Raw genomic sequence first — 72089 nt, 5'->3', positions numbered from 1 at the left:
ACCCACACACTCAGGAAGCTGCGTGTCTTTTGTACGAAAGCCTCAGAGCATTTAGAGAAGCACGACAGATACACCAGAGATGAGGACAGATCAGTTCCATGGGCGCATGTCAGCTGTTATCAAGGTTTTCCTGATCACTGGTGAGTTCAATGAATGCCTCGTATTCTTCTAGCAAATTAAACACACCGTTACTCACAGCTGGATATTTTTTTTTAAATAAAAAAAGAAACAAAACCACTCAATTATATTGGTGAGTATGGGTAACAACAGCACGCGAGGCGTAACAAATAACATTTATAAAGTGACTTGGAGAGGTACATTTTAAACCCTTGTGTTTAAAATATTTCAAAACTGAAAGGGAAACATACAGTATGTTTTTTGTGGGTTTTTTTCAATTATGTAACGTAACTAAATTATCTGTAGTTAGGGTGGGTACCTTTACATATTATTCTTTTTCTTTTTTACGCAATTTCTTGCATTTTGCTTTCATGTTGTTTTGCATGGTGGTGTCATTCTGTATGCTGCTATTCAAATCACTTAAATTATCTTGGAACCTTAAAAAAACAGCAGCTAAATTATACATTAAAATCCTTAGAATTGAAAAGGGGGAACTCTTGTTGCACAATGATGGCAAACTTTATTATTACTCTTCCTAACAGTACAGACCTTAAGCTATAAGGTCTGTACTCTACAGACCTTATGGCTTAAGTAAAATTACATGTAAGCCATAAACTATTGATACAGATCTATATTTAAAATTACTCTCATTCGACCATGAAGTTTGTTTATCATAGTAAGTGAGATGGGCCTCTCCCAAAAAGACAACGATTTTAAAATTACGTTTTTAATTTTTTCATCCATACCCTTCTCAATCCTCCCTGAAATCATTTTTATTGGTATTACAACTTTCAGATACTTTCGAAAACTCTAAAGACTTATCCTTTCCCATTGCACCATCTTGTTTAAATGACACATGGAAGTCTAAAATTCAACTTAGACATCTACTAAATGTTATTAACAAAGTTTGGTTTCAGCCTAAGCTTCTATAAACCAAAACCAACTTGTGGGATCAGCTTCAGACGTGTGATTCAGCAAAATAGAAAGATAATTTCACTAGTAATGAGGAAGTAAATACATAAAAGCAAGTCAAATAATACAGTTTCAATAGAAAAATTAAAAATATAGAACAATGTATTGACTGTTGGGAAAGGAACGTTGCATTATGTAAGTTCGCCGTCTACCATGGTTCGGGACCATGTTTGTGTGTTTTTATTTTATTTTCTAACATCACAAAGATTGGAACATCAGACAAACATAACCTGGGTAAATACAAAATGTAGTTTTCAAATGATCATTTCCTCTATTAAGATAAAATGCTATCCAAAGCAATATTTTAAAGAATGTAATACAAGATGATTAAAACTAAATAATCACACAGCAATAAACGGGGAAGAGCTTTCCAGAACAACACACAATAACGTATTTTTGAATTGATCTGAATATCTATTAGAACAATGCATTGTACTTCCATTGGCAATATGTACTGGTTACTTGACTTATGAATGATACAACCAGTGCAGCAGATAGAAAAAAGTCACTGAGGCTTTGTCCACATGTTTCCCTGATATTGTTTTTAAAAACAATATTGCACACGTTTTCAGAGAGATTTTTGGCCAAGCTAACCAAATTTACCACTGAGCTTTGTTTTAAACATACCAAACACCTAGGTGGCAGTGTATGAACCAACATAAATATCAGGACATCTCTGGTAGCATTCATGGCCATGTCTATAACAATGGTCGCACACGTGACATCAGCGCCACATTATCTGTCGCAGACTATGATGCCTGGGACCTTAAAACTCTGTTCTCTCAAATCTCCACTTTGGTTGGAGTTTTCAGAAGTAATTATTTATAGTGAAGTAATTCTGAGTTTTTGTATGGATGAAAGGTCTAAACGCATCAAAATGTGTTTGTTTACCCAGATGTCCAGATGTGGGCAAAGCCTGGGTAAAAGTAACTTGTTATTACTAACCTCTGTAGCCTACTTCGTGTTGTCATGTGGGCTCTGTTGAGTAGGGTTCCTGTTTTACAGGTCAGAAATCCGGACATGGTGTGGTTTGTAACACTGAACTCAGTTTTCATTTAAATGTGGTCATTCACAGTTAACTGAGGATTTTGTAAGTGAGGTCATTACTTTTTCACAAAGGGCCAGGCTGATTTGGACAGCTTTATTGTATTAATAATTAATAGCAGAATTTGAAAAATTTGTGTTGTTTTTTTTACTATCATTTAAAACATTTAAATAACATAAAAACAAAAATTTTGTAATAATATAACGTGAACAAACCGACTTAAATATCAACAAACTTTCAGCTTAACTTTGTGTTATGTGTTATAACAAAAACACACATTTTATTTAAAAGTCTACATAAATATAGTTTACAGCGAAAAGTTTATTTTTTCTATTTCCAAAAAGATAAAAATACATATATTTTTTTGGAAATAAAAATAAATTTCCCAAAAAAGTTTTTATTCCAACAATTATGAATATTATGATTATGAACGTTTTATTCCAACGATTATGAACAGGCATCAAAAGCATGAAGAGCTCCTGCGAGGTCTTACTTCCGAAAATGGTTTGACTCTCCTTGCTTTCCCTGTTAGACATGACCCATTATATAAGAGGTCACACCTTGGCCACTAGAAACTTTATCTGACACTCACTGAAGGCACTCAACGGGTTGAACCGATGTGACGGACGGCATAATTACAGTGAATTTTGTAAACAGAAACACTGCTCTTATCAATCAGCAAAACAAAACTGTTTTTCTCGCTCACCTTCTTATAGATTAGATTTTATTTATCATCTTGCATACAATAACGACTAATACAGGAGTTGGAGCTGCTGCCGAAGCGCGGTGAGGCTCAAGCTGTGAAATATCCCCTTACTGAGCTTAGATGCACTGTTTTAGCAGCACAGTTCCCACAGCACCACTCCACCTATTTTTGCTCCTGAGCCAACAGCTGGGGGGACTGAATGCTTGGCTGATGGGTGTCATAAATTGTTTGGTTTTCCTCCAGTGCCCTTGGTGTCCTCAGTTCGACTAAGTAACTTGAACAGCTGACCAGAACTAGTTTATTATTGTGAGATTTCTAAAGGGAAACCCAGCTAAGAAGCAAATCTTAACAGAGGATAACTTTATTCGCTATTTGGCAGCACGTATTTTTCTGTTATTATTTGGCTCACTGAATTTTGAATAATAATTATTATTTGAATAATAATTACTTGCAGTTTTGTACCTTTTCGAAATCTTTCTAAATTCCTGAGTTATATCTGCATGCAAAATACAGTGCCTTGCAAAAGTATTCATACCCCTGAGAGTTTTCACATTTTGTCATGTTGCAACCACACACTTCAATGTGTTTTACTGGGATATCAAGTGTTAGACCATGGGTCTGCAGCCTGCAGCTCCAGGGGTGCATGTGGTTTTCCATTGTGGCTCTGAATAACTTTGGCCAGCAGGGACATAGAATAGGGGGAAAAGGCTAGGTTTAGCAAATGCTGCTTTTTATGCATGTTATTATATTTCATGTTTTCTTTTATCATTCAGCCGCAAACCAGATTCTTGTTCAAAAATCATGTTTGTAATAAATATTCTTCCATTTTAGAAAATTGTTTCTCTTTTTTGTAAAAAAAAAATATATATATATCATAGAAATTAATTATTTTATTTATTTTATTATTTTAATTTATTATATTAAATCTGAAAAGCAAATGTTATAAAATTGGCAATTATAAAAGTCAATAAGCTATTTATGATTCAAGGATCTAGACCCATGTACCTGACCCACATAAAGTATGTACTTATAAAGTTATAAACTTGGAAGAGCTGCATGAGCCACCAGCCCAGGTAGGGTAATTTATTCACAGGACAGCTAGTCATGCACTCCACAAATCTGTCCTATGTGGAAGACTAGAAAGAAGGAAGCCATTGCTGAAAAAGGCTATAATTCCTGTTTTAAATTTGCCTCAAACCATGTGGAGGACCATGCAAATAGGAAGGTACTCTGGTCACCAACATTTGCCTAAAAGCAAAACCAACACCACAAATGACCCTGAACACAGCTTTATTTAAGAAGTATGATTTGTATTTGTATTCAGTATCCATATATAATACTCGACTGATCCATAAGTCACAGTGTCAAGTCTTTTGTGGGTATATGTCTACCATCATTACACATGTAGAAAGTACACTTTCCCCAATTTTAAAAATGGTTCAAGTTCAGAAAGATTACATGGAATGTCCACAGACATGTTATCTAACTCTTGCAACAGATTCCCAATTGGGTTTAGGACCAGGCTTTGACTAGGCTAATCTAACACATGATAATGCTTTAAATTTAAACCACTCCATTTGTAGATCTGGTTGTATTGTTAAGTGATGTCCTGATGGAAGAATATGGGGAGAATTTTGTTCCATTATTGTTGCAAGGAAAGAATGCCTTTTTTGTAAATGGAAATAAAAAAAATAAAAAATGCAATCCAGAAATGAAACTTTAAGAAAACTTCTCAAATGTTTTCAGAGTAATTTTGCTGTTTTCGCAGATTTTGGTTGTTCGGCTCTGACCAGCTTCCCACAGCATGAAACTGACACCCCCAACAGTTGGTGCCACATAATGAATTTGCGTTCAGGCCAAAAAGTAACGTTTTGGTCCTATCTGTCCAGTGCATTGAAATCAATATCAAACATATTTGGTTAATTTGGAAAGTGTTGAAGCAGAGAAGAACTTTCTTTTGTCTGAAAATGTAAAAAAAATAATCAAAAATCGAAAAGAATAATTTGAAAGTCTAGTTATGCAGTTTTTTAAAAATAATTTTAAAAGTACTAAATTTAAAATTCATAGTTTTCACAGCTATGTGGGAACCCTGTTTAAGATTAGATTTTCAAAAATCTAAAGTGTCCCAAAAGTCTGACACTAAATGACTAAATTAGAACCTTTGACATATCAAATCTGTATAAAGAAGCAAAAAAATAACCCGTAAGGAATACATTTACCACAAGATGAACAGAAATATGAACAAATAGAACTCCAAAGAGGATAAAAACCTTTAATTGATTTGAGTAAATGGGAAATGCTGCTACACAAAAACTGATGTTTGATTAATTTGTCATGCAGACAGGATGTCTGATCTGCTCAAAGGTTTGCCTTAAAATTCAGGGCTGTATAAGGAAACTTTTGCCTCAGCCATGGTGAGAAAGACAATAAGGACTTTTAATTGCACAACCGCTGACTCCTGATCGCAGTGACATTACTTTCATAGGCTGGGTTGTTGCGCTGTCTTGGCAGAGTGTTCATTGTGTTAAATCCTGCTGCAGCTGGCAGCAGTCTGTTGCAGGCAGTCTGCAGTGGTGGGCAGCTGCTCTGTGCCTTCGCCCTCCTCCCGCACACGATCAGAGGTCATGAACAAATCTCTGAACGAAGCTTTGTTTCTTTTGTTTCCTTCAGTCATGGTTTGTGGTTTTTAAATATCAAAATTATATTTCGGTTTGGCCCACTCGATTCATGGTGGTCCTTAATATTAATCTTGTCTCTCTTCAGTTTAACTTTTCCATGCACTTTCTCAGAGGAAACCTTCTTGTTTCTCCTCATCCCTCGACCAATCAGTGACCAGCAGTCTGCTCATGTCACGTTTCACCCCTACTCAGCCCCGGCCATGCTACCTCCTGAGGAGGGATGAAAAAACCTAGCCTGGTAGGAAAAAACTTAACTGTAACGCTCGCAAAACGGGCAGAACCAAGTAGAGCCAGCCGACATGGAGCCCGTGGAAAAGGGGCAAGAGATTTTAATAAATATGTCTTTATACAAACATGAATTTAAGAGTGTGTGTTATTTCAAATTTGCAACACCTGCAAAGCAAAGAAAAATATTTAATCTGGTCTACAATAAGCCCGCAACTTATATATTTTGATTAACCACGTCTGAGTTGGTGAATACGCTTCCAATTTTAACTTTAGATTTAATCTACACGCACGACTGTAGGTATTGTATCTGAGGTAGGAGCCAGAGGGCAGAAGTTTACTTCTCTAACCACAGGGTTTATTGCAAGATGACAACACAGGTGCAGTGCAATAGTTCCGCTCAGCAAATCAGTAAATCTGTGTAAACCAGAGCAGAAAAAAGTCAACTCAACACAGAAAATAGAAGGTGGGATTGGTAAAAAAAAATCAGTATATAGCAAAGTAAGAACATCTAAATGGTGTTCAGAAGAGGGAGATAGAAAATGCTGTAATTTCATGAAGTAGTAGTTGTTGACATATACATTGGTTGAAAACTTTAGGTACAACAGTGAGTGAGCTAAGCAATGGTGCATGTGATTAATTTAATTGTAAGTAATTTCCCTGGGATTATTAAAGTATGTCTGGTTCTGATTCTGAATGAAATTACAGCTTCTTTAGACAAAGGTCAGATCCCTCTTTTTCACAAACTGGGGACTCACAGTCTCACCCTGGCCTAAAGGACTCATGTTGAGTTAAAAGTTCTAGAAGAGGCATGTTTTACATAACCGTGGCTGACACCTGAATAAATCTGAGAATCTATGGCAGCAAATATTTGTCCCACAATTATGATTTTCAAAGTGCTGCATTTGCAGTAACCGCTGAGTTCAATCGGTTGTGTAAAAGAAATGTCACGACAGAGTCTGGTCTTATCTGATCAAAGCAACAGGAACAAGTGTGGGTTTACAGTCTTCCTGTTTATACAGTGCGTTCTCTGACCTGAAAATAATGAAGTAAAAACTCTGTTTTTCAGACTGTCTGCTGGTGTGTGTAAGGGGAGATGGAGAAGATTCTGAAGACACACCAGGTGGGTCAACAAAGAATGAGCTTGTGACTATAGCTGTGAATTTTCCTCAGACAGCTGCGAGTATTAGCCTTTCAAGTCAGTCTTGTGTTTTTTCTGACACGCATATGCTAAGCTAAGTAGCATACGTGCCCCTAGAAACTTGTGCATAATGTAGAGTTGAACGAAAAAGATGCACGATTTTCAAAGTTTTCTACTGATAAAGATCTGCAAAGCATGGCACGCAGTTGCATTCACCCCCCAGAGTTAACCTTTTTAGATCTGGCTGTATGATTAGTGACATTGTTCTACTGGAAGGTGAACCTCCACTCCCCTCGTAAGCCTTTTTTGGACCATAAGTGGTTTTCTTTTAAATTCCCCAAACTATCCTTGTGGGGTTCCTTGTTCTTCATAATGGTGTTTGTTTGTGCACTTATATTCGCCAACAAACCTCTGAGGCCTTCACAGGACAGCTAGATTTCTAATCAGGTTCAAAGTCCACACAGGTAGACTATGAAGAATTACTTCCTAAAGTAAATGGTCACACTGAATTTTAGGCCTAGTCGACACGTAGCAGGATATCTGGGAAAACAGGATATTTTTTCTGCAGTTATGCCTTTCAGCCACACATAAATGGTGTTATACATCCCTTAAAATAAATTATCCTAAGAACTCCGCCCAAAGTGGAGGTATATATAAACCCTCCAGTTTTGAGCCAGCGTGTGTACATGAAAGGGCAGATATTAATGTCTGCGACGAATATTGCTGCGCTGCGTCACACATGTGCGCCCGTTGTTTATACACTTAGCCATAAGGTGAAGTTAAAAACGATTCCCAATCAACATCATCTTGAGTTTTATTAACTTTATATTCTAATATGGTGTTTAAAAGAAGCTCAACTTCTTTATCTGCCCACTAGATCGAACCTCCCGGTGCCATCATTCATTCCTAACAGGAAGTCATGGTGGAATCAAGGATTGTGATTGGCTGACATAAGTTTCAGTTTTGCTGTACACTACCCCATATGCGTCTGGCGTATTTAAAAAAAAAACGCTCAGTGGCATATTCTCCTGAGCCCCTGGGGGGAAACAAGTTTTGTAATTTTGATTTTAAATATATAATAATTGTTGAGATGTTAAAGAACACATTGCAAATATATAGATATTTTTAAACTTAATTTTAATAACATTTTATGACATTTGGGGTAAAACAGGACTTTATTGATGTGGAGCATGACACATTAACCAAGTAAAGCCATCTATGGAAAACTCCAGTGAAATCTGAAAAATGTGTTAACAAAAACAGTATCTAAGTCTCCAACAGCTTTATTCAACGCTCCAAAATGATGAAGGTGTACTCAACTTTCCTCACTGATGGTATTTGATAAAACACTGTGATTTCTCCGTGACACATAGAAACATTTGGCTCTTCACGTATCTGGCATATGTTTTACTGTTGCACCCAGGCATTCTGCATCTGGATGAACTTGGAGTTGTTCACCATTTCAGGCAGATGAATTGCACAGAATTTCCTTTTGCTCTCATCTCGCTGGGGCTTCGTTTTCTTGATTTTCAGATGCAATTTTTCATCACTTGCGTCAGAAATAAGTTTTTAAATTTAGAGAAGACACCACCATTGATTTTAAACAAACAGTTAAGCAACATCAGAAATACACAAAAATATTAAATATTTTCTTTTGTACTTAGCAATGGAGAACAAAGAGCAATTCACTGTCTGTGTCCCAAAATTTCTCATTTTCTTCCTTCATTAAGAACTGAAGCCTAAAAGTATTGAGAATTTATTTTTTTTTTAACTTGAAGTGAGGTTTTCTGAGGCTGGCAACCTCAGGTTTCTCCTTTCTGGGGAAGTCCAGATTAGATCAGATTTGATCACATCATTTAATGATAGGATCAGGATTTGAAACTTGAAACCAAATAGAGAGTTTCCGTTATTTTCACTGTAACTGAACACACTCAAAAATGGATCCTGACCGAGAGGTCAGAAGGTCGTCTGTTGAAAGTTTGCAGAATTCCATTCAATGAGCACATGCAAAGATGTTCAACTGGACAAGCTTGAGTGTTTGTAGATCAATGCAGAAAGAAAAGGAAATGTGTTTTGTGTGAGGAGACTATTTTCACATGACTGATTCACAACAAATGTCAACTCAAAGCACTTTACCAAAGAGATCCAGGTTATTCTGAAATATTTAGTCACTTCAATTCAGTCATACAGTCAGATTCAATCCCAGTTATAAGTTGGTAAATCGTTTTGTATCAAAGGAACATCAGCTTATTGTTGTCTTTGCAGCAATCTCTCCTCCTGATCAACAGTGATTATATCAAGTCATCAACTTTGCAGCAATCCATTATAATAAACATGCATGTGGTGTCATAAGAGGAAAGAAATACCCTTTTAACAGCAAACCCAAGCTGTGGTTTCCCGGGGTAAACCAAAGTCTGGGGCTTTTAGGTTTTTGTGTTTCCATTAGTTAGGGGCCATTTATGTTAAACAGTCCAATGATGAATGGTAGGTTGTGAGGAAAAATTGCAGGACCACTACGTTCAGCGCCTATGGTGGACAGTTTTTCTTGCTGCACGCAACCCCACCTCCTCAACAAGCCCCTAGAAAGCAAAGCAAATTACTGGGTCGCTTGAGGAACCAAAGCCCCAGGAAAGTGAAATTAGCCTAGTAAATTTTCATGGAAACGCTACCCAGGATTTTAAAAGCCCCAGGCTTTCGAGTAGCAATGAAAAACGGGCTAATAAATGATGTGGTAGGTAGGTTTGTGCTGTATTTTTGAGGGGCAGGGATGTGAGTCTCAGTGAGTTCATAAAATGAGGACTCGCTGGAGTAAAATGTTTTGGCCTTGGACATTCATTTGTTATGAAATATTAATTGTTTTCTGGTGCCATTTTTCCAACCCGGAAGAAAGGCTCTTGCCTTAACTGCAACTCCATGTGGGGTCACCTTAGAGCAGTTGCAGCATGGTATCAAAAACGAGCAATTGCTGTCACTGTGCAGATTAGGTGGTAAAAGAGCCACTTCGTCTCAACTCTGAGCAGAAAATGTTGCACTCTGCCTCACATCCCCGCTTGTTGGGCATATTGTTTATTGGGCAGGGGCGGAGCAAGGAGATCAAGGTAGGTCCTTCATGGAGGGGTTGGGTAAGGACCATTCTACATAGATCAGTCATTGTCACTCATTTTCCAGGACAGGGAGGGGCAGTTGCTTAGAGAGCAGAATTCACAAGGATTACTTGGACATGTAGCATTAATCAAGCAAAATACCAAGAAATTGATTCTGCATGATAAAGACAAAAAAGGAGTTAAAAGAGTTAGTTGCAGCAATAACTCCTTCAGTCTTTGTCTAGGAGAGAGACAGAGTCAAATGTCTCAGATATAGAAAAACAAACACGGAGCTATAGGCAGCAGTAGTCTAGTTGGTGGGCTACAACAGAATTGTGAGAAAGCTAAACAGAATGCCAGGCTAGACATAACTTGGGGAGAGAGAAAAAAAGTGAGAGCATAAGCTTGGTGGCAGCAATAGTTATTGTGTGTAAATAAGTATTACACATCAGAGTAGAAGGAAAATTAGCTCAGTGAGGAAAAATGGTCAGTATGTTCTCCAGCAGCCCAAGCCTGTAGCAGCATAACTACAGCAATAGCTCAGCATAACCAAAGACAGTCTAACAAGAAGTTTTATCAAACAGGACAGCTTTAAGACTTGTCATAAAAGTAGACAGGGTGTCTGTCTAGTGTTGAGAAAAGTGACCATAATAAAAAAAAGCAAATAAATGAATAAATCAGAGCTGCAAATATTTTCTTTCAATTCAATGAAATTCAATTTTATTCATAAAATTAAACATATCATCTCAAGGCACTTTCCAAAGTCAAATGCAATCAGATTATACAGATTAGGTCAGATTATACAAACTGGGTCAGATTATACAGATTGGTCAAAGAAAAATTTCCTAAGGAAACCCAGTTGATTGCTTTAAAGTCTTGACAAGCAGCATTCACTCCTGGAGAAGCGTAGAGCCACAGGAAGAGTCATCTGCATTGTCCATGGCTTTGCAGCAATCCCTCATACTGAGCAAGCATGAAGCGACAGTGGGAAGAAAAACTCCCCTTTAACAGGAATGAAAAACCTCCAGCAGAACCAGAATCAGCCTCAGTATGAACGGTCATCTGCCTCGACCGACTGGGGGTTACAGAAGACAGAGCAGAGACACAACAAGAGAGACAAAAAGGAACAGAAGCAGACATTGATCCAGGAATCCTTTCTTTGTTATATGGTAATAACAGGTGATCTGTCTTCTCTGGATGATGTCACAGCTAACAGAACGCCAGACCAGGTGTGCCTACTATGAAGAAAAAAATGACAGAGAACAAAAACTTATAAGCTGAAATGACGACAAGCAATGCAAAATTGGAGAACAGTATGATAATTTAGCAGAGTGAGAGAAACAGAAACAGAAACCTCCAGCAGCCTAGGCCTATAGCAGCATAACTATAGATTTAGCTCAGTCCCTGTCCTCTGGACAAACTCACGTTTTAAACATTTTTATTATTTAAGTCAAACAAATGTAGAAACATTTATCAGCATCACTGATTAAAATGTGTTAAAAGCCCTGAAAGTTTTCAATCTTTTTGTACAAGAATTATTTCACAAACACATTTTTAGAAAAAGCCAACCTTTGAGCTAGGTACATTTATTTTGTGGTGGAATAATTCCAAAAATATAGTTGCATGTATCAAGCTCACCATTTGCATAATCTGAATTTCTAAGAAATTTTAATTATTTATCCACAGCTTCCTGCTACCCTCCTAGTTTATATTTCAATCCATAGAGCGTAGTGTGTAGAAATACTGTATATACACACTAGGCTGGCAAGCCACCATGCACAGTGAGCAAGGTGGTTAGAGAGATAAATAAATGCATAAATACTCCAAAGCTCTCTGTTAGAGAACTACTGTAGAGCAAAGAGGGAATCTTGAGATCACTAAGTTTCAACAACAACCATTAGACATTACATCTACATGTCAAGCTGTCAAGCTTTGAACACTTTTTATCATGAAGAAGGACTTGTGATGCCGTGGGCCTGTTTCACTACCAAAGCTTGTGAACCTTGCAAGACTGCATGGCATCATGAGCTCCTTAAAAATAAGACAAGACTTTATTTACACAAATATCTGGTGGACTGCTGTGGTCATCTGTTGGAGAAGAAACACAGAAATGGTTCACCAGACGGAAAATCAGCCATCTCAGGTCCCCCGACCTAAACCCTACAGAAAACCTGTTGGCTGAGAATAGGGAATGCCAGAGGGACCACGACTGTGGAAGGTCTAGAGAGATTGTGCAAAGGGTTATGCATGTGCTCCAATCTTATAGTGCAATATTATATAGGGAGACTGAGTGCTAGCCTTTTGGCAAAAAAGATGCTGATAACTGTTGCAAAGACAATTTCTGTTCATTACTGTTAGCTAACAGATTTTTCTCCATTGAAATGGATGTACACAAGTCAAAAAGTCAGATTTTTACTAAATCTCTCAAAAGGAGATTATGCTTTTTCGCAGGAGCCAACACATTTGTCCACATCTGCAGCCACACTCTTTGACTACGATGTGTTTGAGCAAGTAAGCATGTAAAACCTGCAGAGAGAACTTTGACTAATCTTTACCTGGCCATTATTTCTCTGCACTGTACCTGTTCTAGTTTTAGTATTTCTACATGATTCACTAATGGGTTTGAGTGACGTTGAATCCACACGAGTGATGCCTCTCATTGACCCCCTGTAACTTCCTTCCTTCAAAGATTCCCAGATGTACAAACTTCGGATTGCTAAACACCTTTGATGCAACTGACTTTGCAGACAGGAGCCAGAGCAAGAAGTAAACATGTTGTGAAATCAAACGTGTCTCTTTCATTCACGCTTTTATCGCGTGGCGCTTGGCATTGAAGGAGGGCGGAACATAAGCCGGCTTTTACTAACCTCATGTCCTGCTTAGTCATGTTTACTACTGCTTGACGTCAGCTGACTATTTTGCATTCCAGACTACAAGTACGCTCTGATCGGAGGTGGGATTGGAGTGTTCTTATCTGCTTTGTTTATTCTGACAAAGATCTGCATGGCCAGGAACCAAGCACGGAAAAACTTAGAAACAAGCAGGAGACAATCAGAGGTAAGTTGTTTATTATTCAGCACCGGGCAAATGTATTGAAAACATTGTTTACACTTTGTCACAAACTTCAGTGTATCTTATGGTCATTTTATATGACTGGTCAACACAAAAAAGCACAAAGTCTGTGACCCTTTACTCCGATACCCCGAAATCAAATTTAATGATTACTAACGATAAGTTACTTAGTAAAGCAGCCAAGTGGCCCATGCCAACTTCAGGATGAGCTGTGAGATCCACAGCTTCTTTATTGAGAAGTCAACAATTAGTGGTCATGTCTATAATTCTGGCTTTCACACAAGAATAAACTGAAAATTTTGGCTCTCCACATAAGGCTACGTGTGGAGGATAGCTGATTAGGCACATTACCCTAAACATGGCTGTGCAAATTCTCAGTTATCCGGATCATCACAGCAGCAAAACAGGCTTAAACTGGAGGAAACCGGACTGTCGTTCAGTTTTTTCTGAAAACGTTTCAACACCTGATGTTGTCCACATCACCTCAGTGAACAGCAACATCAAGTTTACCGGAGAGGATGCCAAGAACAACACGTTGCCTTTTCTGGACTGCGCGGTACACATTGAGGAAGATCTGAGTCTCCAAACCGAGGTTTACTGGAAGCCTACACACACACAGATCAAAGTCTGCATTTTGATTCACAATCACCCACTGGATCATGAACTCCCTGTTATCAAAAGTTATCCCTCTGCAACGGAGGAGAAACACAAAGGAAATTACTGCAAGCTTGTGGTTTCCTAAACCTGGAATTTGTGAAGTTGGCTAAAAAAAACTAGCAGGAAAAAAAAAACACACTGCATTGAACACAGAGGAGAAAACAGAGAGAAGCAGAAAGCATTGTCATGCTGTATGTGTCAGGAGGTTCTGAGAAAATACAACATACCAGTAAATGAGACAAAAATAACTGTTTCATCCCAGTTGCAATGTGAGCTATGTTTTAGGAAAATGTATTTTATAAAGGCCTGACTGGGGACTGGGGTTGCAAATTAGCCTATAGGCTAGAAACCTTTCATGCAACACATCTACACATTTTGTTATGGCTCTGCCTATTACAATTATGAATGTAATAATGTGCGCTGCATTGTCCCTGACAAATAAACTAATAAAAAAAAAAATAAAAAAAAAAAGACAGAAGACCCAAACCACAGCAGAGCGCCGTTGTGTATGCGGTCCAGATGCAACGAGGACTGCTCAGATTCCTACAATCAGAGAAACTAAACAATAGCTACATAAACGCATGGCACAGGAGGGCCAGCAGTTCGGGGTGAGATTCAGCAGTCCACTTTCACCTCAAGAACAAAGGGCACTCTTTTGATGACAATGATGTCCAGATCTTGGACAGAGAGAACAGATGGTTCGAAAGAGAGATGAAAGAAGCCATTTTGGTCAAAAGAGAAAAGCCAGCACCGAACAGAGGGGGAGGATTGTGCTTCCAACTCCCCAGTGTTTACAGCTCTGTCCTCCAACACATTCCACAGAGATTACATCAGCATCTCATCATGATTCAGGTGACCAAGTACTCCACTCACACTGAGCAATAGCTTCTAACCACTCAGGACAGTGACAGGTGGGTCATTGATTTCCATCTAACTTGATATACGCCTGTGAGGATGGGCCTCCATGCGCTCTGAAGCAGCAGCGCTCCAACAGCTGGTTGCTCAAGTGCGAGCCATCAGACTTAACAAAGACTCCTGGATAGGTGTGGAAACGATTTCAGAAAAACTGAGCGAAAGGTCCGATTACTCGGAACTCTTGGCATGAAAGCATATTATTTGTTACAGTGACCCAGGCAAAGTCTAAACCTATTTAACTGTGGAAGAGAGGAGAACTGATGTTCCCAGACATTCTGAGTAGGAGCAATTTTGCAAAGAATGATTAACAACAATTTCAGTGTCTAGATGTGCAATGCTGGTGAAGAGCATTGCACATCATAAGCCCAAAAGATATTTTCCTTCCACATCTTAATGATGCCCTACTTTGTGTTGGTCTATCAAATAAGATCCCAATAAAATACACTTGGTTTTGGGTTGTAACTGGATAAAATGTGAACAATCTTTAACAGGCACGAATATTTTCCCAACTACAGCCGCAGTCCATCCTTTTGAGTCAGCTCTACTCACATGGCAGCGGTGTCCAATGACAAGCGTTGCCAAAGGTCAGACAGACTGCAGAGGAGCCTCTGGGTGAGGAGTCAGACACGCGGGCCCATGCTGCTTCTTGCATTGCAGCACAGATATCGAAAATCAACCGTTCCACTCTTTCTACCTCCTTAATGGCACATGTGACTGTGGAGCTGGCAATGCAGATCTAACAGCCTGTTTAGTCCTTACATGTCTAACAAATCGTTTGAATAAAATAGATTTTATACATATACCAAAAAATATGTGTTCGTTCATTTTTTTTGCTTTTTTTTTTACTAAGGACGCACTGCTGGGGATGCAGTTTTTAACATTTCCACAAGAGGGCAGCATCCACCTTCAAACCCCTTCGTATTGAAGGCAACATTGTTATATAGAAATACAGAGCTTCTATTAAACTGTATCTGTTGACCTACTGCATACATAAATGCAAACATTCACTTATTCTGACCTTAGCAAGGATAAGTGGGTATAGAAAATGTGGAAGGGACGAACTTACGTTTACAAGATGTTATTTGGACATTTAGCATCCTTCAAGTTTGTATTCACTCAAACATGTTTGTCACACTGCTCAGATCGGACCTGATGTGTTTCTGAGCTGTTTTACCTCCACAGTATATCATACAGAGCAACATCTGGAGACCTTTAGCACGTTTCTGACAGAGCCTCTTCCACAATGGCAATGCTTGCAGGGAAATCAGTGAAAATGCTCTCTAATATCCCAGAGAGTGTGTATCCAAGCAGGGAATAATAACTAGCAGATGGAGTGATTTTTTTGAAGGATAATTTGAACATTTTGTTTTACACTGGCTTAAATACTTCTGCTTTTTCCTTCACATGTAAATTGTGAGGCCAACTGCAGTTTTTTAGCCACATGTTGTTGTTTTTTTTCAGTGTGGTCAGTTTTAAGAGTTGGCAATGCAGCCATATTTTCAACAAGACAGCATTTTCATACTTTTGTTATTGGCAAATAACTGTAGTCCTGTTGTTTGTTTGTTTTTTTTTTGTTTTTTTGGGGGGGGGGGGGTACATTATTGTGTTGTAGAGCATGTTGGTGCCGCTTTTTAAAAATGGAAGTGGTAATTAAGGAATATTCCTGTTTAAAAGATTCATTTAGCACTTAGATTTTTAACTGCAGCTGCTACACAGATGATCTAAAAAGCAGGAAACTGGCTGGTTTTTGTAATAGAAAAATTTGCCTGAGATATATCTAACAAGGGGAAAAATATAAATGATTAAAATATGCTAAACTCTGGCTATAGAACTGTATATGCCCTTAAACTAATGCTTTGTGGCTGCCACTTTTGGTTTATTTTCAGCATTCAGTCCTGCAGAGTTTACCCCTAATATCAAGAATACAACAACAATGAATCCATCATCCATCAATTGTCTGTACCAGCTTGTCTTTCAGAGGCTGTGGGGGAGCGGGTGCCTATCTCCGGCGCTGATGGGGTTAGAGGCAGGCTATACCCTGGACACACTCCCAGTCCATCTCAGAGCAATGCAGAGACACAGCGGACAAATAACCATGCACAGACACTCATACCTAAGGGTAATTTAGAGAGAGCAGTTAACTTAACAGTTATGTTTCTGGATGGAACAAACATAACTGGGAGGAAGCAAACTCCATGCAGAAAGACTCAAAGATGGGATTCAAACTTAGGACCTACTTGTTTCAAGACAACAATGCAACTAACCGTGCTATCATGCAGCTCATTATAAATCCAATGAATAAAAAAATAAAAAAGGAATTCAGCTGTATACCATAGCACACTGGGGATGGGCATCATCAGTAATTGAATAACATATGGGACAATGGTGAATTTTCCAAAACTGATAAAAAGGACAAGATGCAAACTGGTGAGGGAGGCTATCAAGAAGCCGACAGCAACACTAAAGAAGCCACATTTATGAAGTACTGGTTGGGTTCTGCTTATGACAACAATCTCTTGTGGTCTTCCTGTCTGGACCACAGAGAAGGGTTGCAAGACAGAGGTCTCTTCTCCTGAAGAAATGATCACGTCTCCTAGAACCTTTAAGGAGAAAGCATTGTGGTCTGCTGAAACCCAAAATGACCTTCTGACCCACAGTTCCAACAATAAATCACGCTGGTGGTATGATCATCCCGTACGGCTCCTTTTATTTAAAGCTGTAACTTGTTTAAATATTTAAACTTCCTGATGCCAGTTAGTTAGGACCTTAAACCTTAATGTGTGTGGGGAGCAGCAACTCCAAGCAGAAATCAATCACCCAAAGAAGAGTTATGCTGTGGTAAGGCCTCACTAGGGTCCAGACACTAATCTGATGGAGTCATCTGAGGGAGGCTGTTGATAGGAGATCTCCACACAATCTGAGTTTGGTTCCATGTATCCATAAATATACCAAACAAATTTAAGATAAACAGATAAAACTTTTAATTACTGGAATGGAAAGGCGGCTGTCGTCACAGCGCCATCTATGTTGAAACTAGAGTTTGTCTTCTTAAAGAAAGAATGACTGACATCAAGTATAAATCTTCGTTTTTTTACTCAGTTTCTACCTTTGAGTACAGATGAAGAGGTAACTGCTCTTCGTTCTAATTGTCAGATTAACAGAAAGTAGGAAAAATGCACAAGAAATCATTTTTGTGCTGCGGTTGAAGCCCTGATTGGGCAAATCCCTTCTAACATTTTGCACTGAGTCTTGAAGTATAGATTCTTTGGAAAAGTGGTTGCTTCTTTGTCAGGAAAACGTTCGTGTTTTCCCCAACTGTCGCCAGACTAGGAGCCCATTAGAGGCCTTTGCAGACAAAAAGTGACCCCAATCTCTACAGTCTTAATTTATGAGCGTTGATAAGAGCCCACAAAGTGTCCCAAAAAACTGGGCTGACCGAGCCGCGTACAATGATTCTCTGTGCTGGGATCTGGTTACAGGAGACATTATGGGAGTTAGATAGAAACCAAAACAGGCCTAGACACACTCATCACACATTTAAAAAAAAAAGAGGCTGCTGTCTTCCAGTTCAGAGACGTTTGGAAAGTTTTCCCTGGAGCAAGATAAATACAACGCCTTGCACGAGTCTTCAAACTGATCTTCAGCACATTTTGTCACTGCAATAAACTTCACTGTATTTTATTTAGGTTTAATGTGAGAGACCAACACACAAGCCAAGTTCACAGTAATTGTGAAGTTGAAGGAAAGGCACAGAGAGTTTCCTAAAATTTTCCACTAAAAATCTGAAAAGTGTGGTTTGCATTTTTTATTCAGCCCTGATTCTGAGTACTTTGTAGAACCACCTTGAACTACATCGATGCCTCTACCAGCTGTACACGTCCAGAGACCGAAGGTCTTGCCCATTCCTTTCTGCAGAGCAGCTAAAGCTCAGTCAGACTGGATGGAGAGGATCTGTCAACATCTGCGTCCAAGTCTTGCCACATATTCACAGCTGGATATGGATCTGGACTTTGACTGGGCCATTCTACATGGATATGGTTTGATTTAAACTGTTCTTTTTTGTAGTTCTGGCTTTATATTCGGGGTTGTCGTCCTGAGCAGTCATAAGTCTTTCGCGGTATCTAACAGGTTTTCCTCTATTATTCTTCCCTACAACTCAGACCTGTTTTAATTGTCTCTGCTGAGGAAAAGTATCCCCACATCATGATGCTGCTACCACCAACTTCCACTGTGAAGATGCTGTTTAATGTTGGCCCCTGACTAATAGTAAGGTGACTTCTAAAAAATGGGCACTACATTTCAAGGAGGCTGGGTGCAAATGCATTCCACCATTTTCATAATCCTGTTTCTAAAATGTGTGGAGAATTCTGTATCCTTTGCCTTCCACTTCACAACCATGCACTGATTTGTTGGTCTACCATGCAAAAACACCAAAATATATTGAAGTTTGCAAACCTACAGGAACTGCATATCCTTCATTTTGTAGTAGTAAACCTTAAACAGGACAAAACTGGACATCTTCTTAGACTCATGAACGATGACAATGGCTCATGCACATCTTCCAAATCATGGTTGCAAACAATTTCAACATCACCAGTGTGAAATACCCTTATTTTCTATCTGGGCAGACATATTTTTCCATTTTCTTGGTATCTTGAGCCCATTTGCAATGGAATGAAAATCAACATAATTTAGGAAACCTTCAAGTTTTACTGAGTTTAATAAAAGCTTGAGTAAATGGGTCAAATGTGAGTTATTGTGCATGGAAAACCAGCCCTCCTCTTCCTCTTCCTCATGTATCTGCCTGTGTGTTCCAAAACAACATCTCTGACTGAGGTGTGCGGCGGCTGTCCTGCACAGCTGGAAGTGTGATCCGCTCACTGACGAGCTCAACGACACACACACACACACACACACACACACACACACACACACACACACACACACACACACACACACACACACACACACACACCACCTCTCTGCTCTTCTTTCCTGCACAGGAAGCCACATTTCCCACTCTCTGACATAAACTAAAGGCTGTGTGTGTGTGTGTGTGTGTGTGTGTGTGTGTGTGTGTGTGTGTGTGTGTGTGTGTGTGTGTGTGTGTGTGTGTGTGTGTGTGTCCTCGCAAACGCTAACCCGTCTGTTTTTGTCTGCTCCGGGTGCACGACGCAGCCAAATGTGCTTTTACTGTCTGGGAGGAGAGTGGGAGGGAAAGAAGGGAAGGTTCTGAGTGGAAACAGAGCGTCCAGTGTTTCATATTTCACTTCCCAGCCGGGGGGAAAAGGGAAACCGAAGAAGAGGAGGAGGAGGAGGAGGAGGAGGAGGAGAAGGAGGAAACCTGGGGACAATTTTCTCGAGACACATTTAACTCTGAGTTTCTGAAGGCTGCAGATGTGGAAAATGAAGATCACCTTTCTGGTCTTTGCTCTGCTGACTCGAGCACTGTTTGGAGGTAAGAATAAACTTTTTATTCCTCAGCTTTTTACTGAGGCTAATTTGTGATGAAGGATCAAGTCTTTCTAGATTAATTTTGGTCTAACTTTGAAGACAGACCTCGGAGTATCAGAGATGATGTAGGAATGATTGAGGAAGAAGGACAAAACCACTTTGGGGAAATATTGAGGGAATAACCACTGGAACTGATCAAGAAAAATAATCTTAATGAGCGTTGCTCAGGAAATGAGAAATGTGTCAAAACAGCACAAATGAGAAGGGATTCCAAGGTGGTTGTTTGATTGTTTAAAAACAAAAAAAAATTGTTTGTTCTCCTTATTCATTTAAGAAAAGTTCAGTTTTCCTTTTTCACAGCAAGGAGATTAATATGTGGTGTCATCTCTTTATTCTGAGAGGCATCAATTAACTACTTTTGTTGTGATGAAATGCATGCGTGTCATGGGACGTGTGGGGTGTGGAACTGCCCAAATTTGAGAAAGCAATCATGTTCCCATCCAGCACGCAACAGTGAGGTTCGTTTCTCAGCATCTTAACCTGTTTGTTGTCAAAAGTACCAAAAATAACACCGTCGTCAGACTGAAAAAGGGAAGACGTCTGGTGAGTGACGACGAGCTCACCATCTGGTCCTGGAACCAGTTTCGCTGATGGTGTACATGTTCCTAAACAATGTGGAGGCATTTTCCTGACCAGAAACCTCTATTTAAAATGAGGATGTGAGAGGAAACAAAAGGAAGTTCCAGCTTCTTTTTGGCATTTTCCAAAAAGTTTACAGGGTGCTGCAAAAATATCCCTTCCCCCCTTCAACTTTCACACAGTTTGTCACAGCAATCACAAATTTCTATGCGTTATGTATTTAGGGATTCTACTTATCTGGCAGACCAGCACAAAGTAGTGCATAGTCATGAAGTGAGAAGAAAATGATTGGTGGTTTTTAAAAAATGGTGGGAGATTACATTCAGACTGGATTGTAATTTCAGCTGCAGTTTTTTCAGTTTATGTCTCTTCCAGCTTTGCACATCTAGAGGCAAGTTTTTCTTTGAAAAATAGTTCAAGGTCGGTCGGATCAGACGGAGAATGCCTGTGAACAGTCATGTTTTGTCAAAAATTGCACAAATGCTACATGGGCAAAAAAAAAAACTACCACCACTTTTCACCCTGGGTGTCATCTCCATGCTGATGGCAGTCCCCCATGCTGTGAGGATTTCTATTTTCAGCAGCAGGAAGCTGGGATGGAGCGGGTTGTCTGGGTGTTTCTTGCTATTGAAGGAAATCCTAGAAAAAAAACAGTTTGAGGCTGGAAAAGAATGGAGACTGGCGCTGAGGTTCACCTTTCAGCCCTGCGGTATACCATAGCTAACATGAGATGGTTTAGATCAAAGCATATCAAAAACTGTCTAAGAAAGAGAAGGTTGATGAATAGCACCTGCTAAAATAATCCAAAGAATAACCATTTGGTCCAACCTGCTTCCTCAGATTTCTGCCTGGCCATCAACGCCACCATCACGCCGTCGCCCTTCACGGTGGCCCAGGAGGGTCAGAACATCACGCTCACCTGCGTCGTTTCCCAGAGACGCCGCAACACAGCCCTACCCGTCGTTAAATGGACGTTCCTGCCGGCGGGCGCGGACCGGCCCGAGGACGAACTCCTGATCGCCCGGGTCAACATGCGGAAGGCTCGCTTCTACGGGAACTACACGAAGAGTTTCCCCTGGGCAAAGTTTAAGCTGACAGTGGTGAAACAGGGGAAGATCTTTGAGCTGCTCATCCGCAGTGTCTCTGAAGGAGACAGAGGACTCTACATGTGCCGGGTGCAGGAGTTTAAAAAGCACCAGGACCGCTGGAAGGCCTCAACCAACTACACCACTGCTACTGAGCTCAGAGGTGAGGGTTCCATGGTCCATCCTCTTCCTTCCTTACCTTAACGACACCAGATTAGCCAAGACTGCTTTCTGCCACTATATTTGCATTTCTACCTGGCATTTCTCTATGCACTAGAAATTAAAGTAGACTGTGTGGTCCTGTATTAAATGTATTAAAGTCCTGAAGAGTGGCAGAAAAAAACTTGGAGATCTAATATATATTTGTTTCAAGCTAATTTTCGTGTCTTCAGAAGCTGCAGTTCCTGACCACAAGTAGGTGATGTAATTCATGCGGCTGCAAAGGCAGCTGAGTGATTTTTAGTGAGCGAAAGCAGAATTCTGCTTTTCATTTTGGGAGGGGAAATGTCATTGGTTAAAAGCGAGCCTGGAGATCAAAGGGCTCTGCATCTCAATTGCTTACAGCTCTGACTGAGTAAATGATCGTGGAAAATGAGCTAAGTGTCTGAGGTTTCACTGCCAAGGCTGGCAGAAGAGACGTTAAAACTGTGGGATGGATGGAGAGCATGTTCTCTGGCCCAGGATCAGGCAGAAAAATCACAAAACCATGACATTTTTTAAAGCCTTTAGCTCTTTTGTGTTCTATCTATGGGAGAATACAATACACATGTTTCACGTACATGTCCAGTGGGATTTTTTTTATAAACCTAACAATGGTGAGAATGTCATATTCATTTTGTGTGCTTTTAACAATGTATTTGAATCATTTTTTTCACACTGGGATGTTCACAACAAACAACTCCAACAAATTTCAAGAGCAGGAATTTGTTTCATTGGTCTGATTTTTTTCATATTTCATGCAGGCTTATCTATAAGCATAAACCTTCTCTAGAATTTGACCAGATGTCCCTTAGCAAATTACACTCCAACCATGTGCATTTTGTTTTCAACAAAAAACCTTTGGCTTTGTGTTATTTGACCAAGCCACCACAGAGACTTTGTTTATTTCGACTTCTTCTATCCTCTATTCATTCTGGATACTTTCCATGCAAGCGTTTTAAAGATACTTTAGGTCTGTCAGTTTGTAAAGGTTAATAGTAATAATAATAATAACTTCATTTGTACAACGCTTTAATACAAAGCGCTGAACAAGGCGATAAAAGACAAATAAAACAGTACGGATAAAAAAACTGATAAAACAGATAAGATAGATACACCAACAGAAGATAGAATTTACTATGACTAGGACAGAGTAAAAAAGTGGCTCTTTAACTTAACTTTAAAAACACCAACAGAACCTCCCTGCCTGATGTCCTGAGGGTGTTTATTCCACAGGAAAGGGGCTCGAAAAGAGAAGGCACGCTCGCCAGCAGTTTTTCTTCGTGCATTAGGGATTTTTAGAAGGTTAGTGCCCTGAAATGTGAGAGCTCGAGAAGGGACATACAAATGCAAAAGGTCCAGGAGGTAAGAGGGGGCCAATCCATTTAAGGCCTTGTAGGTGACCAACAGATTCTTGAAGTTTGCTCAAACATGACAAGGCAGCCAGTGAGGAGATGACAACACTGGGATGATGTGCGATATTTCCTAGTTTTATTTAAAACACGTTCATAACCGTCTGCAGACCCCTAAAACTTTTCCTTGGTAACCCAGAAAAAAAGGCACTGCAGTAATTAATGCGTGAGGACACAAATGCATAGATAAGAATCTCAGCGTTTTTATTTCTTCACAACTTCCATAAAGCTGCTCATGAAGAAACATCCCTGGATCCCAATTCATTGGATAGCTTCAGGCCCATCTCCAAACTTCAGTTTCTTTCTAAAGTTTCAGGATTTTTTTGTGAGCAACAAGTGCATCATTTTACGGAAAAGATTTAATTTAAGATTCCAGTCAAGTTTTAGAGCAAACCACAACCCAATGACAGCATTCCTGACAGCAGTGAATCATTTGCTGCTTGCTGCTGATAAATCCTCAGGTTTAATTTATATGAGCTCTGCATCTGAGACCATGACTCGATGGATCTTTTAAAATCATCATCAAACAGAGTTGGCTTTCCTGGTATTATCTTAAGGTTTTTCTTTGCTAGTGTGTTTGTTAGCATGTCTCTGTCGTCCGAACCAGCAGAATAATGAATTAAGAAAACTTTTATTTGCCTCCCACGGAGTGTAAGGTTGCCTTTATTTGCCTTTGTTTTCACATAATGCTATGAGTAGACTTTTAGCCAATGCTGTTAATTTAACTTGCCATGGAGTTATTGTTTTTAGTATTATGTCATACTATTAGTGAAACATTGCTTTGCCAAAATGGATGACCCCCCCCCTCCCCCAGCCCAGACCCCGACCAGGTGGCCCACTCCTCCTCCAGGCCCTGAACTGGCCATCGGAGAACAAGGGTGTGAGAAAGACCCTGAGCCTGCCTCTGCCTGCTCAAATGTTGTGTTGTTGCACAAAAAATAGCTTTTTAGTAGTTTTACTGCAGTGTATTCTACTTTCTACTTTTACTTGAGCGATATTATCATAAAGTATTACTACTGAGTGCTACACATTATCAGTCTGGCTGGCCAAGATACCCACCATGAGTAACTTCACTGAATCAAGGACTGAATCCTTTAACCAAAAATACACCAGAGACACATGTATATTTATGTTAAAGTGAAACTTCCTATTTGAACATAAGGTTTGTTGGTTACATGTTTTTATTCTACCGAGCCATTCAGAGAGCAAGTGAATATACATCAGCAAATATACATTACCTAAAGTAAGTAGCTATTGGTTTCCTAAGTTTTATTTAGAAAAATTGTTCAAGAAAGAAGTTTATTTTTTTCAATTTAGTATATAAACTACCAGAATTTGTCCGCAACTTTATATTTGGTCTTTTTGATTACATAACTTTAAATAACAAATCAGCGTTGCCCAGTCCGCTTATTATAATCGACTTTGGGCTTCTTATTTTTTTTCTAAAGTCGCTACTAAATTCCATGATTAAAAATCTTATTTGGGCTCTTAAATAAGCGAAAATAAACACGAGTTATAAAGAGACCTGCTTGCACTGCCGCTCTACAGACACCGTGAGTAAAACCGGCTGAAATATCCCTCCGCCTCGTCACATTCACACATGCCTTCCTACCCATAGAAAAATATTAGTACTAGTACTAGACACCTCAGTACGTGCTGAAGTGCATGCTGTGTCGCCGCCATATTGGCTGGGTCTTTTCTACTCTTGGTTGACATAGGAGCCGACGGGAGCAAACGCAGAGGGAGCAATTTTGCCCATATTTTATGCAGTTTGAGCTTGCAATAACCGGCAGTAACTGCTGCAAGAAGATTATGCGGTGCAGATATTGATATTTTATATTTTTAGATCTAAGAGCACTACATTTGGCATTACATTTGATTTTAAAAGAGGATGGAGAGATTATCTTTCATGATTCAAAATGCAGTAATCAGACCAAACCCCTGGCAAGGCCAGCTCTTGGTTTGCATCAAAATAAATCTCTGATCTCCTGATACCATACACCCCTGGCCAAAATCTTAGGTCCTCAACCAAAGCAATTTTGACCGCTCCACAATCTCAGCAGAGGACTCCAGGCCTCTAAGTGTCAAGTAGTGGTCAGGTGACCACAGGGATCAGCCTTAAATAGAAGTTCCACCCACCTGTGTATTGCTCAGACATCGTTCCTTCACGTCACAAGCTCCAGTTCTTCCTACATGTCAGTCATATTCCCTTTGGTACCGTGAGTACCAGTCACCTTTCTTCTCTCGGCCGTCCCGTTCGGTCTCATCTCCTCAGGTAACACTTATTTTCTAGTTCACTTCTCTGTGTCTAGGGTGTTACTAGATCAATCTGTGCACCTCTAATTACCCACCGCAAGTTCCTGCCGCATTTGGGCCTAATCTGCACGCTACAACCAATCACTGCAATCTCAATGCTTTGGTGTTCAACCTTCTCGCTGACAGTACGTAGCATACAAGAACAATAAAAACCCTCCTTCTGGTCAGGGCAGTTCAAACGTGTAGAACTCACGGAAAGCCCTAATAGGGCCCCCCATTAAAGCAAACTGGTAAACACTGCTACTTAAAATTTCTGTCCAATCACACGATAGTTGTTGGAAGCCACATGAGAAAAAAGCTATGCTAAGAATTAGGTGCACAAGCGTCCATTTTTCAACTAACCAGACAACAAAATCAATACAAAAACACACATGAATGTATTCTGTAATGATAACCAAACGTTGTTAGACAGCCAGACCAGTGGATCAGTGGAGCTCACAAACCGTTTCCTTTATTACTTCCATATAAAAGTCTCAAATATAGTAGGGGAGTCAACCTTGAAGCACTTACCTTCAAATACAGGTTTGTCCATTAATTAGCATATATTATATAAATTATAATTTCACTTATTTTGGTAACTCAGTTTACTAAGTGACACCTATATTGTGGCCAACAGTGGTGCAGGAGCTAGGGAGTTTCTCCTGTAACCAGAGGGTTCTCTTTTTGAAACCCCGCTCCAACCGCCTCAGTCGTTGTGTCCTTGGGCAAGACACGTCACCCACCTTGCGTGCTGCTGGTGGCGCCAATGAGCAGCTTCTGTCAGTCTGCCCCAGGGCAGCTGTGGTTACAAACGTAGCTCACCACCATCAATATGTGAATGTGTGAGTGAATGGGTGAATGACTGGACATTATTGACCGTAATGCTGGTGAAGACATAAAGCAGTCCAGGCTTTTATAGCAGTGATGTCATGTTTCTCAGAAAATATAGGTAAAACAAAACAGTGAATCATATATCCACTGGTGTGTAATACTAGTAATTTGCCGTTCTGCATTCTGTTCCAGTGTGTAATGTTCGGCCTGAAGCAGTAAACTGTGCAATGACTTATTTTCTTCTTGCACTGGCACGACATCAGCTGCATTTGGAAGGCAAACAGTCTGTTCTCAAGGCACACCTCCAATGTTGTCAGATTATGCTCTATCCCTCTCACTACTCTGTAATTGTGTTGGCATGATTTAATTTCTAACACCAGATTCCAATTTAAATCGGCTCATGTCAACAGAGATGGATAACCTCCTTGTTCTCTATTTGTGAAATGCAGTTCTTCTACAGTATGGCAGATACTATGTATGTGAATCTCCTTGACTAAATGTCTAGTCTGCCTGGGGAGTTCCTACATTTAAATGGATCCTAGTTTCAATCATAGTCCTCGATGACAAAACAAATGTAACTTGAAAAACAACAAGCTGGGAGCTGAGTTGAAATGAATTGTCATTCCTAATTCAAGCTCACATCTTAACATTTTTAGTCTTAAAACAATCACTCTTCTACTTTGCACCTCTATGTCCTTTATGTTTTTATACATGTGCTTAGAACTATAGTGAGTTTTGTGGTGTTATATTCAGCCATGAAGGCTGTGGACACCGGCAGATCCACAAGAGCTGTTGACATTGGCGTTAACGTGGAGTTTCCCTCTCAACAGTGTAACATAAAAGGAAGTTAGATAGGCACCAGGAGACATGGAATAGGGATATTTGTACAGAGAGCGGTAAATGTACGTCTGCAGCTACAGTCAAAAGGGAAGCTGGCTCATGTGTGACTCCTAACACACTGCGGTTGAGGAAGTGGGGGTTATTTCAGGCCAAGAAAGAAGTGCTCTATTATGGTTTGAGTGATAATAATAAAAATGCTTACTGCTCCATATTTCCATGACCCCAGCAATTTGGACATGACAGCCATCAGCACAATGTGGACCGAGGAAACAAAACAGCTAAAGAAGACAGTATTCTATATAACCCTGTCCATGGTTAATGCGTTTGTACGTGAATTTTATGTGAAAACACAACCACGGTTTTTAGAAAGCCGCTGAGAGAGGCACATTCTTCGGGCGTCTGACAGATGCTAAAATGGGAGAAAGAGCTTAATTTCCACTCTCTCCCTTTTTCAGCAGGGTCAGTAAGAGCAGTGAGAGAAATCTTTGCTTAAAAGTTTATAAAAAATAGTTTTCTTTCCAGAGGTTTGTCCAGTCTAATGTTTTGTTCAGATTATTCTGGCAGTTTTTTTTTTTTTTTTAGAGCTGCGGAGCCCAGTTCGGTTTTACAGATGTTAGACATGGCAATTCAAGTTGCCGGTTTTAAGTCAAGTCACAAACACAGACTTCTGACTCAAAAGCAATTACGTTTCAAAGCCATTTAGGTAGAAGCTATGAGGTTTACTAAATCACCAGAAAAATAAGGTGAAAAAACTCAGCCAACAATACTGTTTACAAAAATATGGGACATGGGAAGAAAATGAAGCATTTCAGGAGACTAAAAGAAGATTTCTTAAAATTTTCTGAGGTTAATTCAAAGGATAAAAAGCGAACTCAGACCAGCAAAATATGCATACAATCCAATCAAAGTGAGTGATCAACAGTACCGGGTCTATTTGGTGTGAAAAATCCTTGGAGTCAAGAGTTTGACTTAGTCGCATTTCTGGAAACTAAGATCTTGTTAAAAAAAAAAAAAAACTTCATATCATGGATGAGTGACAGGAAACCTATCCATAAGCTACAGATCTCACCTCTGGAAGGTGATGCTCTGCAAAATATTTTTCAAGCCAGTGCAGTGGCTCAAAATAGTCTTTCATGTTAGCTGTAGCTTCACAGTGGTGACCCATGGAGATGATGATGATGTACAGGGCAGAAAGCGGGTCTAAAATGTGCCTCAGAGGTCGAAACTGAAGAGTTACAGGTTACATCTCTGCTGTTTTACGTTTCAGTTTTCCTTTAATCAGAGTGTTGGCAAAAACATGCCTGCAACGCCATTGTTAAACATACAAATACAGCCAACCTATGTCACAGAATGCATTTTAAAGTCACATTTTATAGCAAAATCTTTTCTAAGCCGTGCTAAACTTTGAAACATTAAACAACAGTATGTGGCGATCCTTCATTACTGCTTTAGCCACTATGGCTACTATTGTTGAAACAATAATAATGACATTAACACTGTTCTAGGTAGTATTTTGTGCAAATAAACAGAGTTGAAACATCCCATCTGATGAACACTGAAAGGCAGCACCTGTACAACTGACTAAACGTTACATAAATAACGGGAGGCTGCTAAAACCAGTCAAGTATGAGGTTTGACTCAATATTCCTGTGAGTCGCAGCCAAAGTCGGGTACCATCCTGCTGCACTGACTTTATCACTCATAACACCGACTCTAGGGACCAAATATAAGCCAGTAGACTAACTGAAAGTATGCTAAAAAGAATATTATTTTATTATTATTAAAAACAAACTGCAGTTACGTTTCATACTCTTTTAGGAGTTCATTAATATTATTAGTCCACAGAAATTCATAGTTGTATTACTTCCGGGCAGTGAAGCCGTTGCTTTGGGGATTACAGAGAATCACTTCATAGTCATATTGTAGGTATTGTGATGATCCTTGGGTGTTTGTGTTAATGGATCATGCTGTCTTCAGTTATTCTCCCTCAGCGTGAGCCAGCATTAATTAGTAAATCCCACTCATCTGTGTTGTAGGCAATTTCCGTTGATTCCCAGTTGTATTTAAGTTCTGGGTTTTGGCTCCTTGTCCCGTCAGTAAGGAATGAAGCTCACGTCATCTGCTTTCCATCCCTGGTCCTGAGTTTGGCGTGATTTAGTATCATTATATAATATTGTCTCCAATATGCGCCCGTCGGTGTCTTACTGCCGCTTTGGTCCTTCACCACAAACCATGACAGGTACAGACCAAACAACAGATGAGAGATTTTTTTTATTTTTCCCAACACACACGGTTTCTGAAAAGTGTGTTCCTGAAACATTGTCTAAAATGTACAAATATGTTTTATTTGCAGTTTATATGTTTAAGGTCAACAGAAGTCATGTATGTACTCCACAGCTCAGTAGAATCAAATGATGCTTTAACAGTCAAATCACATGCTTTTAGTTTAAACATCCTCATTGTATTACTGAGTCCTGCCCAGGTACAGCTACCTGTGGTGTGAGGAGGATTTCAGTTCATTTCAGACTTCAAATCTGCTCAATTGCAGTTGACAGTGGCCTGGCTCCAGTAGGTTGCTGTGCCCGACCAACTGCCTTTTCTATTCACCAGGCGGAATGTCCCCTGTGTATTTCTGCTCTGTCTTCTCTAACCCCCAGTCGATTGAGGCAGATTACAGTCCGTATTGACGTTGGTCCTTCCTGTTAAAGGGGAGTTTTCCTCTCCACTGTCACTTCATGCTTGCTCTGCATGAGGGATTGCTGCAAACCCATCGACAATACAGACAACTGTCCACTGTGGCTCTAAATTCTTTAAGGAGGAGTGAATGCTGCTTGGAGAGACTTAATGCAATCAACTGGGCTTCCTTAGATAGGAAACTTTTTGACCAATCTGTCAGTATGATTTGATTGCATTTGACTTTGTAAAGTGCCCTGTGATGGTATCTGTCGTGAATTGGCACTGTATAAATAAAACTGAATTCAATTGAATTAATGCTTTTGTTACATCAGCAAAACTCTGCAGTATGTACTGCAATGCAGGAATGACTAAATCAGTGTGGCCTTCACCACAACCACCTTCTCAAATTGTAATTTTAGAATTCTCCAGCGTGCTGCAGAATACCAAATTAGTTTTTGGCTCATCATCTGGCCCTAGAGTCTCTGTAATTGTAGACTTCCTGCCCATTATCAACGTTGGCACCTATAAGATAAGAAAATGTACGCACATTAAAAACCTTCATATTTTACCAAGTGCTTTGATATAAACCCACACTACTATTAGGTACTATATGTGCAACAAATCTGCAAAGAAGTCTGTTTGCAAAATAAACAGATAAACTGAGCGAGCATAAATACAAATGTGCATAATTCTAAATATGTAATGAAGATGGACTAAAAAAAAAGAGAAAAGAGAAGCCTTTGCTATATCATTACATCGCACGGACCACCCATCCCCCCAAAACCTTAAGTTTGATGAAAGTGTGGTGTTTGTGTGTGTGTGTGTGTGTGTGTGTGTGTGTGTGTGTGTGTGTGTGTGTGTGTGTGTGTGTGTATATATATATATATATATATATATATATATATATATATATATATATATATATATATATATATATATATATATATAAACTACTTTTTGAAGAAGCTATGCCCATGGTACAGCAGGGACAATGATTTCGTCACATTGTTTGTGCAAAGCTCTGAGAACCGTGCTAGGTTAAAAGCGCCCATGGGACCTTCACCCCTGCTTTAGATGGATGTCACAAGCATACTTCAGACTTAATGTGCACACTTGTGTGCATGACAAATTGAACTAATGGGATTCCTATGGTGGGAGAACATTAGTGACCAGGTGTTTTCACAGTCAGTCACCTTCACCAAACCCCCGACTACATCGCTCATTACAATAATAAACAGCTCATCAAGAGGTCAGGAGGTTTGCTGAGAAGCTCAAACCATAACAGCATGGAATCAGCCTCCGCCTGGAATAAGGAACAGAACCATAACATCTTTACACATTTGTCTGCTCTAATAAAGAAAAAAATATGGTAAAACACTTGGATACAGGCCGGCCATTTTAATAAATTCTTCAGTTTTAATCATCTATTTTGCCTGTATTTTAAGGGTGGAATGATCATATAAAACAAAATAATAAACTTTCAAAACAAGAATTTTGTGCAGACGTTTTAGCACATTGTCTAATTTCCAAAGGATTCAAATTATAAACGCTAATTATGTACACATACGTCCGATGATATTTTAATAATTGTCACAACACAACAATTCTGACCGGCTCTTTTGCCATGTTTCTTGACAGAATTCATTCAAACTGGCTGGTTTTCGTTCATAGACCCTATTTTCAGGCAGCAGCAGTAGTCCAGGGTGAGACTAGCTCAAGGCTTGGCAAAGCTTTTCAGGTAGCCTAATGTAACCTTTAAGACCAGTTTTGATCTGTGTTTGCTTGGTTGTATGGAGGTGCCAGCATCATGATATGGAGCTATATTACTGCCAGAGGCAGGGGTTTAACAGAGTGGGTGAAAGAACAAAAATGGAGAAGGACCTCCAAATTATTTTAGCCGGATAATGAGCCCCCAAAAACAAAAACAGGTTAACACTTGGCTTCTGGAATGGCCTCAGCCTCAACCATAATGACGACAATGATAACATATAAATACATGTGGTACAAACTGATATGTGTTACATAAGCCCTAATAAAGCAGTAATAAGAAGTCCAAATGCTCAAAATTTCTGCAGCTAGAAAATGAAGTACGGAAGTGAAACTACCTTAAAGCGCTGAAAGGCCTGTGAAAAAGGTTCAGTGGTATGGAAATACCTTAAGTCTTGAAATGTGAAATGGAAGGGAAAGCAATGAACTAGCGTGCAAAGTGTACGAATAACTTGCAAACTGACAACAGGAAGTAAGTGGATGGATTGGCAGAGGTTTTGCCAAGAGGTTGTTTGTTCACATTCATAATAGAGTAGATTAGAGCAGCGATGACTCCATCACAGAGCTTCATAATGCAGTCCTGTTCATGTCTGTGTGCTGATGTTTACTGGCTTTGTTTGAGTACAAAAAACAGCCACAAGTCTAAAACAGAGAGCAGCGGAATACAGATCTGCTTTTTGTAGACATAAAGAATGGTAAAGAATCCTTCCACTGTAACCTTTTATCTTTTTCAGCCATTTGTTGAAAAGGAGCCATTTTTTTTAAGTCTGAGGGGCAAATAGGCAGTTTTAAGGCACACAGCAGTGCAGATTTAGCAAATTTACCATTATTCTAACACGCACATCCGCTGAACTGACTGAGCTACAGAGAACCTTCAGGATAAACATAAACATCATGATTTAGGTTTTAGTAAATGTACTATGAAGGAACAGTAGGGTTTTTATCAGCTTGTCTATTGTTTAAATAGACAAGAAACAGTCAAAATATGTCAGAGAATAGTTATTGTTTTCACTACCAGGGGTGATAGGTTAGTTGATTATGTACCAGATATATTTGGTACAGGCCATTTGGTTTGGTGTGCAGATGTAACATGCTAATAGAGCGTTGGTTTTAAGCTAAACACATGCAGAATGTTTTACTAGAACAAGAGCTACAATCTCTAGTTTTTTTGTGTTCAGATTTTTCTTCATATCTGTATTTTTAACTAGTTTAATAAGCTCCTGGATCGAGATCTCTTAAGTTTTCATTTATATTAGTTCTTAGTTCACTGAATTCTGTTCTCAGTCTTTCCATGCTCACTTTTGAATTATTTTCATTAGATATTGCTCTTGTACTCCTTTCTGTCAACCCCTGCTCAGTATTCTCCATCTTCCTCAGTACTCTGCCCTCATTGGTCTCAGCTGCTCCTAATTTCCTCTGATTTCTTTCTCCTGTCTTCTACCTCATTTCCCCGCCCTGTCCCAATATATACAGTCTCTGTTTCTCGCTGTCTTCTCTGCTTATACATGGACTTATGCGTCCTGACGGCCTGATTCCTCTGGGCCTGGTATGTTCCTGTGTTTCCTGTCTGATTTCCTGTAATTTTCCTGATTTGCATATTGTCTTTGTTTATTATTAAACTTCTGGCTTAAAGCCTTCCTTAATCTCACTCTGTCAGCAACACTTAATACAAAAAACAAGCAGACAGAAGACTCAGCTATTTAAGGAAAGTTAAGGTTCCATCGTCAACTACAGTGACGATGGGGAAAGAAAGAAGGCACAAACCAAGGGCTTGTCACCATTTTTCAACAGCTAACTGAAATACTCACCTGAAACAACCTGAAGTAGGGCTGTACGATTTTGTGATTATCAGAATTGTGATATGTTTCAACCATAATTGCGATTGGGATTTGATTTGGACTTTCCTCTGCATTAAAGGCAAGCAACAAATTGCCCTGTAGATACAGATGTTCGTAAACAAGGAATATTCAAAACAGGAAAATAAATTGTTTTTATTAATCAGAATATTATTATTCAAGAGAAAAGCTTTTAAGAGAATCACTTTTTAATGAGTTGCACATCCATCCTTGTTGAACATATAGTGTAAAGTGCAACCACCAAACAAGTCTGTATTAAGTAGTTTGACCAGTAATTAATGCTATGGTGAGATTCCTGTAAGTTCCTGGTAAAAAAAAGTATGATTATATAAACTCTAAAAGAAATAATAAAGCTAGATTATCTCACTACTGCAACTCTCTTCCCTTCCATGTGTAGGCAAACCCACTTTAAACATATTACCGACACCTAAAGGACGCTTAGTATCCATTAATTGTTACACAGCCAAAAATTGGCGACCTCTGCAATTTGGAAATCACGTCTTTTAAAATTGCGATTATATTGCAAATGCGATTAATTCTCCAGCCCAATCCTGAAGCTGAAGAGAAACACCCTGGGACTGGTTAGTATGAGTCTTTGGACCAGAGTTGAACAGAGATTCTCCAGACGACCTTTTCATACTTATGTCCACCTTCTTGATAAAGTATAGGCCATGTTAGTTTGTTAGGCTGCCAGCTGGTCTGTGGGAAAGTCTCCAGTAGGCGAGATGGCGAGCCAGCACATCGTCAGCTGCTGGTGGTTGTGGGTATTTCAAGATGTGCTAGTGGGTGTCACTTCACAAGCTTCCTGCCACTAGCTCCACAAGAGTACAGCAATCTTATGACTCCTGTGGTCAGATGGGATGGAGAATGATTGAGTGTGTGTGTGGGGTGAAACCTCACTTCAAGCATGGGAAGCATATTATGAAGGACTGGATCACCCACGGCTTCTTATATTAGATGTTAAGGATGAGGAGCAACTTGAAGTTCATGGATTCAGTAAAAAACAGCCATTTAAGACATTTTGGAGGTACAGTAATTCAAAAGTGTGGATTGTGTGTTATTGATCCTTTGTGCTGTTTCAGTTACTTATGAGTGAAATTGGAAGATGAAATATTACAAGGCTGAATTTGCAATCCAACACTAAACATGATGTTAGGCTTCTCTGACTAAGTGCACGTAATGGCTGGGTTTCAAAAATGTATTGCTTGTTTTCTGCCTTTGTGGCATTCCTTCCTCTTAATAATCCAAACTGTATACTAAATGTGCCACCATTCTCAATTTGAAAGCATTCAAGGGCCAAAACATTTTTTAAATGTTTTATTAAAAATATTAAAGCAGGGAGTATGTGTACGGTCCGGTCTTTGGCTCAATTGCGATCTTTGTTCCCAAGATCCATTTAAGTTGTGTGTGATGTCATAAACAAAAACCCAATAAAACATTAGGGAGAAAATTAAGTAAATTTATTTTGGTTCTAAAATAAACAAAATAATATTTGAATGAAATTAACGTCCTGATTGTTGAAGAATTGGGATCTCTAATTTTATCATTATGACAATGCACTAATTTGCACAGAAAAGCCTTCAGTTTCCAAAACCTTTTGGGTTAGGGTTGAAACCTTGTCGCTTAGCAAGAACTCTATATGGGTCAGTCCTTGTTCAAAAAACACTTCCTGTATTCAGGTAAGCTCAACGCATGGGTGTGCCCAAGCCTACGGTTTAGTAACTGTCACTGACTATTTGTAGTCCTAGTTACTGTTAAAGTAAAGTAAAGTTTCTGTGTTGAACCTATTTTTCTTTCCAAGACAATTTTCACTTGTCGACTAAAGGGACTGTTTTGAATTGGCACTGTAAAAATAACCTGAGTTAAATTGAGCTCTGAGACATTCCTGGAGTCACCCTCGAAAACAAAGCTGACAGAACATAGTTTTTTATGGCCTCTAATTTGTGGGGCCCTTATAGCTACCCAAAGCTCTATTTATTTTTAATTAATGTTTTATTGTACATGTAATTAAAAAAATATTCAAAAAGTCTCATAAATGTCAACAATGTTCAAGTACCCATGCTGTGCCAGCAAGTGACTAGCAGAGGTGTCAAGTAATTACAAATACTTCATTATCTTACTTAAGTAGAAAGATTTGGTTATTTATACTTTAGTGGCGTTGTTATTTTTAGCCTACTTTACTACTTCTCCTTAAATATTCATGCAATTATCTGTACTTTCTAATCCTTACATTTTGAAAAGAGTCTCATTACTTCAATGTTATTTAAGTTTGTTTTCAGTTTTGCAGCTTATCCATATTATCATCATTTCTAATTATAATTGCATTTTAAAAATGTGGAACCTAGGGTGCTCTGTGTCTCATATTAAAGTGTCAAACACGTGATTAAAAAGACAGTGAGAAATTGCTGTAAATGAAGGAATTGCTGTATTTTTTAAGATTCAACATATTCAGAAACAACATTCACAGCTTGTCCTTTCTTTGTATGTCTTATTGTGGAATATAATTGACCCTGATGTCTGTGTAGGTCAAATATTTATCCTTTTGGCCCAACAAAGGTAAATACATGTTTCTGGTTAGTGTGAGAGAAAATCACACAAGGGAGGAGGTCCACTTTGGCTCCCTGTCTTCCTACACTTAGCTCTATTTAAACACCAGCCAGTGTGTAATCAAGCAGCAAGGAAGCCGCAGCGATGACTACGGACTTCACGTGTCTCCATTCTCTCCCCCTCTTTTTCTGTGCAGTGCATGTTCTGCCGACCACCGAGGCCAAGGAAAGCCTTTGGAGTTTGTTTGAAGGTAAGTTGTAGTATTTTTAGCAGATTTGTGCATGTCTGCGGTGAACAAGCATAGTTCTCAGTAGGCATAAATAGCCCAGCCTAAAGGATACCACTGCAGCCCAAAACAACTCTGCATTATTTCATTTTTTTTTTTGTTGGTTTTGCTCTAGGGATTTTTTTTATTTTAATTTTTTTTTTTTTTGCGCAGTTAACAGGCCTGTTGTTGTTGTGTGCTTTTCAGATGTGTACCTGTGTGCAGTGCTGATCTGCTCAGTGGGTCTGCTGTGCATGTGCATGTTCACTGTGACCGTCACCTGCCAGTTCATACACAGGAAGCAGAGGCTAAAAGGTCAGCAGCAATACTCATATTTTGTTTCAGCACTCTTGTGTCTCACAGGGCCTTGCAAAAGCCTTCTTACGTCTTGAAATTGTCGTCGTTTTGGAACATTAGTACTTAAAATTCCCTGGTATTTCGTGGGGACACTTTAACGTGGCACGCTAACACAAGAGAGTAAATCATTGTGAAGTAGAAGGAAAAGGATCTTAATTGACCTAATATGTCAATCACAGTATTAATGCAGGTGTTCTGTGAAGGCCTCAAAGGTTTGTTAAAGAACATTTGGGAACAACAGTGTCATGAACACCAAGGAACACAGCAGACAGATCAGGGAGAAAGCTAAAACCCGATCTAAAAACTACATCCCCATGTCTAACTGAACACACCAGCCCCCATATGGTTGTGGGAACACAATGCTCTGAGGAGGTGGGGGGAACAATGACCTCAAACATACAGCCAGAACTCCAGCCAAATGGTCTAGATCAAATCATAACCAAGTGTCAAAGCCCAGCCCTAAAACGAATTGGGATTCTGCGGCAAGACTTGAAAATGAATGTTCACAGATGCTCTCTCTCCAATCTGACTGAGTTTCAGCTATTCTGCAAAGAAAAATGGGCAAAGCCTTCTGGTAAACCCCCCAAAATATTTACAGCTTAAATGTAATCTTCTCAAACAGGCTGAATATAATTTGTAAAAAAAAAAAAAAAAATTGACAACCATGTATTCTTTTCCTTCTACCTCATAATTATGTTTTACCTTGTGTTGGGCTATTCTTAATAAAATACATTGATGTTTGCATTTTCAAGAAGACAGTTTGTTTTTTTTTTATTCTATTGCAAAGCTCTGTTCTATGTTCAATTCCTTTTCTGTCCTGTCTAATTTCTGCTGGTCCTACACCTAAAATAATGTCTTCTAATATTGCAGATCGGTACCACTTGGTTAAAAGCCCTCAGAACAGGTATGGGTTTTTGCTTTACCTCACAGCGTCTCTCAAGACTCATCTGTTAACACTTAACACCAACTGAAAGAAACACCATGGCTTTATTGACACGCCACTTTTGGACTCTGGTTTCACTCCAGCTCAGGAGAGACGGTCACCAGCATTGTCAGCGTTTCTCCGGCTCTTCCTAAGAAGGAGAGGAGATACAGAAAGAAAAGGAGTAGAGACTACCAGGAGGAGAAACCGCCAGAGATACCAGCAAAAGGTAAGCACAAAAGCTGTGTTTTATTTCAACTGAAACACATCAGGAAGAGAAATAGCCCATGCTGTAGGCAGTTCTAAGAAAACCGTGGAACCTCATTTTATTTTGCGCTCGGTCTAATTCTTTCTTTTTTAGCTTGCTTTTTCTCATCGGTCTGCTTCTGTTTATCTGTCTTTGTTTTCTGAGCAGGTGCTCAAATTGTCCGTTTTTCTGTAACATTAGATCGTTTCTCCTCCATTTAAATGCACAGCTGCAGCCCCACTGGCAATCTTTTGCTTAAATGACTGTACACGATACTGTCAGGAAATAGAGACTGAACAAATGTTTAAAAATATTTTTTTACGTACCTGCCGCAGCTTTAATACATCCACCTGACAGTGTTTTACAATCTCAGAGCACATGACACTAGTGGACACTGTAAAATTAGAATTTTCCTGCCACGCCGCTAGTAGTATGTTCTTTGAAACTCTCCGACAAGCACTTTCTGACATTTCCGCTTTCTTACCTTTTGTCACCCTTAAGTCGTAGTGTGTATGTCCCACCGCTTCCCCACACAGGCACATTTTGTTTTTCCATACAAAAAATTACTTGGATGGTTTCAAACTGTTACACTCTGGACGCGTGCATTATCACCCCCTAAGAGGATGGAGTGAAAACTGTATATGTATCTCTGAGAGGGACACAGCAAATGCTTGACCACAAGGTCCAGGTAGCCTGCATTAATAGACACAGAGACATATGTTACGCCCTTAACTCTGAGATTTATAAACGGCTGCCGACATTTCCAAATCCAGTACATTCAATATGAGCAATTTTGCTGTAATATGCTCATCCTTCCTGTTCTCTGTTTAAAGTCTAACTCCCTTACTAAAAGTAGCAGCCTTGAATGAATCATTGAAATGTCTTTGTGGAAAAAATCCATATATCCATCCATTGTCTGCTCGCCTATCCCTGTAGGATCTGCCTGTGGTTGTGGAAGGGATGTGCAAATGTAACATAAAACCTTTTGCTAAACTTTGATGTTAGTATGGAATAGGCCAAAATGAATCTGTCACTTCTAAAATAAATGTGATGTGTTTTGGTGATAAAAACTAGCATCTAGGGCAAAAGCTTTATCAATTACAGCTAGTGTTATTTTGTGAATGTAGACTATATCCATATTAAGTTCCGTTCTAAAGTTCTCTCCTCCTACCAAATAAACTACAAACTACACAGCTTTCTATAAGAAGGTTTTGCCTGTCATAACGTCTGATTTGACTCAGATAATAAACACGTCCCTTCTGTCAGGTTTATTCCCCCAGGCTCTAAAACACCTGTTATCACACCACTACTGAAAAATAACAATTTACATAAACTACTACTGCAGAACAGCAGGCCCATATCAAACCTCCACTTATTAGTAAGATTACGATGAAAAAGCTGTGTTTCAACAATTAAACACCTTCCTAACAACGACCAGCCGCTTCGATGTTTTCCAGTCAGGTTTCCGTGCTCACCACAGTACAGAGACCGCCCTTATCAAGGTGTTTAATGACATCCATATAAACACAGACTGTGGAAAAACCAAAGTGCTGGTATTATTGGACCGCAGTGCAGCATTTGACACAGTTGATCACTCCATTCTATTAAAGCATGTGGTAAAATTGGTTGGCCTTTCCGGTATAGTACTCGACTGGTTTACATGCAGGGTTCCCCAAGGGTTAATCTTGGCTCCCTTCCTATTCAATATCTACAGGATTTCCCTGGCTCAGAAAAAAAACTAAATAAGTTACCATAAGTATGCAGACGACACATGGCTCTACATCATCATGAACCCATCCAAGTGCTAAGGAAATGGTTAGAAGAAATCAATACATGGATGTACCAAAATTTTCTTCAGTTAAATAAAAACAAAGCTGAAATTATCATTTCTGAACCAACGGAGGAGTGATCAAGAGTTGGCTAGTAGACCACTGATCAGGCCCGAAATCTGGGTGTAGTAATGGACTAAGAGCTGAACACTCAAAGGCACCTAAACACAATCACAAAGTCAGCTTTCTATCACCTTTGAACATTTCCAAGATTGAAGGACTAACATCTCAGTAGGATATCGAAAAACTAATCCACGTGTTTATCTTTAGTTGAACTGATCACTGCAACAGTGTTTTCACAGGTCTGCCAAAAAAGTTCATAAGACAGCTGCAGCTGATCCAGAACACTGCTGCCCGCTTCCTCACTAAGATTAAGAAAGTAGAGCATATCACCCAAGTTTTTTTTTTTTTTTTAGTATCCTGTCTGGCAATGTGGCAATAAGAATTGTTGAGAGAGAGAAACAATACATCCTCAGTCTGATCTTCACCTGCAAAGAGAGATGTAAAAAGAAAACCACATCCAGCCGATAAAGTGTTAGAGATACAATCAAGTAACACCTTGAAACCATCACTGAAGTATATACAGTATTAATTAATACCACATGTATAAAGTGACAGATGAAGATAATAATAGGGGTTTTCTGTATAGAAGTGAGTCTGTAAGTACCTGGATCCAAGCACCTGTAGGTGTTTGTGAGAGTGCACTTGTGTACATAAAATTTATCCTTGAAAAAAATGCTCAGTGGTGGTTTTGAAGGGCCAAAGACCCGTACCCCAGAGCACTGAGGCAGATGTCAGGGGAACCAAAACCCCAGATGTCCAAAGGGACCTTTTAGAGTAAAGGTGCTTAAGAGGGGCCAACACAGGAAATCTGCCTCCTCCACCTAAGAGAAGAGGAGAGACAGCCCCAAGGAAACCCCCCAACAGCCACAATGTCGAAGCCCCTGGGAGCCACGGGGATGAGCCCATGGACTGCGCCGGCACCCATCGGGGCATCCAGCCCCCGACACTGAGTACCACCAATGCACCATCGGGCCAAGGGGCCAGCCAGTGGAGGGGAGCAGGACAGGGGGATGGGCTCCATCCTTAGTGGAGACCTGAGATGTCCTGAGAGAGGGGGTAGTACAAACCCAACCTGACAAATAAACAAACAGAAAACTACATACACAGTCACATTCACTCATTCCCACCCTAGTGCCCCCATATGCAAACACTCCTACCAAAAAAAAAAAAAAAAAAAAAAAAAAGGACGCAGTACACACACTCACACTTACCACACACATCCTATATCCCCAGGGCCAGGCGCCGGAACCCCAAAGGGGATTCCAGCCCCTGGACCCAGTAGGTGAAACCTAAAGTCAAGATAGGGGCAGGGGGGGTACCACCACAACCCGACCTTTCCGGTCCATGCTTCAGTCCTGTGCCTCCATCCCTGCCCCAGGCCAGACGGCCCACGGGCCCACCCACCCAGAGAAAGGGGCTAACATGAACCAAACGGGCCAACCAACCAGAGTCTCCCCACCCCCCAACACAAACCCTGAAGTACTACCTCTCCCACACCCTTCCCCTCCATACCCTAGCCGCCCTGCCCCCAACAAATATTCCAGGGGAGAGCAGAAGTGCCGCTCCCAGTGCCGGCCAACCACCTGTTCTAAAGTCCTTACACTAGCTCCCTGTATCTCAGCTAATAGACCTTAAAACACTCATGTTAGTCAATAAATCCCTGAATGGCTTAGCACCTAAATATGTCATAGACGTGTTATCATTGTGTCAACCCTCTAGACCCCTCAGCTCTGCATTCTCAGAACCAGAATCAGGAATGGAGAAGCAGCATTTAGTTCTGATGCTCCACTTATCTGGAACAAACTCCCAGAAGACTGTAAAAGTGCTGAAACACTGAGTTCTTTGAAATCAAGGTTAAAAAGAGTTTGTTTAGAGTTGTCTTTGAATGTTAATGTTGAAATTTGTACTCAAACCTCTTAACCTGCAATGTACTTTCCTCTATATGATTTATTTTCTCATGTTCTGTTCATGTACAGCACTTTGAATAGTCTTTTTACTGAAATGTGCTATACATATAAACTTCACTTGCCAAACATTTTGTTTATGACCAGAGAAATACAAAGAGCTAGAATCAAATTCTATATGTATGTTGTTTTGAACAAAAATAACATCTAGTTGTTTTCAACAGAATTTCTAATTATTCAGACTTCCACAGAACTCACTCTCATTTTGTCCATGCAGCCCCCATCCAAGACAAAACCCGGAAACCCAAACTTTTAAAACCTCAACCGAGGAACGTTCTACTGGTGAGTAAATCAGTTTGGTTGCATGCTTGCTAAATACTTGCCTTCAATTCATCATCTTGTTTTTTAGAATATTTCCTATCCATGTATATCCACCATGTTTGGAATTGAGGTTTCAATGGTTGCTTTTATGTAAAGCTTTCTGTTCATTGCTAAACATTCAGTCACACACAACCTGAAATTTAGTCCGAATGCTATGAAAAGGGACCAACATGGGGTTGAAAGTGTGAAAGATGAATGTGAGAATTTCCCATTAAATTTGTGATGATGATGCAGTTGTTTGATTATATTTAAAGAGATTTTTTGAGCCCAGAACTCCTGTTTGGCAGCAGCTGCAGGAAGCTTTTTTCACATTCACTCAACCCTTCAACCCACAATCTTCAACCCTTTAATTAGCTTAATTAAGTTTTTCATAATGTTTTTTTTTTCCCTCACGGTTTCTCGTCCCACTGTCTTCACCATGACTATTTTTCTTTCTCCACCCTTGCCTGCCTGCCGCCTCGTCCCCAGCCCAGGATAGTAGAGGAGAATCTGACGTATGTGGAGCTGGATCTGGTGAAGCCTATCCCAGAGACAGCAGCATCACGGAGCGGGACTGTCTATGCTCAGATACTGTTTGAGGAGCAGCAGCTTTGAGACAGACACAAACCACTAAAACTGTGCCTTGTGTAAAAACTGTTGCCTATTTATACTGTTTTGTACTTTTTTTTTTATAAAGAATGGTTTGCAGTGAAGAAAATGTGTATTTTTTATATGATGACAAACATGTGGTTTTATAGGAATTTTGTACACTACATAGTAACATACAATGTGACCTCTGTCTTTCCTGTGTTTATGTTGGAGTGTTTGTCTTTAATGTGCTTAATTCCTGTGTAGCCCAAACTAACAACACAGTAGATGACTTTTTAGGATTGACTGTTTTATTTGACATTACATTCATACAGGAACCTAAAATGGACTGAAATCTGTGAAAATCTGCAGAATGTAGAGTGCCACGTATTATCGATCTGACTTGCCAGGTTACCCCCTCCCTCACATCAGGTCTCCCTTGCCTGGGCTAAGGTGAACTGACCTCCTTCACTAACCTAGGTGAGCTGTAGCTATTATTGTGGTCTGAAAGTCTTCAAGAGCAGTGAACCATTCTTTAGCCCAACCCTGCACACGTATTAAAAAAAGTTTTGATGCATTTCTACTGTTTGTGTACATCACAATGGGCCGTGTTTTCTCTGTTTTCACAATTTGCAAACGGGTTCCAGCTGGAAGGATTCAAAAACATCCCAATCTCTGTTGTCGGAAAAGTGATACCTGCTTGTGTTGCATGGGGAGCCCTGGCACATGTGCAGTATGACAGCAGTCAGTAGAAATGAATGTGCACAACATAATGGATGCAAGCCAGTTAAAAAACCGCAGGGGTGGTTTTATAACCTGAAGCAACTGCACCTCGTCGTCTGTCCATATAAACATTTGAGTCCCTGACATTCTGACAGTTGATTTAGTGAAGGACTCTTCCATTTGTCTATTTTTTGGAAATGTCCAATGCGCACACATGGAACCGACTGGAGGATGTCTTCTAGCCTGGGGGCACCATTGCGATCCCCAGAATAAACTGGAGGGTGATGCTGAATCAATGATCTCTGATTTCATGTCCAAACTAAACTCTGTTGCGGACATTTTACAAAAAAAACACACTTTTAACTGTAAGGACTGAATCAATCATCCAGTTGCTTTCATTAAAGCTCATAATGAACTTTTAAAGGACACCCCACCCCCGCCCCCAGGGGGTTTGCACATCTCACAGACTTTTTAACACAATTTATGATTTGCTAAACCTTATGTTGTTGTCTTTGGCACTTCTTCCACAATAATCCATCCAGCTATAGCCTTATATCTTTGATATTTCCCATGAAAGTCAATTCTTCCCCCAAGGGACTTGAGGGAAACCTTATCCGAAGTAAACACATTTCTGGATGACTTACAAAATTACTGGTAAACGTCATCCTGGTTTGTAAACGTATCCATTATCAAACGTCATTTCTGTCTAATGTGTTCACAGCACTATTTTCTTCAAAGCATCCGTGTTCAGTCTGTTTCTCTCTGTCATGCTGCAATTTATTATGACCACAGAGTTGATTCAAACCAGCAATTAGCTCCCGACCTCCCCCCATGGGCAAGTATGTGAGACCATTTGAGCACTTTCATCTGGCGCCAACGTCAACTCCACTGGCTGTCCGCGACACATTTTAACATGCATGAGAAACAACATTGGAGTTACAGAAAAAAAAGCACACCTGATCTTTGCACAAATATACATTAAGAATTGTGTTTACACCGTTTTTACGTGAATGTGTGTGAAAAAAAAATTAGATCCCCCTTCTTTTCCATTCAATGATCTTTTGGACTCAGGCTTGGAACAGAAAAGGGAACACAGTTTCAAACACTGAATTTGAAACCCAGACAAAGGCACCCAATACCTCCCTTCCCCCAAGACTTTCACTATCTTCACCGGCCTTATCCATGCAGCTGGTGTACTGCTCTCGGTAATTGCTGCCTTCACACTAAGGCTCTAAAGTTTTATCTCAAAGGGGAGGTTTTGGCTCATTTCCTGTCATCAAAAATGAACTGAACCAGCAGCTGATTGTTTACCAGTTCAAGTTTCTGAGTTACCACATTTCTCATTATGTATAGTGACTGAATGGATGGTACTGGCCGTCTAAGAAACGAATATGTAATGTGTAAATACTTTGTTTAATGAAATGAAGACAGCAGAGTTATATGAATGTGCATAATAACAGTAGACACCTTTTCGTTATCTAACGTTTTGTAGCAAAGACCTAGATTTGATGTTTGTGAGAGGGGAACTGTCTATATTCTCTCTATATAAAATGAGTGACCTTTTCATGGCTGGTAGAACTGTCATAAAAATGCTTTTAGACTGTGAAAAGTAAAGTTTCTTCCAAACCACATAGTCCATAGTGGGCGTCTACTAACTACAACCATATGTGTGAACTGTGCCTCTGTGCCACCTCTCCCTTTCCCTCTCTCTGCCCTCCACCGAAGCTCAGCATTCTTCTGCATTCACACATTTCTGCTTGTGTCCGTGTTGTAGGAGCTTGTATAAAGAAGTAAAATAAATAGCGTAAAAAGGTGGATCCAAGCAAAACTTTGTGGAAGTGTCTTTTTTTCCCATATTTAAATGGATGTTTATGTTGGTTGGTGATGTTGAAAACGACTCCCTAAATACTTTTTTCTTTACAATTCTCTAATTTATTATAAAATAGTTTTATTCTTTAAATGAATATATATATATATATATATATATATATATATATATGTGTGTGTGTGTGTGTATATATATCAGTCAGCCTGCCACTCTGGGTCCCTGAGCAAGACCAGAATTAGGGATGGATACCGAATTTTGATACTTTTATAAGTACCAACTGAATCTTCTATTGGGTACCATTTCACATAAAATCAAACAGTACCATGTTTTGGTACCTAAATGCATCACTGAGGGAGTTGAGGAGTGGGCGATAATCCTTGCTGAACATGAACTCAGCATCGCACGCATAAGAACATGATGGTGTCAGTAGCCGCTGGCCCAGTCAACAAAGCATGACTGATAGAAAGTGCTTTCTTCACTTTTTAAAATGTGCAGCAGACTGCTCGCTGCAATATTTGTGAGGCAAGGTACAAGGCCAGTGGCGGAAATACTTCTAATCTGAGGAAACACCTGGTCACTGCTGCCAACTTTGTGAAGCTCTCGCTTTATTTAGCGAATTTTCAGATCAATCCTGTGACCTTTTTTCAAAAAAGTGACTAGCAAAAAAATCTTGCGACTTTCTTCTCCAGAACAATCGTTCTGGACTAATTGTCTTTGGAGAGTCAAGCACTTCTACAAGCTTCTCCAACCACTGTCTCCTAGACAGAGAGCTGCTGATGCTGCCTTGGCCTGAAATCCACCTGCACTCAGAGCAAAGAGAGCAGGGAGGAAAGCCTTTCTGTTCCCTCATTGTAAATGTGTCCAGCCCTGATTTACAATTTAAATATAGTTTTTCTTCTTCTCCGAAACTAATTGCCCGTATTTTACTCACACACAGCTTCAATCCCTTATTCACCTTGTTCACTCTATGCCTCTAATAGCTGTTGTTTTGGTAAAACTTTTAAGTTTTATTTTTACATTGCTTTAATTATTTTTCAGGCAATGTATTAAAATTAATAAATTATTTAATAAGGTTAATTTGTAGATCCAAACAAGTTTATATATTGTTTGGAACTACAATGAAAAACAAAAAAAAGTTTAGAGATTTTATTAATAGACATATTTATTATGACATAAACACACAAAAGTACCAAAAATAGGTACCGTTAAGTACCGGTATCGATGCCGAGTATCGGTACTGTATCGGTTCAGATGTGAAAGGTAACCATCCCTAAAAATTACACACACATCGCTCCAGGAGTACGTTTTAAACTTAATCATGCTGCTCCTCAGATGCCACACAGTGGCAGCCCACTGCTCCCCAAGGGATAGGTTAAGTGCCGAGAACACATTTCATTAAAACATGTGTTGCAGTGACAATAAAGATAAATATGAAGATGAAGAAAAGACCTGAGACTGGGCAGAGGTTCACCTTTCTACAGGACAACAGCATAAACATACAGCCAGCGATATGGTAGGTTTAGATCACAGCATATAGATGTGGCAGAACGGCCAAGTCAAAGTCCAGACCTAAATCCGACTGAGAATCTGTAGCAATACACTCCTCTAGGGTGTGAAAAGCTGGTACATGCAAACTCAAAAAGAGGTGCAGCTGTGATTGCAGTAAAAGATGTTTGTACAAAGTACAAGTAAATACAAAGAAGAAGGAACAGTAACGAGAGATAAAACCATTCAAATGCTAGGTTTGGTTTACTTGAAAGCCAAAAATCATTTTCAAAAAGGATATGAGACAAAGTTCACACAAAAAAATAAAAGCTTCCCAGAGATCTTTAAAAAAAATTATTGGACCCCATTGAAAAAAAATAACAAAAAGATATTGGAACTGAAATGGAAAGGAGTTCTCCAATAATAAAAAATACAATAAGGAAGTAAAACACAATCTCGAATGTTTGAATGGGTATTGTTATAAAGATGGAAATAGAAATAAAGCAGGAAAGGAGGAATTAAAACTGACGGAAAAATATGTTTTCGACTCAGATGGACGTGGGGGCTAAACTGATGCCTGTTTCTTTTCTGAGGACAAAACACGCAGGCCTTATAAATACACAAATGATCTCAGAGGAAAGACACAACCTATTGTTAAATCTGAAAAGGTCGTGTGTGTCTGCATCCCTTCTGTCTGATGCATATCCTCCTTCTGTTCCATAAAAATCCAGCGCATAGTAAACACATCAGCTACATCCAACACTTCCTGTGTGGTCACGATAATCCATAGCTACACTAGCCTCTGAGCTAAAACTAAATCAAATGAAAGGCCTTGCATGGGGAAGATCACAGGACAGAGGGGTAAGATCACCGATTCACTGTCCAGCAGTCGGCCAGTCTTGGCAGAGCATCTTCCCTCTGAGTCCTGTCTGTGAGTATAAGGGCCACATTCACAGAGCTCAACATCCCTCCCAAGCCTGATACGCTTCCAGCTGAGAAACAAAGTGCCGGGCCAACACAGACATCCACTGACCGTGCTGGTTAACAAGTTTACAAAGATCTTTCATTCTCCTCCAAGTTCAGTCCATTTAAAAATACACACCCAGGCAGTCGGCCCTTAAATTTGCAAAGCAGGGCTTCTTTTCCCAACTTCCCAATCAATAGGGCAGAAAATAGGAGGAATAGATATTTACATCTCTTTGTGTCGCAGCACAGAATAACTGCAAAGAAAAATATTCCCCCTTACAGATTTCTTCTGTTTTTGCTTTTTGTCTTATTTAAGTGTTTAAAATCATTCATCAAATTTTTATATCAAAGAGAAGCTGTAAACATGTATTTTTTTCCATGATGGTTTTGTTTATCAATAGAAAAAAACTATCTAAATCTACCTGGCCCTATGTGAAAATATAATTGCTCTCGTTGTTGAATGATAAATTAATTGTTATTGTTATTGTTATTGTTGGATGTAGTTCAGTTTGACAAGCCACACTAGGGCCGGGGGGACTGCCAGACCAGTAGAATCAAGCAATTACTAAAACTGAACCTGTCTGGCCGGACGAAGTAGGATAATAATTTAGAAAAAAAAGAAGCTGACGTACTGAAAATGTCTGCAAACATTATTCCTCAACCATCTTGAGGATCCTCTGAACATTTGGGAAATAACTCTGTGGACTGATGAGACAATAGAGGAACTTTTTAAAAGTGGTGTGTCCAGTGACATCTGGTGTAAAACCAACACAGCATTTCAGAAAAAGAAAACATCATACTGACACTCAGCAGTGGAAGCAGAGATCTGGGGCTTCTTCGGGACCTGGTTGACTTGATTATTGGAGTCATGAGCTCTTTAAAGGAAAAATTGAAGGAGAATGTCTGGCCGTTGAGGGGTTTGGGTCGTGAAGCAGAACACTGATCCTCGGCACACCGGCAAGTACATTGCTAATTTATAAAAAATAAAATAAAATTAAGGTTTAGCAGTGGTCTCGTCATGGGTGGTTCCAGTTATTACGTTTATGGGCCAATTATCCTTTCGTATTTCACTTTACAGCAATCCCTCATGCTGCGCATTCAAGAAAGAGACCTCCAGAAGAACCTCGCTCAGTGTGAGCCTCCATCTGCTACGTCCAAATGGGGATTCAAGAAAACCAAGCATACACAAAAAAAATCGCACACACACATTAAGTTCCAACCCTTAGAACTATTAGGTTCTAGTGAGAGGTTTTAAGCTGGATATTTGTTTTTAGCTATAAGCAGAAGATTGAGCAAACTATTTAAAAGGTGGATGAGAACAGCTGTTTTGGAAACTCAGCAATCATAAAGCAAACTTTGTAAGCAGAGACAACCAGAGAGTGTGTTGGTGGTCCTCGGAGTCCAGGGCTGGGTGCGGGGCTGGCGGCCACTTTACGGGTACTGGGCCCCCGTGGCTCTGTCTGGGCTTCCACCGGGGGGTTGGGCATCCCTGGGCTTCTGGTCTCTGGGCGCATGGCTGGATCCCCTCCGCTGTAGCTAGCTGCTGGCGCTGAAGCCCCTGGTAACTGCGAGGATGATCTCATGGGCTTCGGCGTAGTGGCTGTTGGAGGGGTTTCCTGGGCTCTGCTCTTTCCATCCCAGGGAAGAGCAGAGCCTGGGATGGGGGAGGCAGCTTTCCCTGCGTTGGACTCTCTTGGGCACCTTCACTCTGGGGGTCCCTTCAGGGGTCAGGTACTGGGTTCTTTGGTGTTTGGCTCAGTGCTCTGGGGTCCAGTCTTTGGTTCCTCACAACCACCGCTGAGCATTGTCTTATGGATAAACTTTACATACCAAGTGCACTCTCACAAACACCAGGTGCTTGGATTCAGGTGCTTACAGAGTCACTTCTATTCAGAAAACCTCTATTATTATCTAGATGTCACTTTATACATTTTGTATTAAATAATACTGTATATTCTTCAGTGATGGTATCAAGGCATTGGTTGTTTGTACCTGTAATACTTTATTGGTTGGTTTTGTTGTTCTTTTTATATATATCTCTGCAGGTGGAGAAGCAGGCTCAGAGGATGTTATATTTCTCTCTCTCTCTTTCTCTCTCTTTCCTCTATTTCATTTTGTCTCATCTGTTTCTCTCTCTTTTTCCTCTTCTACCATCCTGTTTATGTGTCCATTGAACATGAAAAAGTCCCAGCATAAAATCTAATAAAGCGTCTTACATATATAAATCAAGCACAGCACTGTGCCAAAAGCAGTAAGGCTCCACTTGTGAAAGTAAAATCTGTTGGGCTCTTTTTTGGCATAGAGAAATTCCTATAACAATTCCTATTGCTACATTGCCAGAGAGGACACAAAGAAATCTGCAAATAAATGGTTTACTGCTTCAGCTGTCATCACTTTTTCGATGTGTATCAGAATCAGTTCAGAATCAGAAATATATTTTAATAATTCCAGAGGGAAATTACTGTTTCAGTACAACCGCCATCACATACATCACAAACATTTCAGGGGGAGACGATTTACTGAGGCCATGCTGCCAAGGACACCGCCTTACACGGTGCCTATAGGGCACTGCCATTGACTCTGTGGAAAGATAGGGGCCACAATAGGAAGGGGGAGGGAAAAACACATATTTCACACTTTATCCTTATAACAGGATACCGTTTGAGATATCAAAAACCTCTGGCACAAGAAGCACAAATATGACAAGACACAAATAAGCAGAAGGTAAACATTGGAGACTAGTCGCATGCAGTACATATGTTGTGAGTATCAGTTATCTGTGTCTGTTTGGGTGAAAGTGTTTATATTTCCGTGAACACTCTCCAGAGTTCGTTGTCCTTGATGTTATCAACCCGCCAACAGTTCAGAAAAACATCCGCAGATGTCAGCGGGGGAGGAGGGAGCAGGGAAGAGTTCTGAGCTCTGTTGACATAACAAACCAGGAGTGATTAGATAAGGAAGGCATAATCCAAATATGTTATTTGTTATGGGACAAGCTGCACTGACTATCCTGTCAGCTTTAAGTCTTTGTTGGCTCCAAACGGCGAATCCAATATTCCAAATTAGTTCGGCTTTTCCACGCTTCACATCCAGATTTTATCCTATATCCCCTTGAGTTCAACCACCAAAGCCAGTCTTCGTTCCAGCACACCCAGCTTTTCGGCTCTGCTCCTCCACATCCGGGTCTGTTTGTACCCCACCTTAGTGAGCGCGTCATATGCAGCCAGCAGCCTGATCAAGGCCACATGGCTACCGACATCCGCTATATTTGCTGATACATCAAAAATCCACCAAATTCATTAAGTAGAAATCCAAGTATCATGAATCCAAACATGTATACGTCTCCACGTCCAGGACTGACAAAGTCAAAAGATACACCGTTTTGCATCCAAGAATATAGGATGTATCCCATAAAATGAGTCAAATTGGGACAGGACGTGTCCCCCCTTACGCTGCCTACCTGTCAAAACAGTTTCCCAGGGCAGAAGTGATATGTAGTGTCAAGAAAGTTCTGGGTCTCTGGCAGGATGTCCATCTGCTTATAACAGGTGAGGTTACGAACATAGATGGAGTGTTAAATTTGGAGGTTTACTTTTAAGCTCAGCTCTTTCTTCACCACAAAAAACTGGTGCAACATCCAGATTACAGGAGGTAAAACAGGCTGTACTTCTTGAGCTACATCGTTCTTCCTGCTCTCAGCGATGGCGGATGCTTTTTTTGCACCTCTCCTCCCCAGAGCTCTCCTGCTTGCATCTCTGTTTGCATGTTGTGTAACTCTCACAGAGCCTTTTACCGCAAATCATCCGAATCTAAAATTATAGATCGAATCAGCTGGTCGCTCAATGCAATTGATCAAATTTTCTCAACGAGAAGACCAGCGGTGGGGTAGCCGAGCTGTCCTGCAGAGACACATGCTGCCGGATACATCATGGATCTTGGGGAGCTTGGAAGATGATGTGGCTGTCTATTATGTTCTCAAAGACGTGGAAGATGCGTTCATAATTGGATTTATGATAACAGGATTCCTGCTTATTGGAGCTGGCGGTTACCTGATATATTGGGTAGATATGGAAGATCTTGGCGGCAATTTTGGCCATGGTAAGGCTTTTTTGTGCTGATGGTTTTGTCTTGCGTTGATTGAATTGTCAGAGAGACAGTGCGACTAATGACTCTTTTTTCCCCTCAACCATACTAATGTAGTCCCTTCTCCACTGCAAGAAGGCAACGCCTGGCAAGGCGGCGGCCACAGTCTCCCGTCTACACATGTATGTCTTTCTCTTGATGGGCTGTACTGAAACAAAATATCCTCCATGGGGGACAAATAAAGAAATTCAATTCGATCCAGCCAAAACTAATGAACAAGACACCAAGATGCTTGAACTTCTCTTTTTGAGACAATGACTCAACTACGGCTCGGTCCACCTTTTGTCCAGTTGAAACTGTAATTACGGCCACTTCACACTCAAATGTGGACCGCTCCAGCGCACAGTGAAGATCACGGTGTGAAGATGCCAGAAATCGATAAGTTACGAAACTGAATCTCCTCTCTTTGACACTGTCTTGAGATCCTGTCTATGAACACCACAACCAGAAGGGAGTAGTACCTAGTTACATTTGCTCAGCAACATTTACTAGCATACGTTTTTTAAAGAAATATTGTTCTATGAGTCTGCGACAGACTGGTGACCTGTCCAGGGTGTACCCCGCCTCTCGCCCATTGAAATGCTGGAGATAGGCACCAGCACCCCTCGCGAGGGATAAAAGCGAGTAAGAAAATGGACGCATGGATGGATGGATGTTCTATGAGTAGTTTTACTTTTTACTTCTACTTGAGTAATAATATTTTGAAATAACATTCCTCTAGCCACCTCATGTTATGTCACTAAATCAAGAACAAAGATGCTTTAACTAATGATGTAACAAACAGTATCATACACTCACAGTGAATGTTAGCCTAAGGGCCAGCAGTTGCAGAGTCCAACCTGCACCGGAAACAAGCTTGACTTTATCCCAGTACCCGGACACAGACCCTGCTTCTAAGTCAGAATTGGGTGTGCAAGTGAAACGGACCATGATCTTGATGATTGTTGCATGTCGAATGGGCCTGTTGTGCGTACACTGATATACTAATGGGAACAACAAGACTTTGAGATGTGTACTGAAACAGCTTAAGTTCACATCTCTGATGTATTGATTTAAAGAAGACTTTTCTAGGGCCACAAGTGTAAACCTCACCCTGGTAGACTTTTAGAAATTAATTTTATTTGTTGTGTTAAGCAAATGGAAATGATAAAGGGAAGTCATTACCCTTTTGTTTATACTTCCGAGTCTCAAATGTTTATACATTTCTAGACTGTGTCAGCAATTCAACCTGAACCCAATAATTTCCCATTTGTAACTCTCTCAGACTCCGGGGAAACATCATGTCTAGTCTACGTTAGTCATCCATGGGTGAAACCCAATGATAAAAATATACAAAAAAAGGAGCTCTTTGAACTTGCAGTACTTAAACAAAAGCAATACAGCAGCCACACCATTTAGAGGAAAGGAGGAGAACCCAAGTCCACTCAAAGCTGAAATCAACACAGACATCTGCCCCTGTGGTGCCGGCTTTCCTAAACATGCCTAACAGTCTGTCACTTATCTCTGTGCAATAGCTGCTTCTCTCTCTTGTGTCTAATTAGAAGGTTTGTTCAATAATAAAGAAGACAGAAGTACAGAGTCTGTCAAAACTGTACACACTCCTGTTAAAATTCCAGGTCTTCATGATGCAAGAAAATGTCATCATGAATCATTTCCTAACACTTTTGTCCTTGTGTGTTTTATCCTGTATACTTAAAAAGAAGAACAAACTCACATGTTAGAGACAGGAATATGAAGAACAAAAAGCCACAAAGTGTAGTCAGGGATTAAGGACTGTATTACGGTGTAATAACATTCCAAAATTAAGTATTGTGTTTTTGTTTGCATTATCACCACTCTAAGCCTAATGCAGTACAGAAGGGCTGAGCTGCTATAATTGGGGAAACCCCCCGGAGTTTATGGATCCTACCGACCGCCAAAACCAGACTTTATTCCGCCCAAATAGCGGCGGACAATAGAGGCTGTGATCAACCCACGTCTAAGGCCTAAACACAGGTGGACCTACAGAAAGAAGAGAGGCAAGCAAACAGAACTGTGCGCAGACCAGCTCTGCCCAGTGTCCTCCTGGCCAACATTAGATCACTCGCCAACAAAATGGATGAGATCTGACTAAGCATCATCTCACGTAAGATGGACAGCTGAGTAGCTGTGTAGCTCACCTGCGTCCCCTTATCATCCTCCGCCTGGTTCTCATCCTTTCTCTCTCGCTCTCCTCCTGGTATTTAAGCAGTCTCATTTCATGTTTTGCTGCTGGTTTTTCCTGTATGCTACCTCTGGTTTGTTCCTGCTGGTTTGTGCTCCAGTTTGCTTCCCTGCCTTTGATCCATTCTGTAAGTAATCTCTTCTTTAATTAAACATCCACTTCACCTCCATACAGTCTGCATTTGGTTCCTCACTCTAATACAGAGAGACCTTATGTTTAATAAACCACATTTAGATGTTTTAATGTTTTGTTCAGTTTGAGTTGTGTACATTTTTATGAGATTTTCCTTATTTTGCTCCTTTTGGATCAGTTTTTAACCTATTTGATGTTGGCCGTGGGAAAGACAACGGGTCATGGGTGGGTAACAGCACAGAAACTACTGAGAGGAGTGTTAAGCTCTGGCTCTGCTTCCTGGTCTGGATCTTGGGTTGTTAGCATTTTGGAGAACTAATGAATCCAGCCAGATTCCTAGATAGAAGAGCTGCACCATCCAAAGCGGGATGGATGCCATATCTCCGGACCAGCCCAGGTTTTTCCTAGAATGTTTACCAGTTATCATTGTAGTCCACATTGTTGTCAAGACACCACCTAGACCAGGGATGGGCAACTTCCATGATGAAGAGGGCCACATTTTTTTCAGCACGACCATTGGAGGGCCACATGACCACGCACTTCAAATAATTGGATATGAAAGACGCTACAAATTATTCTCAATGAGAACAAATTTTAGATGAATTTATATCTGTATGTTTACTGCACATATAACTATTTTCTGCATATAAATGCATTTTAATATGTCCTTAAGCAAAAGACAAACCGTTTGCTTCAAAAAAAAAATTGCAAAAAAGGAATTTAAACTCCATATCAATGCATTCAGGAGCATGGGTCATTTCAAATTTACAAGGAAAGAGGCATAAAACGGCACAGAACTTAACTCAAACAATAATGTGTCTATCCAGAAACTGTGTGGGCTTTCTTACAATACTGAATGCTCTATAATTGTATTCCTGTTACTTTTTGATTATGCACATCTGTTAGCTTTTTATTCTGAAAAATCTAATGTCCCATGCTCCTGAATGCACCATAGCTTTCTGACGCTCACGAATGCATCACACTGGTCTATGAACGCGGTGCTGCACGTTTGATCTTCTGCTTAAGACAAAGCTTTGCAGTTTCAAAACTCACGTCGGCTCTCACGGTTTATGTTGTGTGTGAATGACAAGAGACCAAAAAAAAAAAATTCCCCATGTCCATACTTCTTCCCATTTTGTCTGAAAAATGTGACTTTCTCGTCAAGTTTTCCCTTTATTCCACTGCTAGTGGCCAGGGCTCTTGACTTTCTTCCTCGCTGTTGAAAAGTGGCCCATGCCCGCTATTGTTTGGGTACGGCCCCCTATCGGTCAAAAGTATAATTACATTTTTATTTTTTTATTTTTTTTTTATCATTATTAAATTATTATTGATCTATTCGTGGGCCGCACTGAGTGATGACGAGGGCTGTGTGCGGCCCCCGGGCCGCCAGTTGCCCATCCCTGACCTAGACAATCAGTGGTTGAATGATGGCTGAACATGTAACAAAGATGGAGAAGCCAGCGAAGAGACAGACAAGGAAGTCATAGTAGCACAGATGCATAGAGCCCTATGTGTGAAACAGAGTTCCCAAACATAAAGTGCAGCAACAAAAATGGTATTTTAAATGTGCTTATGTGTTTAAAAACAGAGAGATGTCACAATAAAGAGAATTAGGATAAAATCGAGAAAGCCTTGAACACCAAAACACTCAATACGACAGCAGCATACAGGGAGTGACCCAATACGCTTTACCCAATAAGCAGCAAAGAACATATGCACAGGATAACAGCAAATAGTTCAATCTTCTGTAGTTTAATCTATATCCTTCCAAGCTGAGGAACTATTTTACAAAGTTTTTCTTGAACAACTGGGATGTGTCAGTCTAAGTTTTTCTGCTCATTTTGTGATTCAGGCTCTGGTTCGCCTGAAGTGTCCACAACCTCAAAGGGAGGGTTTCCTCTGCTCCCGTAGGACACCTTCACAGTTGTAAGGCCATCCTCGTTGACAGAGGATGTAAATGTCGGCTTATTCAGCCTTTCCCAAAGCCTTTGCTTGATGAGCCGACCTACTTCCAAACTATAGGGACGAGATAGATCTTTTCTTAACCTGGGAGACACAGAAGGAACAGAAATAGCAGATTAGTGATGCAGAGTTCAGTTTTCTCTGTGTGTTTTACCTATTTTGACCTCTAAATAGTATGTAGGCATAAGAGTCTCCTCTGCAAACTGACATCAGCAGGTCCTCAACCTCTTCGCTGTAGATTTTCTGGTACTCCGCTACCGTGCAGTTGTGAATCATTGTCGGTTTGTCATCATGCACTGTGGTAGAGGAGGGCTGGCAGCGAAGCGGCATAGACCGATCTGGTGGCAGGTCTGCAGGGTCAATGGTCGACGAAGACCTTGAGGACACAGATGGCATCTGAGTGCTGGACTGCTCAGGAACGGAGGGTGCAAGAGCAAACGACCCAGGAACAGTGGAGGATCCAGAAGCAGAGGGGACGGCGAGAGGTTGGCGTAGAGGGGCTGCTTTTCTTCGCTTCCTTCTCTGGGGAGGGTTCACAGAGATCGGGGAGCACTGGCGCTTTCCAGAAACCGTGATCACCTGGAAGATATTTTTTTCACAGAAGAGTTCAGATCAAATCTACTATTCATCAAAGCAATATAAAGATCTGCACTGCGAGCTGTGTCCTAAAATATATCCTAGCTGCTTTGTTTAAACCAAAAAGTTGAGTTGTCCTAAAAGGTTCTGCATCAAACACAAGACAGACTCCCAGTAACCTTAAATGTTAAGGTAAACATGGATTATAAAGCTGTGGCAGCTTTATAATCCATGTTTACTTCCGCAAACACTGAGCACGCTTGCTACGTGTGACGTCATCACGTCCTCAACTGCGCATGCGGGACACTTAAGTTGTATAAATTCAGTTCACACAGGAGATCACATACAAGTCGCATATATTTGGAAATGTGAACGACCACGCAAAAAAATCAGATTTCACAAAAAAATTGGAATTGAGCCTTAAGACCTGCAGTGTGAATGTAGCCTAACGTAGCCCCCAAGGACCATATGTGGTGCCCTCAAGCCTGTTCAAAAATACAGCTCAGTCTCAAAATGCTATTTTGTTCAGTTGCTCTTCGTTTTTAATCATACTTGTATTTACGTAGATTTAAATATGACAAAAGCATTTAAAATATATTTATATTGCATAAAGTTAAGGTGAGCTTGGATTGTTGTAGTTCCATGGTCAGCACTGGTAGCCCTTCATATCACATGGTAGCTCTGTTTTCAAAAAAGGCTGGTGATCCCTGTTCTAAAGTATGCCCTCATACTGTATGGGATGGTTTGGCATGTCTTTTATTTTAATTTATTGAATTTTTATTGGGGATAAGCCAACAGAAAAAAGACTAAATATGAAAACTGCAGAAAACACTGATGGATGATGAAGGGATGTAGCAGAGCTGCTTATTTTGTTGAAGACAGAAATAAACTTGATTGCAGTATTTAGTGTTAAGGAATGTGACTAACTGACAGAGATGAGACATTGAAACAAAACTCATGCCATTTTGTCCACAGCAGTCCACACGCACTGCATACCAAGGGGTGCAGAGGAATATTCAATGGCTGCAGTCGTTCCTTTCCAGTTGCATCATAGAGAAAAATTTGAACACAAACAAGCTCCGATACACATTTGAATACAAACAAAATTCTACAGTTGATCGAAAAGAAATTAATGAAACTATTTGGAAGCTGGACATCATATTGTAGTTAAAATCACAGTGATTGCGTGACCATAGGACACGCTGTCTACATTTCATGCTATTTCACGAAGGACCTATAATTCCATGCTTGCCAGACAAATTAAAATATAGACAGCAGCAGAAATAAATAGCAAATTCTCCTCCAAACGCTAATAAACTACTGTGTATCAGCGTGTATCTCTGATTAAAGCTGAGTCACTAGACCAGATATTTCAGAGACCACAACAGGACATCAATGTAAGCATTTTGAGGCTCATGAATGAATCTGTTTCAGTTCATATCTGGCTGTTGGTGGAAATATTGAAAGAAATGGCTGACCACATGCAGGCCTATTTTAAAGATAAATTACATTTCCCTTTTATTCATTTTATTCATCCGCTGCCCTCTATTATCTCTGATTATATCTCCACAGCTGTGTGAGGTTTTTTTTTTCTGACAAAACATTTGAACTTTGAGTTTTAAGGTTTTCCCAATTAATATAACACAAAGAACAAAAATAAAAAAAGTGATTTCTTACATTTTCCATGTTGATCTTTGAGGCTCTTGACAGCATGTGAGATCTCCTCAACATGTATTCCAATGTTATCATGCACCTAAGTTTGTTTTTAAATTATGTTATGATGCAGCTGAGTAGGAAACATGGTAACCATGGAAACCTCTGGAGATTTTTTTTAAATATTAAATATAGTGTGTCCGAATTCAGGGGTTGCATCCTTTAAAGATGTGTTTTCTCAGACGTGAACAAAACGGCTGAAAAAGTTTTAGTCTCACTTTAGTGATGCAAAGTTAGTCACTTCACTAAAACCTAGCATCGATATCTAATCCTGGTCCTGTACTAATTTAACTTTTCAGAGTTGGGATTACATTATTTTATTTGCATCACAAAGCAGCAGAGTGTGAAACCTTCCTGTCAAACCTTTATTCATGTTTCAGTTTTATTCTTTTAATGCCTTTTAGCACGCCCACTAAAGGTGAGTGGTAACCATGTCAGCTGTCCTAGGCTTATAGAGACAGAATGATAGAGAAGAGAATACATTTATTTGAATAAGATCAGCTTTGTCTCCTCGGTTAAAGTAGTAGTAAAGTTAGTTAAGGTTTGTGAGAATGCATTCTCTCTTAGATTTTCAGAAATCAACCAGTAATTGATTCTAGACAGGGACGTTCTGCTGAGATTAGACCATGTAAATTCTTTATTGGATGGGATTTTTTTTCTTCCATACATCAATTAGACTATATATTCCAGTAAAACGCATTAGGTGAGTACTTAAACTAGAATTTGCACATTAGGGTATTTCTCCAAGCACAACTTTTCTCAGTATCATCAAACAAATCCTCAGTGTCTGCTTTAAAATCATTTCCATAGACATTTGTACTGATCAAAACCATTTGGTTGAGATCAATTAATTGGGGTACATAATAAGCATTTGTGTCATTATATGTATGTGGTGAATTATGCAGACTTGTTTTTCATTGAGCCCACTCCAGCAGGATGTCTGGACCCCTGTGAACACTCGATGTTTTTTCCCCACTGTGATTTACAAAAATTAGCTTCACTAGCTGTAGAATGAGATTCTCAAAGAAAGGGGAAAAAAGGAAAGGGATCTGATTTATATTGTCAGATTAACCACTCAACTCGAAGGAAAGAGAACTAGATTCGAGAATTAAAGCAAACATGAGCTGGCTGCTCAGGCTCATTAATCACAGCACAGCAAAGTTCAAAAGCTGCAAACAGTATTGAAATTTCCCTTGGTTAACAGGCGCTTATAGCTTTGAAAGGTACATTTATTTTTTTTCCAATTTTCCTTCCTTTTGTTCTTTTCCACTGCTAGACGCAGTGTTTCCCAATTCTTCTTGTTGCTCTTGCGGGGGTTCTCAGAGAACCGCACCCTGAGGGTCTGCAGGTATTTTCCAGCTGCCCAGAGTCCTGCTCTGTGAACTCTCAAATAGTCAGAAAACTGAATGATGACATTCCTGGAACCATTCGCTGTGCCGTGCCAACATGGTAATCCTCATCAATTATTTCTGGGGATGCTTTTTATCCTCCGGTAGAATTGTTTGACATATTTTAACACTTCCATTTGTACGGGCTGGTTTTCCACAGTTTCTGGTATTTAAGTTGAAAACTTCAGTGGCAGGAATATCTCTCCATCGCAGTGATTACATCCTCCAAAGCATCTGCACACTTTTTCTCTTCATGGTAACCTTGTTCAACGTTGTTTTCCTAGATTCAGGGTTATAGCTTTTCAAACTGTGCAGGGATAGGAAAACTCAGGGTGGTAATTACATCTCATGAGTCATCTCTGTCCTACCTTTCTTGTTGGGTGGTTTAGTTGGAGTAAAAGGCAAAGAAAGGCTTACTCTTTCATCCATCATACTGATTTTAAGCTTCTTCTTTACAGAGAAGCTTTGAAAGGAATTCATTAGAATATTACCAGTGGTGTTGTTAGCTAAAATGTTGTTAGCGTCTGCTTCTCTGCTTTTCCATCATGTTTCTTTCTTTTTTTTAAATGTAAGCAGACCTTGTGTTTACCGGAAGGTTTGACTTCAAATTCAATTGTATTTTAGTTAAAGGCAAGCTTTTTTCTCATTTTCACCCACTGCATTAACTTTGGTGACAGGGCTGTGCCAAAGTTATGCTTTCTCAGTGTCATCTTGGACCTCCCCTTTAATAGTTGTGTCCAAATTCAGCGGCTGCAACCTTCAAAGAACTCACACCATGTATGTTGGCTTATTTTTTAGGCGCTTAGACCACGAAGGCCGGGGCTGAGGGGCTGTGAAACTGAACGGTTCAGCATTTACCAGCTGTTCGAACTCATACCTACAGAGGTCCTGAAGTGAATACCTCACTGGTTTGCACTTCAGGACCATTGCAGGTGGTATGTACAGGACCACAGTGCATACCTTATGACTGTTGTCACTTAGCAACCATGACAGCATGAAGCCAAGAGCTGGGAAGCAATAAAAATGGAGGAGAAGGTTTTACATTTTTGTAACTTGCTCTAGATTAACATCACTACTGGGTTTGTCCTCACTTCTGCACCTGCACACAAGGTCAGGAAACATGACTAAGTCAAGCCAGGTGTAAGTAATGCAGCTAAATGTGCGTCATCTGCTGTCTACAAAAGACCATAAGGTCGATCATAGTTTCAGTGATGCTACAATGGAAGAGTTGCGTGCGCCACACATTGAAACCAAACAAGCAGCATGTTTTGATGGAGCCTTATGATAAACTGAAGCACATGAGACTCAAGTAAGAAACACTGCAGCAATAGAGCAGTATAAAAGGATGACACTTTTTCAGCTGACAGCCTTTGCGAAACAAAAGTCACCTCATATCAGATTTTGATAGTGACATTAATGAATAATATAAATATTGTCTGCATTTAAAGTACAAAGCATAGACTCTAAAGCAAATTGAAAGAAGTTAATTGAGGATACTGAAGTGCAATCAAATTACCTATTCATGATTTTATATATATATATATATATATATATATATATATATATATATATATATATATATATATATATATATATATATATATATATATTTATATATATATATATATATATCAAACAAAATATTTCCATTAGCAGTTGTTAGGCCACTGCGCCTTATGAGTTGTGTAGTTTTTTCCCTGATGGGGCCATGAGATTGCATATTTTTGGCACTTGAGAGGAAATACCGGGTCAAGGCTTAATTCAGCCAGGATATCTAGAAAATCCCGGCTGAATCCTCTATCTTGGTTTTGTGAAATAGGCCTCAGGTATACTAGCCTCGTGAGACCATCCTGATCTCGCGAGCTTTCAAGGTTTCACTCGCAGATCAGTCTGGCTACTCTCCGTTAAAGAAAATTTGGAGCCGTTCACCAAACGAACGTCCAATCAGCATTGGCTTTGAGGCGGGTTGAGGTGTGACGCAACGAGAAGCGCGTCAGTTCAGTCTAAAGAACATGGCGGTTTCAGCCGATGAAACTAGCGTTAGCGTGGCTATCGAGCAAGTTTTATCGGAATTACAGAGTATTTCTTTGCTGAGCTAACGAGCCTTTACCTGCAGCAGCAAGAGTAGCTTGGCTTGTGGTTGTGTTTTCGTCGTCCTTCTGTTACGAGCGACGACGAATCTGATTGGTTCATTTGGCCCGTCTATCACCAACATAGGCCAATCAGCTAACCAGTATTTTCGCCCCTTCCCAAAATTACTTCAACAGAAGGTTTCCAGATGGATATGCGGAGCAAATCTATCTGGCGGAGTCAGGTAACAGGTATACAGATTTCTATAGTCTATTCTCTCCATCAGGGATTTTTTAGGGTGGCGTTTTTTTCTCTCTACCAGGTTTAAAACTGCTTTTGCTTGCCACTGCAGAATGCTATTTTGCTGTTCTGACTGAATTTAATGTAATGCCTCAAATGCAGGTTTGCTCACCCAAAGGTTTGCACGCAAAATTGAAAGAATGAGCCATGTTTACACCTCATTTTATTTTTCTGTTTGATTTTAAGCTTTAAAATGACAATCAGTAATGAGCGGGGATTCTTTTAATCCACACATTTAGCTGACACAGAGTGAAGTGCTTAACAGTTTTCATTCTTAAACAGGAATAACAGGACTTTGTAAAGTGCCTTGAGATGACATGTTTCATGATTTGGCGCTATATAAATAAAATTGAATTGAATTGAATTGAATATGGCAGCTCTGGATACAGGACCGCAGGAACTGTGTGCCGATCTGAAGCAGAGAGAGACAAGTGAAAGACTGAGTAATGGCAGATAAGCACAATCTTGTTCAGACAGGAATTTGCCAGGGATTTTATTCCAGATGAGAACCCAGGGGAGATCTGGGAGTTGGTAATCCTTAGGAGGTTGAAGAGCGGATAGAAAACTTTGCAGAAGAGAGACTGAACCCAAGTGAACAACAATGCACAGGCAGAAAACAAAAATCTGGTTAAAACTTCTCTCACCATACAGCATCAAGGGAAGTTTGGTCGACGGACTGGTCCAGGTTCAGTCTAGGGTCCACAGTTTGACAGGTTCACAAATCCCTAAGGCAGAAGAGTCAGAAGTCAGGCAAGGGTCAAAACTATTAAGTCATAAACCATAAGAATAACCAGGCGTGTGCAGGTAAAGACCATCACCCATCTTGATTCAGAAAAATTGCTGGATTTTGTCCATATAAAGCTTCAGATAATCTGGCACATGTGCTGTAGCTGGAAGGTATACATATACATGCATACAGGCACTTGTGAGCATGGTTAAGGGATTGAGTGGTCCTGGGTAAGGAGTGCGGTGAGATAAGGAAATCCATTCAAAGAAACATTTAAGGTGTGACACAAAAACAGACCACAAACATGAATCATGACAAACTCAAATAATACGTTTCAATCAAGCCTCCTCTTTGTTAGAATTTTACGTTATTAAAACAATATCATTAAAGTTGCCTGTTCAACCACTTTTCTGTATTTTCTTTTTGCACCGCTTGATTGGAGCTTATATTTATTCCGATACTGCACTCTGCTGGCACAATGGTGTTACTGTGAGGGTTTTTATTGCAAGTAAACGGTAATTATCTGAATGCGCAGGTTTAATGCAGACTTGCCTCTGATGTTAGAGTTCACCTCACTGCTGACGGAGATGTGTCAGATCACGTGTCGTGTAAACCATTGGATGATGGGTCAATCTGAAAGGTGCTTACATGATAAGACATGCAGCAGTTGTGTGACTTGGGTCGTAAATGTCCTTCATTTTATGTCAGCGCATTTATTTACTATAGCATGAGTACAGAAAACTCACTTTTTTTTACTACCAGTGGCAGTGTTAGTGTCTGTGCTGTTAAATCGGCCTGTTTCAAAACGATGATGTCATTGCCCCACCCCTGACCAAATCCTTGATCCCCCACATGCCACACTTAACAGTGAGTGTTAAGCTCCTGCTGTGTGCCACCTACATTTAAGTTTTTTTGTTTGTGGGGTTTTGTTTATGATGGATCAAGATTTTTTTTTATTATTATGCAAAGTTTTTAAGTAACTTTTACAAAAGGAGAATGTTTGTTCCAGAAAATCTATTTTCATGTAGATAAGGCCCCAAATATCTGTAAGAAACAAGAAACTTGAGGGTAGGGCATCAAAAATGGTTCTAACCCAGGCTTCCCACATTCACCTAAATCCAGCCTTGAGGAGGACACGTTGTCTTCTATAATCTTTTCTTTGTTTGGAGTATGCAGTGAGAGGGATCTCTGACCATTCATCTTTAAACAATCTCTCTTCAAAAGAAGATGGTGGGCTGTCCGAGACTAGATTGGTGTAATTGCTCCTTTTCACTGGCACAACTATCCAAATAGAAATATAATATATAAATATGCCATATAAAGCCCCTGTTGGGCTTTAAACTGAAAATGAGAACTCATCCCTTTCAAATTTACACAGTTTTAAGACAGATACGCCGATTTCTGCCGCCTCGTCATAACCCAGTGATTTAATTTTCCAAAGATTGTTGGAAAATGGCACATAACTGCTTTAGGGGGAATACTTTTTTCTCTTCTGCACCATCTCTGTTGTGTGAACCCAGGATAAAGATAGAAACAACCCTTTGTGCTGGTATCATTTTGGAAGGAGCAGGAATTTTATGCCTGGGAGATTTATTAGAAAAATGGTTAAACGTTCCACTTTCTGAAACAGAAATATAACCTGCCTATGTGAAGATTTCTGGAAATATTTTCAGCTTAGGCCCTGCCTCCCTGCTACCCTAGTACTCCAGGAAGCTGTGTATAACAAAAAGGAAGTGCCGGTCTTCTACAACCTCTTTAGGAGGACCAATGCACCTAGAATGGAGGGACTCAAACTTATATCTGGTTGGTACACTTCTGCGAGAGAGATTTGAACACAGTTTATTAATTAGAAGACCCTCAACTATTGTTACTGGGCACCAAGCAGTATGGCCTGGTGCCCAGTAACAATACACAGTAACCAGTATGGCTCGCCTAAAACTGAGTAATAATCTTTGCTGGCATTGTCACAAAGAATATGTAACAATGCTCCACATGCTGAATGAATGTGATGTTTATAGTTCTGTGGGATGAAATTCTGTATTTTGTAAATAAAGTCGTAAATGTTTCCTGAACATGTGTAATTTGGCAGAAAATGAGGAAATGACATCCTGACTTCTATGGTGCGAGTTTAGCATATGTGGGCCATGTGTTAGTAGATGCAGCTGAGGACTATGTACAGCTATAGACTGTATGTACAACTATTTATGTACGAGTGTGTGGGTGACTATTATAGTTTGCTGATCAACTCTGTTTTTATGGTACAGCACAGAATAATACCTATTGGACATTTTATGTTGTAACACCTGCTGTAACTAGCTGAAAAAGGGAAAGGTTCAGAAAATGTCCAACAAAGATATTCTTCTGTTGGTTTGACTTTAAGATTTGGATCACATCAAAATACTCAACACAGACACATTTTCCCTTTACAGATAAAGTCCAACAGACTTTAATTTCAAATCTTCTGATTCATCCTGGAGATCATGATGCCATGCAAAACCCAATGAGCTCCCCGGGTGCTTTAGGAAGAAACAGGCCCATAGCATCACAGGTGCTTTACCATGCTTAACAGAGGGCTTTTCCACCTCTTCCTCCTTTGTTTTTACACCAATCTCACCTGGAGGGCTCATTCCTGGCATGCCTGCCCAACAACCGGTATATAAATAGCATCCAATGTTTCTTGTTTTTCTTCTTTTACTTGGCGACCCTAAGGTCCTTCTTTTTGCAGCAGTTCTCCAAACAGCGAGGATGTTTTTACTCTCCATGCCATCTTGCATATCATTTGTGGTGGCAAGATGAATATAGTTCCTGGTTCAAAGAAATGGACCTCTATGTCACGTCACATTTACCCCCCTGCGAAAATAGTAAGTAATTTGTTATTATTTGTAAAAAATTAAAATCAGCCTGAAAATCTATAAATAAAACAATAGCTTCTGAAGGAAAGGTTAGGGTTGCCGACCATCGTGCCACTGGTGAAATTTGGATAAACAGTTATTTCTTAACAGGGATTTCGTTCCCCTGAACCAATATAATCAAATTTGGTTGGATTTTTATAAAGTTTTCCAGTGTCAGATCATGCTGCTGCAACAAAAGTATATATTTTGTTTAATGATCTTACCAGGGGAGCCAATAAATGTGGCTGGCTCTGTGTGTCAGCAATGTAGGACTAGACCTGTTTTCAGAGGAGCCTTTAAAGGTTGATTGTTTTGTTTGTTTGTTTCACAAAATGTGGGCAAAGGGATTTTTAAAAGGCTTTCCTAAACTAGATAAGGTGGAGTAAATACTTTGTTGTATGTGTGTCTCTGTTCTTTTGTTATTTAGGGAGCTGAAGTAAAAAACACTGCTCATACCACTGTAATAAGAGTATTATTTCTGTTATGCTTAAATGAATAGTCACTAGAAGAGGGAATTTCAGTCAAAGATACTCAGATCAGGTGTATTTCCTTAAGTGTAGTCCTGAATAAGTTTTGACAATAGCACTCTTTCTGCTCTCCTCAGTCTGTAAATAACAGCTCCACCTAGATGTGCAAGTTTGTTAAAAAAAAAATAGAATTATGTTGTTTTCGTGGAAACAGTTCCTGTCATTTAAAAAACAACACTCCCAAACGGAGACTCCCGAAGGAACAAACCGTCCCCCCCGCGGCCGTTGGATGGTCAGGGTTGTAAAGTCTGTCCACATGAAACAAAAGTTGCCGGGGAACGGATGAAAACAAACGGCATGTCTGGCCGAGTCGTTCCAGGCTGCGCTGACACTAACAACAGCTTGGATTTTCACTCTGGTGGTCATTTTTTAACAAGAAAACCCATTTTTCAGCCGGCGGGATTTCTTTCATGCTTTGTGACGCCTTCGGTGTAAACATCAGGTGACGTTGATCCTGGTAAGGAACAAGATTGGTTTTCAAAACAGGATTCATTAAGTTGGGTGTTAGTTGGTTGTTTTAAGCTACATTGTCATGGAAATACACTACAAGTTTAATTTGAGGGCTAAGATCAAACCTAGAGAAGTTCAAATTGAACTCGTTACTGACTACCAACCTGTTCACTGTCCCATGTGCTCCGCAGCAGGATGCCAACAGGAAAGAAAGGCCAGAAAAAGGCCCAAACGCTCACCCTGAGAGCGGTTCAGAACTGCGTGGACTTGACGCTGGACGGGAGACGAAGGCTGGACCTCAGTCTCAAAGGCATCGCCGCGGTGCCAAAGTGCGTCCTGAAGCTGTCTGATGTGAACGAGCTGGACCTGAGCAGGAACCTTCTGACAAAGATCCCAGGTTTCATTGAACATTTTGAGAGCATCACAGTGTTGGATCTGCACAGCAATTATGTGAGTATGGCGGGTAAATGGGAGGAATTAGACTGCTACTTATTTAAAGATGATCCATCGCCCCACAGAGAAACGAGCGTCAGTCAGATTGGCCTCGCTGTTTTCATCAAGAAGGTGCCGTGGTTTCATGGACTTTTATAAAAGCATGACGGAGATGAGAGACATCAGGACACAAACACAAAGCGTTTGATAAAATTCTGTAGAGCAAAATGATCTTAAAATCATTTTCTACCAACTTTACAAAGTTTGGTGTTGGTGAAGTAACCATCGGTTTTACTAAATCTTCCAAAAACTTCTAAAAGATCAGATTTTATTTTCTATCACATGCTGCAGGTCCATGCATGTGTTAAAGACTTTTCTCTGAATACTGTGCTTTTCCTGATATATCCCTAAACTGTTGGTGTTGAGTAACAGCATATGTCTGTTAAAAGAAGATATGGTTGTAAGAAGTTAAAAACATTTCTGAAACTTTTTTTTATTACTCATGATTGGAAACAAACAAAATACATTAATAGATCATATTCTCACCCCCTCCTAGAGATTTGATTATTTAGTGACATAAAGTGTGTCGCAAAGGTCTTCACACCATTTGAATTCTTTTCTTAATCTGTCTACAAAGATCTCTGTATTTACCTAGGCTTTTATGTGACAGACATTGTTAGGGAGTATTGTTTTCAGTCTGTTGGGTCAATCCTGTGCCGAACCCCTTTTGCTGAAAAGACAGCAGCAGGTCTTTTGGGCTATGTCTGAACCAGATTTGCTCAGCTACAGACCACAGTCAATCATTCTTTCCAAAAGAGTTCACTCAGATTGAACTGCGAACATCTGTGAAGAGTCAATGGACTGGACTCTGAACCATTCAGGCTTCACTGTATCTATCTAGTCTCCAGTCTTTTTGAGACTTCCAACATACTGTTTACATCAGGATTCATCATTAATTAGCTCCCTCCATCTTCCAATTGACTCTGACCAAATCTCCTGTTCCTGATGATGAAATGCAACCCCACAGCAAGATGCTGCCACTACCATGTGGCACAATGAGGATGGTGTGACCGCGTCAAGCACATTTGAGCAACAAGCCGGTTCAAAGTGCTTTACATCATGAAAACGTAAAAAACATCATGCTGGCATTGAAAGGGTCACCGGTTGTGAGACCAGTGACAATCATTAAGTTTTATCAAGTGGAAACATCAATACACATCAAATATGTTGGTCAGTGTTCCTGTTATAATGGGCCAAAAGCAACTCTAAACAGGTGTGTTTTCAGTCTTGATTTAAAGGAACTCTGTGTTACGGTTGTTTTACAGTTTTCTGGAAGTTTGTTCCAGATTAGTGGAGCATAGAAGCTGAATGCTGCTTCTCCATGTTTGGTTCTGGTTCTGAGTATGCGGAGTAGACCAGGAGATCTAAGTGGTCTGGAGGATTGATACAGCGACAACAGGCCTTTAATTAGTTTTGGTGCAAAGCCATTCAGTGATTTATATACAATGAATGGCTTGGGGTCATGCGCAGTGTTAGTGCTAGCTTTTCTTCACATGGGGGTCCTAAAGTTTAACACTGGGCTAATCTGGTCAGAGCACATTCTTCCACCTGTTAATTGTGATTTCCCTGGCTATTAACAGATTTCATGCTTATTATTTATTTAGGTCTTTCAAGAATGCTTTCCTTCTTGCCGCTTCTTCATTTATGGAGATTTGTAGAGTGAACCACTAGCAGTAGTCCTATCTGGAGATTCTCCCACCTGAGCTGTGGATCTCTGCAGCTCCTGCAGAGTCATCCGTGCTGCTTCTCTAATCAATGCTCCTCATTCTGTTCACTATTTACTTCTAAAGGCCAGTGTTTGCATTTCAGTTTTGAATGTCTATCATATTTTGATAATATATTATATTAAAAGGTTATAATATAAAACCAGTTTGAGAGGTGTGAACACTTCTGTAAGGCACATATCATCACTAAGATGGAAGTGTGGATTAGTCTGTGAAACACTTGTCAAAATGTCATTATCGAGAGAAGCTTAAAAACATTATGAATGCTGAGGTTTCCACAGTGTTACATCCTATAATCGCATCAGTTATTCAGTTAATTTAAAATCTTATAAGAGTGTGACGCTGGTGTCCCTGGTTGGGAAAAAGAAGCCACATTGTCTGACAATGTCCATGTTACCTCTTCCATAACAGTTGGATGAACTCCCTGTGGAAATCGGACGCCTCCAGGCCCTGAAGGTCTTGAACCTGTGTAACAACCGTTTGACAAGCCTTCCCAGTGAGCTGGGCCTGCTGTTTGACCTGCACATACTGAACCTGGGGCTCAACCAGCTCGACGCTCTCCCCGGCACCATCGGAAACCTGAAGGAGCTCCGGCACCTCGGCCTCTCCGACAACCGCTTTACGTGCGTCCCCAGTTGCATTGGGAGGCTAAAGCAGCTGGAGAGGCTCAACATGGAAAGGAACCCTCTAACCCTGCAGGCAGCTGGCGGCAACGTGGCTGCGGCAGGACAGAGGTTTTACGTGGTCGAAGGGCGCCTCCTGTGTGACAACTGCCTGGATAAGTGTCGAACTCAGAGGGAGAAGATGGAAAAAATAGAACAGTTATGGAACGAGCAAAAGCCAGGGATGAAGAAGTTTGGTTAACTTTAAAAACACATTCATGCAACACATACATGGTTAATGAGAGCCTTATTTATCCATCCATCCATCTTCCGAACCGCTTTATCCCTCATGGGGTCGCGGGGGTTGCTGGTGCCTATCTCCAGCGTTCACTGGGTAAGAGGCGGGGTACACCCTGGACAGGTCGCCAGTCTGTCACAGGGCAACACAGAGAGACAAACAGGACAAACAACCATTCACACACACTCACACCTAAGGACAATTTGGAGAAGCCAATTAACCTAACAGTCATGTTTTTGGACTGTGGGAGGAAGCCAGAGTACCCGGAGAGAACCCACGCATGCACAGGGAGAACATGCAAACTCCATGCAGAAAGACCCAGGGGTGTACTTGAACCCAGGACCTTCTTGCTGCAAGGCAACAGCGCTACCCACTGCGCCACTGTGCGCCTTATTTATCCTTACATATTTTTATGTTGGATGCATTCAGTACCAGTGAGATAAAAAAGTAACATGAGCGGCCATAACAATGGTCACTCATGTGACGTCAGTCTTGTCATGTACACACGCAGGCTCAAAAACAGAGTTTTAGGAATCTTTGTTTTGTTTGGAGTTTTCAGAATCATTAATTTTTAGGGATGTAAAACATCGTTTACTTGTGGATGAAAGGCCTAATCACAGAAAAATGTATCCGTTTACCCAAATACCTGGCTATGTATGGACTGGCTGCGGAGGGAAGATGGGTGGAGCAATAAGTGCCGATAATAGGTGTACAGTAGAGGTGTTTAAGCAGAGGGAAAGAGGGGAGCAGAACCTAATGGGAAATCATGAAGTATGAACAAATCTAACCCAAAGAACTCACTAACAGAACAACTAAATAATAATGAACAGAAAATGACTAATGACAGGAACTGAATCTAACAGACTGACAATTAAGCAATACTAAAGTGAGAAAATGCAACAAAAATAAGCAATCAAACCCCTGGGGATCCTGACACACTTGGAAGTACAAAAATGTGGAAAAGTGACATGTAGCACAATAGGTTACCTTTAACAAAATGACATTACTGGAAGAAATTTGGTTTTCTATGTTAAGTCCACTAATGAACCCATATATACATACAATCCGCTAGAGGGCAGCAAAGACTGGCTGCAGCTTCTTTTGGCTATAAAAACCTTAATAAATTTGTGTGCAACTAAAGAATCTCTCACAGCAGACATACCAGAAAGTTTATCTCTTCTACTTTTGCTTGGTGTTTCAGAACCTGTTGGAAAAGTAAAAAGTTTTCATAACTCTGCTGTTTGTAAAGAACCACATGTTAATTTTTTCCCCCTCTTGGATTAATCTCAACACCATGGATTTTAAAAACACTGTTTTCTTTATCTAGACATCCCATATTCTTAAAAAGGAGGACGTCAACGGGCTGAAACAATTAGAAAAACAAACTCCTGTAGCTTAAATTGTAATTGGGAAAGAAGGGGATGAAGGTCGGACAGAGCAGTTCATGTGAAGAAATATGAAACATTTAAGGATAGAGAGTAATTTTTAAAAACATCTAAAATTAAGTTTCATACGCATTAATCAAAAGCTGGCACAGTTACCCTAGATGTGATTGCAGAGGCAATAAAAAAAAGAAACGAGATCACAAGAAACAGCTTTTATGTAAAATGAAATGGCAGCAAACACCCACCATTCAAGTGATATGGTAGAGGGAGAAAAAGTAAGAGATATAACCGCAGACAGAAGGCTGTAATCCGTGTTCTGCTCCTCTCAGACCCATTAGTGGGTGAAGCCATGGCCCCTTTGCTAATTATCAATGACAGAGGGAAGGTAATGGAGGGCAGAACAGGGGTCAGAAACAGAGACAGACAGCAGCACAAGGGCCACAAAGTCTTCAGACAGTCCCACTTCTCTCCTACCTGGAACCAATTAAATTACCTCTCATCTAATTAAGGATGTGAGAAAGGATAATGTTGGTCAGCAGACAGTTACAAATAAGCTGTGGCAAAATTCTCAGCTACATAAAAGCTGAATCAAACCAAACACGCTTGAGGCTTTGGCACATCTGTAAGCCACTCTTTGTGGTATTGGATTTTCAAACAGAAAACAAAATATAAAGTAAATGCCTCATAAATCAACATGTTGTGTAAGTGTTTATCTCCAGTACATTGAAATGTGTATTTGTAGGTAAAACACTAAGTTT

At 40.1% G+C, this 72089-nt stretch overlaps 2 protein-coding genes across 7 annotated transcripts; both read left to right on the top strand.

The window, feature by feature from the left end:
* Positions 1-19940: 19940 nt before the first annotated feature.
* Positions 19941-45297, top strand: vstm4b (V-set and transmembrane domain containing 4b). 2 transcript variants are annotated; one of them, XM_012869268.3, is made up of 8 exons: positions 19942-20069; positions 21545-21952; positions 36408-36461; positions 36684-36791; positions 37704-37737; positions 37860-37984; positions 42076-42140; positions 42648-45297. In XM_012869268.3, exons 1-8 carry the CDS (start codon positions 20009-20011, stop codon positions 42771-42773), a joined length of 981 nt encoding a protein of 326 aa, XP_012724722.2. In that variant the 5' UTR covers positions 19942-20008; the 3' UTR covers positions 42774-45297. The 2 variants fall into 2 exon arrangements, with proteins under 2 accessions (XP_035998377.1, XP_012724722.2); XM_036142484.1 differs by lacking the exon at positions 36684-36791 and having other exon boundaries at positions 19941-20069.
* Positions 45298-58140: 12843 nt separating this feature from the next.
* Positions 58141-69949, top strand: lrrc18b (leucine rich repeat containing 18b). Of its 5 annotated transcripts, none has more exons than XM_036142482.1 (3): positions 58141-58161; positions 67022-67280; positions 69458-69949. In XM_036142482.1, the coding sequence occupies exons 2-3, from the start codon at positions 67026-67028 to the stop codon at positions 69908-69910; spliced, it is 708 nt and encodes a 235-aa protein (XP_035998375.1). In that variant the 5' UTR covers positions 58141-58161; positions 67022-67025; the 3' UTR covers positions 69911-69949. The 5 variants fall into 5 exon arrangements, with proteins under 5 accessions (XP_035998375.1, XP_035998376.1, XP_021175509.2 ...); XM_036142483.1 differs by lacking the exon at positions 58141-58161 and adding an exon at positions 65728-65823; XM_021319834.2 differs by lacking the exon at positions 58141-58161 and adding an exon at positions 66566-66675.
* Positions 69950-72089: the final 2140 nt, after the last annotated feature.

This window comes from Fundulus heteroclitus, chromosome 10 (genome assembly GCF_011125445.2).
Source record: "Fundulus heteroclitus isolate FHET01 chromosome 10, MU-UCD_Fhet_4.1, whole genome shotgun sequence".
Taxonomy (NCBI): domain Eukaryota; kingdom Metazoa; phylum Chordata; class Actinopteri; order Cyprinodontiformes; family Fundulidae; genus Fundulus; species Fundulus heteroclitus.
The sequence above is the reverse complement of the archived record's forward strand: the minus strand, read 5'-3'. Positions and strand labels throughout refer to the sequence as shown.

What these genes read in the sequence shown, in the direction of transcription:
- lrrc18b (XM_036142482.1), top strand. Translation starts at nt 67,026, where the DNA reads ATGCCAACAGGAAAGAAAGGCCAGAAAAAGGCCCAAACGCTCACCCTG. An exon ending in TGGATCTGCACAGCAATTAT is followed by an intron (nt 67,281 to 69,457) that starts GTGAGTATGGCG and finishes CTTCCATAACAG; the next exon opens with TTGGATGAACTCCCTGTGGA.
- vstm4b (XM_012869268.3), top strand. Translation starts at nt 20,009, where the DNA reads ATGTGGAAAATGAAGATCACCTTTCTGGTCTTTGCTCTGCTGACTCGA. An exon ending in CCTTTGGAGTTTGTTTGAAG is followed by an intron (nt 36,462 to 36,683) that starts GTAAGTTGTAGT and finishes TGTGCTTTTCAG; the next exon opens with ATGTGTACCTGTGTGCAGTG. An exon ending in CAGGAAGCAGAGGCTAAAAG is followed by an intron (nt 36,792 to 37,703) that starts GTCAGCAGCAAT and finishes CTAATATTGCAG; the next exon opens with ATCGGTACCACTTGGTTAAA.